Source organism: Brassica rapa, chromosome A05, assembly GCF_000309985.2.
Source record: "Brassica rapa cultivar Chiifu-401-42 chromosome A05, CAAS_Brap_v3.01, whole genome shotgun sequence".
NCBI lineage: Eukaryota > Viridiplantae > Streptophyta > Magnoliopsida > Brassicales > Brassicaceae > Brassica > Brassica rapa.
In genome coordinates, this window is record NC_024799.2 from 14,502,633 (window position 1) to 14,574,721 (window position 72,089).

Below are 72,089 nucleotides of genomic sequence, written 5' to 3' on the forward strand. Positions count from 1 at the left end.
TTAACTAGCATAGACTTTTGATATTTCTAGAAATTTCAAATTTGTAACTGCTAATTTATTAATAAAATCATATATCTATATTGAATTATGTTCTATTTTTAATTGTTAGACTTCAAGGGTAAATAAATTATTAATTTATAATATATATAGTTTATAACTTTATATTGTAGTTATAAATAAAGAAAAAAATAACCGGGGAGGGTGAAGAAGCTCATGTAAAATTATGTAATTAAAATGGTAAAATGGTGAGTGTGATGAGGTGAATCTAAGAAAATTTGTTGTATAAATTATGGTGCTTTCTTCGTCCACTATAATGATTTAAAATAAAATATATATTCACATAAATAAGTCAATATTTGTTGTTTTTTTTTGTAAGATGTTAAGATTATCATTTTCTGAAAAGTTACACTGTTGTTTTTAAACAACTTATTACAGCAAGGAAACAAAAACAACCAACAACAACTCAAGGTAAAAAAAATTCTTAAGGAAGTCTTATACAAGAAAGATAAAAAGAAGTAGAGAAGAGGAGAAAGAAGAACTTGTCGGGTAAGAGAGGAGACGGTCACGCATCATACGGTCGAGAGAGGCAAGGATGACTGATGAAGGTGAGGAGACAGCTGTGAACACACGAGCATTACACTCTTTCCACAGCAAGTAGATGGCTGACTGAAAGTAGAGCTTGATGACTGGAGTAGCATGCGCATATGCGTTGACGCGAAGTTAATTGATCCAGGCTGCAATAGAGTGTAGATCAGCCGGAGAAGAAATCCAAACTTCAGCAGCAAAAGACTCCCATATCAAGCGAGAGAAAGAACACTCAAAGAAAAGATGATGATGAGTCTCTATTTCCAGATTACAAAGGACGCACGTTCCTGAGACATTTAACCCCCAACGCCTCAAGCGATCCTTGGTTGGCAGTCTTCTCCGCAAAGCCAGCCATGATATAAACGCATTACATGGAATATGTTCCTTGAATCAAATAGTCTTGTGCCAATATTTGTTGTTGATAGTGTTTATATTCTTTTCTGACATTAATATCTATATTTTTTAGTAAACTGATCCAAAGAGATTAGTTTGTGGAGTTAACCAAACGAGGATTATAGTGTTTACTTTGGCAAAGTAATAGGTTGAATATAGATGGCGTGCATGCTTTTTCACATGGAAATCTGCACATATATTAAAATTGTAAGATTTGAATCATAGAGAAAATATAGTGTATATGACTGAAGTTGGGCCATTCTAAAACTAAAGATGACTAAAATTCTTCTTTGTCAAAATGCATAGATGTGAATCTTATATGAATAGAGTTCTCCATTGCTTATAGCAGTGTAATAAACTCTGTGTGTAAAGGAGAAAAAAATGTTATATAAGTGAAAACAAAAATTATGATTTTTTTTCTTGTGCCTATAGCCTCTTCGCAATTTGAAGAAGAAAGAACATATTGTGTGAAAATCTTTGGCTCGGTCAAATTTTATCCAGTTGTTTATAAAACTGTTGTTATCTGATTCATATAATTTTTCAGTGTTGATTTAAAAGCCCAAAAAACCCATATGTACTGACTTTTTGATATATTTTTTTCTGTGATTTGAATTTAAAAAGAGATAAAACTTTCGATAAGTTATGTAAACTCAGAACAAGTATTTAGCTTTAGAAAGCATTTACACGTTTCAAACTTATAATATATACATATATAATGTTTAAAATTATGCATATAAAACCTGTATAAAATGTGCATGGATATGTTTCTCTTCTTTAATGTGTTAATCGTACTATATATAACATTATTTTAAAATTTCAAAAAGTTTTTGTCACATACAAAAAACCATCAATAAAAAATATAATTCTCCATCTACAACAAGAAAAATGAAAAATTATAAACATATAAATTTAAATTAAGAAAAACTAACATTGGAAAAACAAGAAGTTAATGTAAAAGAAAAAACCGACAAATAATATTATAAACAAAATAAATTTATAAGACACAATCCGCGCGAAGCGCGGAAAAAATCTCTAGTACAGTATAAAATCAGTTAGAAATTTAAAGGGATAATTTGAAAAATACTCTAATTATCTTTTAAATTTTGAAAAATACATTTCCTTTTTTCCATTTTTGAAAAGTACACTTTCTTGTATGTGATAAGACTTTTTTACCCTAATTTAAGTTATAGTTTATAAATTTATTAATTAATTCAAAATTTGAAAATAGTATTATAATTAAACTAATAGAAATAAAGTTATTATATTAATAGTTTTATTGTTTTCAACTATTATTCGTGACCTTTGCTGGTATTTCCATTGTTGAAGTTACTGACTACCACTTAGTATTTTTATGACAGAGGACGATAAATGAATTGAATCTCTTTTCTCTGTCTGTTCATCCATTTTTACATCATTAAAGTACACAATTTCACGTTATAAGATGCGCTCCCTGTGTTTTAAGTTTGCAAAAGATCATCTCTACTAAAAATTTGTCTTGTCCTAATCCAAGCTGAAATTTACAGTAAATAATAAATTGCGATAAAGAGAGAAAAAATACATCCAGGCACTATTTGATTCTCAGACCTTTGTTTTTTTTATCTGGGTCGTTTCATGTGTGTATATTGTATGTGAGTATAACAAAACATAAACACACTTTTGGGCAAAAGAAGAGATCATTTAGCTATTTAGTAAATAAGTTGTATGCATCATTAACTAATTGTTTTTGTTAATTAAAGGATCCCATGGAAAGGGATATGGTTAAATTGTGATGATATATGCTGTAACGTTTGTTTAAGAAAATGGTGAGTGAAGATTATCTACTTTATATTGTCGTAATATATTAGATATAAGAGTATTTTCTGAAAAGGAATAAATAAAAAATTGATTGTTGATAAAATTTTAAACGTACTGTTTTATGTTTAAAATTAAAATTATTAGTTAAGATATCAGATAAGTATAAACATTAAAATTGGATAGTTTAGTCATTTCACTTATAAATAAGTGTAGTTTTCAAAAAAAATTAGACAAAGTGTAGTTTTAAAAATATAATCTCATCTAAAGTTATTTTTCCAAATTTTCCCAAATTTAAACCATATAACTTTATTTAAATAAAATGATTACTATTTTCATAGTATTAATATTTCTATAAAATTGGTTCTTTAGTATTTCCAAATATAGTTAGATAAACGAAGTAATTTTTTTGGAATAATTGATAAACATGAAAAATTATTGGGTTAGACTAATAAATTTTCATTATATAAATTAGATAATTTAAATCAAAATATTTTTATATAATAAAATATTATAATATTTATGGCATCGGAAACATATATATCCAAAAAAAAATTACAAAAATATTAAAAAATTTAATATATATTTTTGCATAGTATATCTTTAGAATAAGCTAAAAATTTAATATACTTTATAGTATATATGTGCCAAAATAAAAATATTAAGAAATTATAAAATAAAATATCAAAAATTAAAGTTTTGTTAGAAAATAATCCCGCGATTTGAAATCGCGGGTCAAAATCTAGTCATTTAATTAAACTACATCCCCTATATATTAAAAAAGAAGCAATACAACATTTGAAGCATGACACGTGTCGTCATGAGAATGATTTTTGAGAGTCTTTAGAAAAGTATGTTGGTTCATCTAAATATAAACTATAGTTTTCATTAAACTCATCATAAAACCATTTCTTAGTATTAAAAGTTATTATTCATTCTTTTTTTATATAAAAGCTATGGAATTACCTAATGTTTTTATAATATATATATGCAATTAATGATTTCCAATAACAAAGATTTGCTAACAATTACTAAATTGTTAAAAGTCTCAAACAATTTTTTGTTATCAATGGTTTAAATTTTTTTGTTATAATAAGATATAAATAGTTATAAACCACATGAGTAAGAAGTCTTATTTAATAAGTGTTTATATTAATATATATATATATATATCATTTAATTAAACTACATATCATATAAAATCCAAACTATATATTGAAATTTACATTTAGGCATGGGCATTTCGGGGTTCGATTCGGTTGGGTTAGGGTATTTTGGGTATCGGTAGTTCGGGTAGGGGGTTAGAGGATTTATTTACTACTTGACATATTTTCGCTTCGGTTTATTTCGAATAGTTTTAAGTTTGTTTCGGTTCGGATAGTAAAATTAGGAACCTGAAAATACTCGAAAAATCAGTTCTCATTTGGTTTCGGTTTCGGTTCGGGTCGTTTGGGTAGTTCGGATAGTTTGGGTAAAATATCGGTTGTTTAGGGTAAAAAATTAAAAAAAAATTAGGATGATTTAGATAAAAAAAAATAGACATTTCAGATTACTTTGGATATTTCGGATAATACTATCTGGATAGTTTCGAATTTTGGATACTTTCGGCTAGTTCGGATACTTTAAAATAATTTAGTTATTAAAATTTTTTGGTACTTTTGATAGATTTTTAAATTATAAATATATATCTAACTATTTTATATGTATATATATAATTAATAGTGTTATATATCCGGGTACCCGTTTGGTTCACGGTTTGGTTCCGGTTTGGTTTAAATATAGAAATATAGGAACCGTTCGGATATTTGAGGGTCTCGATCCGGTTCCAGTTTCAGGTATTTCGGTTCGGTTGCAGTTTGGTTCTTCAGTTCCGGTTTTTTTTCCCATGCCTATTTGCATTGAACAAATGTTGAGACGATAACTAATATTTTAATTTTAAAATTTGCATTCAGTTAAAAATGATTATAACTTACTAAAACTATTAGACACCTCAAATTAATTTTTTTTTAATGGTTTAAATTTTTGTTATAAGATAACAATAATCATAAAACCATATGATTAAAAACTTCATTTAATAAACAACTTTACTAAAAAAATATTTTATCTATTTTTTTTTGAAAAACTACTTTATATCTATGTTTATCATTTAAATTTAATTACATAATATAGAATGGATAAAATTGATTTTTTATTTATTTACCTTAAAATGATTGTTAATAAACAAAAGTGATTGTTTGATTTATATGTGCAAGCCAATTTAATTATATACGTAATATTACCGATTTCTCAATATTTTAATATATATCTATTATTTTATTATTTCATAATAAGTAGAAAACATAAAATAAATAATAATAATATATAAATATAGTTTGTATATAAAATGTTTATCTCACGCAAAGCGCATATCTTAACCTAGTCTGTTTTAAAATCCCATTAATCAATCGAACAATTACTTGTTCACTCATGTTCATTTACATTTAAATCATTCAACTTAGCTTAACTACATAATTAGATATATCTATTATATGTCTTAGCTCCTTGGGAATTCGATCTCTAAGTGCTACAGCTCGATCTTTTATTTGAGAGAGTAAATCACTCCTTAAAGTAATTTGAGTGATATCAGAGAGAAACAAAATGGTAAACAAAGGTTTTCTGGAGAAAAACGTAAGATTTTACAGTAAATCAATTCTAAGATTTTGAACATTGTGGTTGTGGATAATTGTTGGGTAATATGAAGATTATTTTTGTATGCAACTTAACTTTCATGGAAAAAAATAAATTTTTACATGGCAAAATTGCAAATATTGTCCATCTCACAAAGTTTTTAGAGGATCTTTCATCTATATCTAAAGGTAGACTTGACCTAACTAGCAAATTAGAAACTTAAAAATTGTCCAATTTGCCAATTATTTCATGTAAATTTTAGATCAGGTCGATGGGTTCGCATTGAGTTGGGAAATTTTCAGTCAGTTTGTGTTCTGACTTCAAACTAATACGATATTGTCTAATTTTTTTAGTTGGAAATCGCAGGAAGTTCTCATTCAGATGATACTGTATTTTTTATGAGCTCCTTAATATATTATTACAAAGTATTAGACAATTAGCTCGATTCCGATCATCCGTGGATCGAATGTAAAATTCATATATAACTTCTAAATAGGCATGGCTTCACGTGATATACACATAATAATCCCGACGATTACGCCTGATGAAGTCAAAAGTATAACAGAACATAAACATATGAATACACGCATGTGTCATCAGCATGAGACGCCAACCTGCATGCAAGGATGTTTGTACACATTTTCGAGTTGGATAAATTATTCAAAATTATTATAAATTACTATATTAGCTTCTTTTTAGAACCATTCTTTTCCAAGTGGGTTTATACAAAAGTTTTTTCATGAACTAAGGGAAATCAATTAGCGTGCTGCTCGTAACGATCCAGCTGTTTTAAGATTTATGGATTTAATTTCCCATATAATGTCGACCTTTCTGTTGAGATTTGCAAGGGCAGTGTAGATAATCTTTCTTTCTTTTTTTTTTTGTCAAAGGGGGCAGTGGAGATAATCTAAAGCTTAAAATAATAAGAAGAGAAATTTGATTCTATCACTAAAAAACTATAATTCATTAAATAGTAATATCAATCTTTAGGCTATGATATACAACATATAATGTGTATTAACTGCCACTTTAACCTCTTCGTATGTACACATGAGTTGTTTTTTTTAATTACAAAAACTAGATTTTGATCCCTTCGAAAGCGCGGAATTTTTGAATTATAAAAAAAATTGAGATGAATTAGTATGCTGGAATTGTTGTATATTGTTATATTACAAAATTGTATATAATCAAAGGAATTTTTTTTTTATTATATAATTTATGAATTATTTGAAAATTTATATGTACAATATTTTGTAATTTTTTCTCTGGCATATACATTTTATCAAGACGAAAAAAACAAACTGAAACCAACCCAAAGCTGAACCAAACCTTTGCATCCAGGACAAAGTACCAATAAAGGTTTGGTTCAGTTTTGGGTCTAGGGTAAAGTACCAATTGTTTGGACCTGAATGTCTCCAATCAAGGTTGGATCCTACCTAAGATCCATTGTGTACACATAGTACCCAAAATGTTTTATGTATATTAGGTATATTTGCGTATTTCGGATATTACTTTGGTTATAGTTTTGGATTTTGAGTAAAATTAAGATTACAATTAATTATATCAATGCGTCCGAGCGGGTATTTGTTTTTATTTTTAGAAGTAAATAATTTTGAATTCTTATAGTAACGAAAGAATATTATGATATAAGGCTTACATTTTCTGTAGAATATTTTTAAAATGATTATATTCTAATAGTACAAATATTATGATATAAGGCTTACATTTTCTGTTTTCTAGTTATAATCTTATAATATAAAATGAATTTCTCACGTCAGTCAATGGTTAAAATCAGTGAATATTACAAATATTTAAGATTTTTTATAAAATTTAAAATTAATTTTACAAACATTAAGAAATTTAAATTGAAGACGTGAGGTGTATATCGGTTAATATATATTGAACTGATGTAAGAAATGGTAATATGAACTTGATCAATACTTTTTTTAACTTGATCAATAGTTAAAAAATATGAATGATATAGTATATAGTTTATTAGACTCCATCCTGGTTTAGTAATATGAATCTAATTTGGAATATAAACTGGTAATGGAATGGTTATTGCAAATTAATAATAACTCGTTCCTTTTCACAGGTTTATATTCCATTTATTTCATAATTGAGTAAAACTGTGGTGGATGTCGTATATTTGAAAATGGCAATATATATACTTACCTTTACTGTGAGCCATTAGGTATGCTTGGATATAGGCAATTATTATGAATTTGTGATCCATGATATTAGAGATTTTCATTAACTTTTCACGGTAACACAAAAGATAAATCAGCATAGTTAGAATAATTAAATGTATAGTTAGAGAAATATAAAGTAAAATAAAAAAATAGTTAAATCTAATGAAAAGGTGCAATAACATTTTTTATGATATTAGAGATTTTCATTAACTTTTCACGGTAACACAAAAGATAAATCAGCATAGTTAGAATAATTAAATGTATAGTTAGAGAAATATAAGGTAAAATAAAAAAATAGTTAAATCTAATGAAAATGTGCAATAACATTTTTTAGGACTCATTCTCTTTTAATAATATTGATAGTTTCCCCTAAAATCTAAATCAATTTTAACTTTATAAAATGAAATAATGTAATTTCGAAATTTAAATGTAAGAAATATAGTGTTTCTACATATTATATTTTTTAATTTTAAAAACAGATATATATATATTTTTTTAAATTAATTTATATTACCTAAACTAAGGGTTTTTTACGTCGAACTTCCATTCTGTTACTCACACTTAAAGTGGTCTAGATAACCAAACCGGAATAGAACAACCATGTAATTTTCTATGGAAGGTCTTAGCAGTCTAAGCTAAAAAATCAGAAATCTGGTTGTGCGTTCGTATTACATGAATGATGTTGAAGTCTGGGAAACATATCTACAGCGTCTCTATCCTCTCTAATTCCGTCGCAAAACTTGGCCTAGCATGGGGTTCCTTAATCATTGCAATCAGCTTCTTACAGTCTGTTCCAAAACTATGGTATGTCGAATGTTGAAGCATATTCTCCATCGCCCATCGCAGTACTTATATTTCTGAATGCAAGGTTGATTCGCGTCAAGTGAAATTCTGTATCCTTATAAGTTGAATGTTCTCACCACTGTCTATTCAGACTCATCTACATCTACTAAAGTGAGCAGATTGATGTCCATGATCCTTCCAACAAGTAAATATTACCCAAGCTTATGACTTGGAGTTCAATATAACCCATACATTAATATATTATAGTTCAATTTCAGCTTAAAATGAGATTTCTCCATTAAATTACGAAATATATAATAAAAATGTAATTTTACTCTATCTCTCTCTTCCCTTTCATCTCGTTTGAATTAATTGTTATACTTCAGAGTCACACAAACTGTTCTGTTTGTACATAAAAAAAATCGATTAATATTATGTAAGTACTGATGGCCAAAAAAAATTACATTCACGCGTATTTCTCACATTTACTTGTTGTGAAAAAGAAAAATGTCCTCACATGTACATACATACTTGTCACATTCTTTGCATATGGTTACTGTTTTTCAATTTTGTTTGTTCTTATGGTTAATAAATAAATTATTCATAGGAAGAAGAAATACAAGCTTTGCTCGCTTTCCCCGCTTTACTGGGGATCCCACGTTTGTTCCACTTTCATCAAGCGGCTAAGCTTTGACTACATAGGAAAACACTTAAAGACCACTCATATAAATCACTGTCACATGTGCATTTTAATAGATGATAAGAGGAAATTGCAGTAGCCCTGAAGTAACTCTTAGATGCTTTTAAAGCGGAAGAGATGTTTTGGAAGCAGAAGAGTCGGGTGTTTTGGTTGAGAGAAGGAGATAAAAATATAAAAATATTTCATGCTTTGACGAAGTAAAGAAGAGCAAGAAATAAGATCACACAGCTCTTAGATGAGAATAAAAATATTGTTGAGGACGAAGAAGGACTAGTAGCCATTGCTACTAGTTACTTTAGGCAGATTTTTGAATCATCGAATCCGGAGGAAATTGAGGAGACGCTAGCTCAAGTGCCAACGACGATAACTGGTGCTATTAATGACAACCTTACAGCTCTGGTCTCTGAATGAGAGGTCAAATTAGCATTTTTTTGCCATGCACCCAGAGAAGGCACCAGGACCAGACGGGATGACTGCGCTTTTCTACCAGAAATTTTGGGATATAGTAATGGAGGATTTAACTCTTATGGTTAATAGATTCCTTTTTGAGGGGACGGTGGCGAATGGACTGAATGATACAAATATATGTCTCATCCCGAAGATAACAAAGCCTAATGCAATGGCTCAGTTTAGACCCATTAGCCTGTGCAACGCCAGCTACAAGATAATCTCTAAAATCTTATGCCAGAGGTTAAAAAAGTGCTACCAGGTTTGATATCGGAAACCCAGTCAGCCTTTGTTGCTAGGAGACAGATTTCAGATAATGTTATGATCGTTCAGGAAATGTTCCACGCTTTGCGAACAAAACCAAGTGGGCAAAACAAAAGGATGGCCATCAAGACAGACATGAGCAAAGCATATGATAGGATGGAGTGGTCTTTTATCGAAGCTGTCCTGCGCAAGATGGGTTTCTCAGAAACTTGGATCAGTTGGGTCATGCAATGCATTACATCGGTAAAATATAAGGTTCTCATGAATGGAGAGCCAAGAGGTAATATTATTCCAGGTAGAGGACTACATCAAGGAGATCTTTTGTCTCCTTTCATTTTTATTCTATGCACGGAAGCGCTCGCTAGCCTTCTTAATCATGCAGAGATCCAAGGGAAGATAACAGGGATGCGTGTTACACGCACATGTCCGTCGGTATCCCACCTTCTCTTTGCTGATTATAGCATTTTCTTCTGTAAGGCGGAGCCCCGTGAATGTGAAGAAGTAATGAAAGTAGTCAGGAAATATGGTAAAGCATCTGGTCAATGCATCAACTTTGACAAATCGTCCTTACTCTTTGGTAAGCGGATTAATGCAAATACTAGACAAGAGATTAAAGATGCACTTGGGATACAGAATGAAGGAGGAATGGGAACATACTTAGGTATTCCCGAAGACATAAGCGGATCTAAATGCAATTTTTTTGCATTCCTGAAAGATAAGCTGATGCATAGAGTGAATGGATGGACAGGTAGATGACTCTCAAAAGGTGGAAAAGAAGTGCAGATTAAATCCATTCTGCTCGCTCTTCCGACATACGTCATGTCGACTTTCCTGCTCCCATTGGAGTTATGTGAAAATTTAGCCTGTGCCATCGCCCAGTTCTGGTGGAGCTCGAACCCACCAAAAAGAGGAATACATTGGGCGAAATGGGAAAAAGTCTGCCTACACAGAGAGGAGAGTGGAATTGGCTTCCGATTGATTCACGAGTTTAATCTGGCGCTTTTGGCTAAACAACTATGGAGACTAGTACAGTTTCCTGATTCTCTGGTGGCTCGAGTCTTACGGGAAATATATTATAGATTGAGCTCTCCATTGAGAGTAAACGCTGCTAGCAGTCCATCCTATGTGTGGACTAGCATTTCTGCTGCAAGGAAATTGCTATTACTGGAAATTAGACAGAAGATACACTCAGGTTATTAAGTTAAGGTATGGGAGGATCCATGGATTCCATCGAACCCCGCGAGGCCAGCTGTCCCCATAGCCCCAGTTATGCATCCTAATATGAGAGTAAGTGATCTTATTGATCAGGGATTGAAGGAGTGGGATGTGGGACTATTGGAGAACTATGTTCATCCTGAGGATATACCACTCATAAAGAGTTTGGCCATAAGCTCAACTCATCGCCGTGATACTTTTTGTTGGAACTTTACAAGAAATGGCCAATACACGGTCAAATCTGGATACTGAGTGGCTCAGAATTTATTAAAGTTAACGGAGGAAAAGGAAGTTTTGGAGCCAAGTATTACAAAGCTCCAAGCTTTTGCGTGGAAATTGAAGGCTCCTACGAAGATATGTCACCTTATATGGCAGTTGTTAACTGGTCATGTGGCAGTAACGAGGAACTTAGTTAGACGTAATATGAGGTGTGACAATTATTGCCCAAGATGTGGAGAAGCAGAGGAGACCGTCACACATGCAATCTTTGAATGCCCACCAGCTCTTCAAGTGTGGTCTTTATCATCAACTCCGACATGCTCAAATATTTTCCCGGTATCGAGCGTCTACACAAATATGGATTATCTATTCTAGAGGAAAAATAGTATCATTGCGCCAAAGCAAGATAAGGATCCTTATCCCTGGATAGTATGGTACATTTGGAAGGATATGAATGAAAAACTCTTCAGGGGAATAGATAGAGATCCTTTGGAACTAGTTAGATATGCTGAGAGTGAATGTCAAGCCTGGTTTGATGCTAATGAAGTGGTACAAGCAGTGGCACAAGATAATATAAATGAGGAACCCCAAGTCGTAAGCTTGAGAAATATTTGTTTGTTAGATGGATCTTGGATATCTTCTGCTAACTTTAGTGGATGTGGCTGGACATGGATGGATAGTTCTGGGAACACTCAGCTTATGGGGACAAAAAACTTTCCTCGACGCGAATCAGCCTTGCATTCGGAAGTAGAAGCACTGCAGTGGGCGATGGAGAATATGCTGCAACATTCGACCTGCGAGAGCTTTGGGACAGACTGTAAGGAACTAATTGCAATGGTAAAGGACCCTCAGGCGTGGCCAAGCTTTGCGATGGAATTGGAGAGAATAGACACGCTGCAGATATGCTTCCCGGATTTCAACATCATTCACGTTCCACGGGCGCACAATCACACTGCTAATTTTTTAGCTAAGACTGCTAGATCTTTCCGTGGGGAGTTACATTTTGTTGGTTGTTCTATTCCGGTTTGCTTACCCAGACCACCTCAAGTTTGAGTAATAAAATGACCTTTTGACATCAAAAAAAAAAAAAAAAAGATGACAAGAGGTTCCACCTATAAGCGGATATATTTTTATTTTAATAGTAACTTTTAAATTAACATGAGTCACATATATATATGTTTTTCAATTTTAAATTATTTTGTAAATAAATGCAGTTTCAAAACTTTATAAAGTTTATGTGATGAAATTGTACTATTTATGTGCTAATTTTTGTTTACAAATATAACTGTATATTAAAAATAAATATTATAACATTATTTTTTATTTAAATTAATTAAAAAAATTATGTGATTTTTTTTTTAATTTAGCATTCTAGATATGTTGATATGTGACTCAATTAAATTAACCAATACAAAAAAAATTAAATTTAATATGTCAACATGTTACATTTATTTATTTTATGGAGATTTAGTAACTAAAACATAGAATTTTAAGATATATGTATTGTTTATGATTTGCAACAATAAATAAATATATTTTCTGGAATATGCTTTGAACTTTTTAAATATGAGTATATATACTACGATTGGTTGGAAGGTTTTACGCAATCATATAACCCAACATAATTATACTGTCACTGTAAAATAATAGGACGATAATGTCATAATGCAATCATATAAAGCGGTTCAAATGTCTATGGTATGACTTAAGGCAATCAAAATTTTATGTAAGATACCTGTTGGTATAAACATTTGAAAAAAATTATAATGTGTTTGACAAATATGAAACGAATAGCATGATTTTCTTAAAAAAACAAAAACGAATAGCATGATTATGTACTTACGTAGTGTATCCTATTTATAACCGGAAAAAATTTCTCTCCTCTCTTGAAAGAGAATTTTTCTTTCGAACCTCCCTTGTTATCAAACCCATATATTTCACAAGGGAGGCTTCGATTCTGTTTTGTATTGTAAATTTTTAATCCTCTGGATTGATTATTTTCCAGCAAGTTCTAGCTTTCAACACTATTAACCAAATTACCTCCAAAGTTAAGCTAAATGACTATAACAAAGCACTGAGTAGGAGGCAACTCACTATTAGGTAATACTTAATTGGTTTTATTGATCTAGTATTTATGTTGGTTTTCATTTATTTATTACAGGTCATAAAAAAAATCCGAGTAGACGATTGCCGTGAGTATCGACTGATGAAACACTGCTAACATTGTTCGACAAAACAACACCTGCCACGACCGATATCAACACCTTTACATCGGTCGACATCCATTACAGTCTGGTATATCGTTCTAACTTGTTACATTGAGTCCTTATGATTTAGTTATCATCATAACTCTGACCGAATATACACAGGGGACAGTGTAGTTTAAGTCTGGGGGGAGGTTTACTGATAGTAATTTATTTATGAGTTTTACTAAAATGTTTAAAAAAAAATTTTTATTGATTCAAAAAGGGGATAATGAACTTGACTTGCTATCTAACCACTCTTTAGCACCATTCTAGACTTACTGATTGCAGATAGTACTAAAGATACTAAAGTGTATCAACCTCTCAACTATTCACACTTGCTGAGATTGTTTGAAGGAACCAAAACTGACCTCCAACACTAAACTTGACACAACTGCTTGTCTTGGGGCTTGGTATACATGGGATCAGATTCTTCAAACAAGTCTGGAAGGTAAAGCCTAGTGTAGATAGATTTATTACCCTCTTTCTCTTTATTTTCAACACATAGATTTAAAAAACATTCAAATTTAATATATATATATATATATATATATTAAAGATTTATTAGGAAGGGATTCAAAAAGGACTTGGTGGCTACAACCATTAAGGTTTGCTTTATAAGAATTCTATAGGTAAAAGATTAGAACATGACTTGGTGGCTACAACCATTAATGCTTGCTTCACAAATAATCCTAGGATATAGGTCAAAAAGAAGTGAACAGGACTTGGTGGCAACCACCATTAAGGCTTGATTCATGGAAGCCTGTCCAATCTTGGTCAATGATTTTGCAATGTAAGCAGACTTTGACTAAGAGAAACAATTAGTAGAGAGAGAGGATAGGAACTATTGTTTACTTGCAGGTCCAGATACTTGTTTGAAAATCTTTTCATCCTATGATCGATATTCCCAAGGTAAAGCCTACACTTTTATTTATGCTAAGAAATGAGGTTGGTAGAGGGCAATGTCAGACAAGATTTGCTAAGATGTTGACTAGGTGAATTTGGTTGCTAAACTAGGATATGGTATAATGTGCTTTTGTGATTATAACTTATTAGATGTGGATTGCAATATTGTAAAGGTGATGATTCTAAGTTTTAAATCATGTGAGTCCCTGCTGTTTTCAAACCTATTTCAGAGAGACTATCTGTTTGTTTTGCTTGAGAACAAACAAAAGGATAAGTCTGAGAGAGTTGATAGACCATGGATTTGACCCACTTTTACCAATGGCTTATAAGTGTTTTAATTACTAATTATTATATTATAGAGTCTATTTAGAGTATTTATAAGATCATGAGTGATTTAGATGAAAGTGATGATTTTGGAGCATTTTGGAGATATTTGGAGTAAGCACCCGAGATGACCATCAAGCTCGATCATCAGTCGATATTTAAGAGGAATAATCGATCGATGTTCAAATCTTGACATCGATCAACAGCGAAATGCGCATAAAGCCCGTTTGGTCACAACTGACTTAGAGCCCAAGTCTTCACCAATTTACAAGATTACCCCTGACGAGTTTTAACCTAATTATATAAGCTTTGCCAACATATTATAGGAAAAGTGTGCTTTTTTGTTTTATTGTTTTTCACAGAAAAGGTTTTCTAGGATTTTTAGTAGATTAGAGAGAAGATTCAAGGTATTTGTGATTGGAACTCCATTAATATTTATCTATTAGTTTAATACAGTTTTCATACCTATTTGCTGTTATGAATTGCTTGGCCATGTCTTAGTAGTTCTCTTGTTAGATTTTACGGTTTAGATAGGTTATGAGGGATTAGCCCCAACTATAGATTGCTGAGTTGTGATATTAATCATTAGGATTGTCATTAATGATTCTAGATTAGCTACCTACAACTTGCCCTAGGATTGTTACATATAAGCGATAGCTTTCATCTCATCCTGAAACCATTCTAATTGAGCTAGGATCTTGCTAAGAGTAAGGCAAGAGCTGATCTAGTTAGCTTAGTGAGTACATTCAACCCGCGCATTAACGCTTGACCAACATCATCGATTGATATTCAAATAGAATAACCGATCGACGTTTTGAATAGTGAATCGATCGATATTCATATAGAATCATCGATCGACACTGGTCAATAAACGAACCTAGAAAGCGAGAGCATAGTGGTTCGTTTATAAGTGTTGAGCTCTACAATATCATGCATGCATGTTGTTAGACATCTATAGGATTATAATTCTAAATTTTCTGAATAAAAACCATAAGTCGAGCTATTTTCTTTTAAGCACCAAAACCTCAACCAATCAATCGACACTGGTCAATAAACGAACCTAGAAAGCGAGAGCATAGTGGTTCGTTTATAAGTGTTGAGCTCTACAGTATCATGCATGCATGTTGTTAGACATCTATAGGATTATAATTCCAAATTTCCTGAATAAAAACCATAAGTCTAGCTATTTTCTTTTAAGCACTAAAACCTCAACCAATCAATTGAGCAATTACTTGCTCAACAATTGCAACTTTACATTTAAATCATTAAACCATCTTGCTTAACAAATCCAATTAGATTTATTAGGTTCTTTAGCTCCTTGTGGATTTGATCTCTAAGTACTACAATTGAACATCTTATATGAGAGAGTAATTCACTCATTAGGATAATTTGAGTGTATCAACTGACCAAATAAGAGAATCCAATTCTGAGTGTAAAGAGGACAATCGTGTCTCCTTGTTTCTTAACCCCGTGAGTTGTTCATTTTCCACTTCATCTAGCCGATACCCAACAGTATACAGTGTGATTCGCAGTCCAAGATACATATACAAAACAAATAATCTACAAGCATAAGGCCTGTGTATTTTGTGTCTAGTGTGGTGGATGTACATCATTGTCGGGTTTTGAGTTTGCATCAGACAAGCATTACATTCGGTTTTGGCATGTCTAATTAGCTCCACCAGGTCCTGGCTGATTCCTCTAAACAACTTATCATTCCTAGCTTTCTAAATATACCAGATGATCCATTCATTCCTGGTTTCTCAAAGATACCAAATAATCCATGGATATGGATCTCTATCTAGTTTTTGGTCTTCTGTTTCATTCTTTCTCCATAACAGAATATATATTGGAGTACACACTCGATATAGGAAAAATGGTGGGACAAGATGGATTCGAGGTCAAGGCCCATGTTTGTAAAGCATGTGGGCATTCAAAAATTGCATGATTGATTGTTTCGTCATCTTCTGTACATTGAGGACAGTGATTATCGCTTCGCATATGGCGACGTGTTAAGTTTCCTGTCACTGCCAAATACCCTGAGGCCGTTTTCCATATTAGGTGCAACATCTTCTGGGAGCGTTGATTTTCCAAGCGTAAGCTTTAAATTTTGTAATACTTGGTTCTGATACCATTACTTTTGGATTTTGGTTAAGGATAGTCCTTGCAACTCAATATCTCGATTTCACAGTATACAACCCACTTTTAGTACAGTCTCAACAGTATCTGCCATCTCTATTCGATTGGCTTATGTCGAAACTCCTAATAAGGGGTATATCCTCTTGTAACACAAATTGTTCTAGCATATCGACATTCCACACTCTTGGCGAACCACATATAAAATCACTCAGCTGTCATATATTGATGGACTACTGTCACAGCTGCTCTGGCTGCCCTTGCCGGAGTAGTGGAAAATCCATGGGTCCCCCCAAATACAACTTTTGATATCCAGAATGTACCATCTGTCTTATCCCCAGTGATAGTAATAGCTTCGTAGCCAACAAGCTCAACGAAGCATATGAAGGGGAATCAGATTCAACTATCTATTAGAGTGTCAAAATTTTATATCTGATCAATTACATTAGCCAAACCAAAATTATGTTTAGTTATAAAATAATATATCCATACGTAAAACAGTTCCAAGCCTATCTAAGAATATATTTGTAAGTACGTATGTTATAATTTATATGGGATCACATTTAGATTTTTTATTTAAATAATATTTTTTGGTGTTTCCTTCATAAATTTTATATATCAATTTATTTTTTACTAGGGGTGTACCAGTGCTTCGCATGAGATATTGTTTTATTGTTGTTAAGTATGATTTTTTTGGATGATATAATTATGTGGTCGTCTTTATTTGTTAATAACATTATTTTGGTTTTTATTGTTATGTTGTAATTTGTGATAAGTTAATATATTATGCATTTATTTTTTCAATAATGTGTTGTTTTGTGAACTTGTTAGTGGTGAAGTGAGCCTTTGATGTAAAGCATATTGAATTTCAATAACTTTGCATTTTGGCATTTGTCGATTCTAAGATTAATGGGTTCAGCAGCGTCAAAAGTTTGTTTTATTTTTTTTCAAAATTATGAACATTATTGTGTTAAAATGTTTTTTGCCTCTCCACATATTTTGGCTTTAGCTGTCACCATCTATATATTTTGTTTACCTTTTCGGTCTGCGGTGCTTCTCACATCATCGGAAAACGAATCAGCTCTGCTCTCTTGTTCTTCATCGCCTTCTTCTCGTATGAAATTATCTGGTATTTGTTGGACATTGGGTTTATGAGTTCCTGATACACTAAAAATGAATCCTTGCTACTGTCAAGTTAACAGTGGTAATTGTAATATTTGAGATTCAATCCAGAGGACTAGTTTACTCTTTACTCTTATGAGTGCAAAATTAAGCTGGGAAACAAGTGGGGTTTTAAAATCAATGGTGACGCAAGTAACTAGAATACTTAGAGATTCAAACTCGATTTAAATGAAAGTCGGCTTAGGGTTGTTCATCGGGTGTCAATGCGGAACCAAACAACTATTCAAGTGCAATGAGGTGCAGTCTAGAACTCAGATCACTCAGTTAGAACAATCCACTATCGTTGACTCATTCCCTTTGCTGATCGGTCTTGAATCCTAAGCTCTCACTTGGAACAAGACGCGATAGCAAGCCTTAGAGATCAGGTCCGATTAGTTCACTTAATATCCTAATATCTACTCTCGCTGATTATGGAAATGAAGCTCATTCAATATATGTCAATTTATCTCCAAAGCGGTTAGCTAGGTGATTAAACTAGAGATCGAACATTAAGTTATCAATTCAATGCAAGCAGTAAGAACAATATGAATGAAGAACAATTAAAATCACTTATTTGCGTTTAGCTCATGCGATTGACACCCTAAAACCCTAAGCAAGCTTAGCCGACTACTCAATCATAGAGCAAGATGACACAAACATGATTTCTGAATAATACTGCATATAAAATAAAGTAGAAAGATAAGGGTTCAAGATGATCTTCTCGTGAAAATGAGATATGAAGCCTTCTCCCTTACAAGTTGCTCAATCCAAAAATCATTCTAGGTCTCTTGTAAAACTGGCGTAAAAAAAATTAGAAATGATAGCATAGGCATTTTATATGGAGGCGCCAGTGGTAAAGAGAAAGGAGAGAAAATCTAGGGCAAACCCCTGAAATCTTGGAGGTTTCCTTAATAGTCGGGAACAGTCAGTCGCTTGCTCTCTTTGGGAACAACCTTCGGATTGATCTGACTGGCTATTCTGCATTAGATATTCCAAAATGGCATCTTCTTTCATGGCACTTTCGTCTTTACTCTTTCACCTGCTCCAAACCTAGAATGATATCAAATAAGCACGAATTAGGAGTGAGAATTAACTCAAAGAACACATATAATGGTATTAAAAACACCATATATCAATTCTCCGAGACTTAGATCCTTGGTTGTCTTCGAACAAGGCCAAGCCTCAAGAACAGGGGGAAGTGTTTGAAAGAGTGGAAACTCGCTGGACCCCAATAATCATACTCTTACCACACATCTCTGAACCATACAAGCTGTAGACTCAGACCACACACCCTTACCAGAACACCCACGATTGCTGTTCGAAAATCAGCTACATACTATGTATCTCATACCTGAAAAAGGGTACACTATCGAGACAAAACTCCTTAAATTCAATTAAGAACAGTGTGAGCTTCTCATCACAGACACTATTCAGGGTAGACAGGCTGGGTAAGGAACAGGCTATTTCATGGTCGAGCTAAGAGTGTTTAGGGGCTACCAATTTTAAGTGGATGCAGGATATCGCGCAAAATAGTAGGAGATGACGGATCTATTGATGTCCACAACCCTTACTCGTTTCTGCTTCACGGGTGCAGTTGGTCTCTCCTTCGAATCAACCGTGGCACTGTTCTTCAGTTCTTGACTTCCTTTTGCCTACTCCTCAAAAATTTGAACCAACTCCTTGCTCAACCTTCCCAGTGGCGTGTATTTTTCGGATTCACCTTCCCCATCTCCATCACCATAAAATAGATAAAAAAAAATATATATATATATATATATATATATATTATTTTATTTTTTTTACAAGGGGATGGGGTTCAGAGGGAGAGGCAACATGATGAATGTTTTGCAGCCACTGGTGGTCTATTCTTTTGTTTCTCACTGGTCGCCATTGTTCCTCTGGTTAGAACATGTGCCCATAGACTGTTCTCTTGTTAGAGCATTGTCTCGTCGACTGTTCTCTTTCTCTTGTTAGAGCATGGTCTCATCGACTGTTCTCTTCATGCTTGATCTCTCTTCTCTGAGTGTATGGCATTAACGAGTAAGATGCTGCGTCGATCCTTTTCTCTCTAACCCTTTTGCACATATCTGCACATATGACACTGAAAAACAGAGTGCATGAGGGTAAAAATAAAGGTTTAGGCGCAAGGTGGGGACTAGCTAAAGATGAGCTAGCCACTCAGGATCAGCAAGATTGGTAAAAGAAGTAAGAAGAAATTAAGTCAAGATTAGGTTCAAGTTAGGTGGAGTTGAGTCTACCCAGCGTAACCTGATCAGTTGAGAGCTTCTGAAGAATAAAATGAGATAAGTCAGGGGTGTTCCAGGTCCAAGTGTGAGTCTTTCATCACTGCTAAGGTCACTGGATAAGAATGTTAGAGCACGAGGTGGTTAAAAGATTATCACAACACAAGGTCCTAATTCCACAAGAGTTTTAGCTGACTCGATCCTAAACTAACTCAATAAAACATCCAAATGACATAAGGACTGACTCAGAAATAAAGACATAGAGTATCAGCACACAACAAGTGCTTCCCCCAGACTTAATTTACACCATCCCTGGTGTGAAACCAAATCAAGGTCAGCCAAATAACAGCACAAAGCATAAAAATAAAGAGTTCAGATGCATAGAATAATGGATAGACAATAGTCCTTGCGGACTCAGTCGGACTCGCCGCTCTTGGCCGGATCAAACGAACGTCTTTTGCGCGAGCGATGAACCTCCTCAGTTGAAGGGCCTGTTCCCATAGGCGCCTTTCCTGGACGGTGCGATCGTGGAGTCTGCTCTGCTGGTGACTGTCGCTGGTTACTTCCGCCAATGCAGCCGCCGGTAACGAGATGGAGGATCCTCCGCATGAGACTGTTGTTCTTCGGCTGCGAGTCAACCATCCAGCGTCGGTAAGCCTGATCATCTGTCACATCCGCCAGCTCTCCGAGGTCATATGATGGGTCAGCTTCTGGAGTAATGTCCTCGACATCCTCCATATCCGTGTCAGGTGCAGCAGCACGAGGATCAGTGCATAGGAGCTCGGGTGGTGAGAGGAAGCGTATGTTGTCGAACGCGCTGAGCCTGGTGATCTCGGGGTGAGGCAGCTTGGTGAACAGCTGGGTACCCTCCTTGTCGAAGAAGCTGTAGGTATCCTCATCTCGCATGATGTTGCACGCTATAAGGTACTTGATGTCGAGGTACTGAATCTCCGTGTTCACCTTGTATTTGTTGAGATCAATGCTGAAATGCTTGAACAGCGGCGTGAGCAAGCTACTGCTTCTGTCCTTCTTGTTCGTGTCGTGCATCAAACAGAGCCTCCTCTCGCAAAGAATGGTGATGAAATGAAAGCCTGAGTTCGTCTTGACCTTCTGAATTGGAATGCCATACCCTGAAGCGCGGTTCTCATCCTCAATACCTGCATACAAGGTTTACAGCTCCCCGTTTGTCACTTTGGAAGTCTGATCCTTGGCGAACAGGAGGTTTGAAATGATCTTTGCAATGACTCTAAGTGTCGGGTTCCTGATCTGCGACTGGTAGGCTTTGCCGGTTGTGAAGTTCCCAGTCACGATGAAGTCCCAGAAGATGTTTGATGGGGCGAACTTTTTTGCCACTGCTACCCCTCTCGGCTCATTCGCGATCTCATAGATTTCATTGAGTTTGTCGAGGGATAGTGAGCAATACTCTCCATCAGCCATGAAGGAGCAGAGAAGTCCTTATAGCTGATGGTGGCAGTGGCAAGCACTTGGCAGACAAGGTCAGGGTAGAGCTCGTGCGTAGCGTAACAAAGGGGAGCGATCCCCATCGCTTGCAGCGTCTCGAACACATCTTCGTTGATATCGAGCTCAACGAGAGTCCGCGTGGCAAAAACGGGTAGGTAGTAGCTCGACCTTGAGGAGAGTGTTATACCGACTAGTTGTGTCCTTGTCCCACCCTTGACAATTGAAATCTAAGAGCCAAGGGTCATCGAGATTGATTGGCTCGTCCTCCTGTTCTCGCGGCCATGGGTAAGAGGCGGAGAGGTTGGTTGTTGTGCTCGCTGTGGGGGCGTGTTGTTCGTCTTCCTTGTTTTATTTGCCGATTGCTTGGTGCGTCGAGGCATCTGCAAGGCAAACAAAAGTTTTTCATTAGTTCCATCCTCGGTTGCATAGAGGAAAAGGAATCAAACTAATCCACTTTTAGGAACTATTCCTTTTTCCTTCTATGCAACCCGCTTTCAACAAACCAGAGCAACAACTCGCCAAATCAGACCATTTCAAATTTGCTCAATCACAATTCATATGAGCAGTGTATATCAAGATGCAATATTTTGTCTAAATCAGAACTTGCTCAAACAAAGGGGAAATGAAACCGCGATTCTCTAGAGCTAAGAGACAAAAGTTCAACTTCTAAAATCAACCCTAACAGCAAAAGGGAATTTCGGATCAAGCTATTTCTAACAAGAATCGAACTATCAAGCGGTTTAGAAGGGTGAGCTTTTCAAACCGAAATCGCGATTGTATGGTGATTGCCGAACCTCTTACCGTGATAATCGGAGCAAATGAACTGCAAAAAACAGAGAGAACTCAAAAATCCAATTGGATTACAAGCAAGAATCACTTAAAAAGAGTGAGAATTAGGTTTTGGTGACGGCTTCAAAAACGCAAGCGAGGGAGCAGTGTACGGCTCAGTGAAAGGGGAAAGTGGAAGGATGGGGCCTTAAATAGGTGAAACCCTAACCGCTCTACATTATTTCTCTCTATTTTTATTTTTGGGTCCGGAACACTTACCTAGAACAGGCGATGGGTTGTTCTACTAGAAGAACAGTCTTTCGGCTGTTCTGACGGAAGTGTTCGGTTTTTCTTGTTTTTGACCTACAAACTAAATCTGAAAAGAAATAAACTAGACTATAGAAAACAATATATACACTCACCAGTGGGTTGCCTCCCACCAAGCGCTTAGTTAAAGTCATTAGCTTGACTTGGCTCAGCCGATCAGGCTGATGGGGGATCGCTTAGGAGAATTTCTTCACCTTCTGCGATAGTGGAGTCAGCAAGGTAATGCTTGATGCGCTGACCATTGACAACGAACTCGTATCACTTTCTGTCCAGCAACACAACAGCTCCGTCACATCGGACTTCCTTAATGGTGAAGGGTCTGGACCATCTAGATTTCAGCTTGCCTGGGAACAGCCTAAGTCTGGAGTTGAAGAGCAAGACCTTATCGTTTGGTTCGAAACGTCTGGCAATGATTCGCTTGTCATGGTAGGCTTTGGTCTTCTCCATATAAATTTTGGAACCCTCATAGGCGAGGTGTCTTATCTATTCCAGCTCATGGACTTGGATCATGCGCCTCTCTATTGCTGGCTTGATGTCGAAATACAGTAACTTGACGCCCATGCAGCCTTATATTCGAGCTCGACAGAAAGATGACAAGCCTTACCGTAGACCAGGTGATAGAGGGTGATCCCTAGCGGCGTTTTGTAGGCTGTTCTATAGGCCCAAAGAGCATCGTCCAGCTTAAGCGACCAGTCCTTGCGCGAGGTATTGACAATTTTCTGGAGAATGTTCTTGACCTCCCTGTTGGAAACTTCAACCTGTCTACTCGTTTGGGGATGATAAGCGGTAGCCACCTTGTGTTTCACCCCCATTCTTCTTCAACAGGTCCTGAAATGCCTTGTTGATGAAGTGTGTTCCGCCATCGCTAATGACCACTCTAGGCACCTCAAATCGAAAAGATGATGGAGCTGAACATCTTAGTCACCACTTTTGCATCATTAGTGGGACTCGCCACTGCTTCTACCAACTTGGAGACATAGTCAACGGCGACCAGGATGTACTCGTTCTTGAAGGACGGAGGAAATGGTCCCATGAAATCGACTTCACACCAGTCGAACACCTCAACTTCTAAAATGTAATTCTGAGGCATCTCATTCCTTTTGCTGATGATCCCAAGTCGCTGGCATGCATCGCATCGAGCTATGTAGGCGTGAGCATCTCTGAACATAGTTGGCCACCAGAAACCTGCTTGGAGGATTTTGGAAACCGTTTTGAATGTGGCGAAGTACCCTGCGTAAGAGGAACCATGGCAATGATGTAGAATCCCTGGAATATCTGCTTCTGGAACACACCTTCTGAATATGCCATCCTTGCAATGTTTGTACAAGTACGGTTCATCCTTCATCCCAAACATACTGCCTCGCTTCTCTTAAGAATTTTCTCTTCTCGTTTCCACTGAACTTAAGTGGTTCCTTTTCAGCAGCTAGGAAGTTCGCAATCTCAGCAAACCAGGAGAGGTGAGAGTACTGCTTTTGGATCGCGGCTACTGGTTGTTCTGGTACGCGAGAACAATCGGATGTTATGCTCAGGGGTTGTTCCGCGAAGCGCAGACCAATCGCGTTGACGTTTTCCACTGTGTGTTCTTCATCAAGAGTTGTGTCATCTTCAATCTTCATTCTGGACAAGTGGTCTGCAACCCCATTCTCGACTCCCTTTTTGTCTTTTATCTCGATATCAAATTCTTGGAGAAGAAGAATCCACCTCAACAACCTCGGTTTTGCATCTTTCTTTGTGAGCAAGTACTTAAGAGCAGCATGGTCTGTCTGCACAATCACCTTCGATCCCACCAGGTAGGATCTGAACTTCTCGAATGCAAAAACAATAGCCAGGAGTTCCTTCTCAGTTGTAGCGTATCTGCATTGAGCTTCATCCATGGTTTTGCTTGCGTATTAGATCACATGAAGTTTCTTATCCTTGCGCTGCCCAAGGACTGCTCCAACTACAAAGTCGCTAGCATCAGTCATGATCTCAAAAGGGAGATCCCAGTCTGGCGGTTGTACAACAGGTGCGCTGACTAGAGCTCCTTTGATCGTATGGAATGCAGCTAAGCACTCGCTGTCGAAATCAAACTTGATCTCCTTGCAGAGCATATTTTTGAGAAATCCTGGATGAACCTCCTGTAAAACCTTGCATGACCCAAGAAGCTTCTGATAGCTTTCACAGTTGTTGGTGGTTGCAAGCTCATCATCACCTCGATCTTTGCTTTATCCACCTCAATGCCTTTCTCGGAGATCTTATGCCCTAGAACAATCCCATCTCTGACCATGAAGTGGCACTTCTCCCAATTGAGCACCAGATGTTTCTCCTCACACCTTTTGAGTACCCTACACAAGTTTGACAAACAAACACTAAAGGAGCTTCCATAGACATTGAAATCGTCCATGAAAACCTCCATAATGTCTTCAATCAGGTCAGTAAAGATCGACATCATGCAGAGCTGAAATGTTGCTGGCGGAATGGCATTCTCCTGTATGCGTACGTTCCGTATGGGCATGTGAACATCATCTTCTCCTGATCATTTGGATGGATAGGGATCTGAAAGAAACCTGAATAACCATCTAAAAAGCAGTAATATAGGTGGTTAGCCAAACTCTCAAGTATTTGATCAATGAAAGGAAGTGGAAAGTGATCCTTTCTAGTGGCTGCATTTAATTTTCTGAAATCAATGCACATGCGATGTCCTGTCACTGTTATAGTACGGATCAATTCATTCTTTTCATTTGTGATAACAGTGATCCCACCTTTCTTAGGTACTACATGAACAGGGCTAACCCACTTACTATCAGATTTAGCATAGATCACACCCGCTTCAAGAAGTTTCATTATCTCTTTCTTAACAACATCTTTTAGATTCGGGTTTAACCTCCTCGGATGTTAAACAGAAGTCATTGATTCATCTTCTAGGTGTATTCTATGCATGCATAAATCAGGTGAGATGCCAGGTATGTCAGCTAGTGAATATCCTAATGCCTTATGATACTTCCTAAGCTCACACAAAAGCAATGCAGTTTCCATATTATGGAGTTCAGCGTTCACAATGACAGGGTAAGTGGAATTTGGGACCTAAGAAAGCGTACCTGAGCCCCTTTGGAAGGGGTTTTAGCTCAACCTTGGGAGCCTTCAACTCGCTCCAGGGATCATCAGGTTGGTTCGGCGGAACAGGCGAGTTCGGTAAAGGGGTCGCTCCAGTTGGAGTGTCCTCATCCTTGTTACTCTCTTCCCCCAGACGTAGACTCGCCACCATTCTTCCCATACTCCTTGCGGAGTCAAGCATCTTAGCATACCCATTTGCGTCAATGTTCTCGACACTATGCTCGGCCTCAGCTCTTACTAGTGCAAGCTCGAGTGTATCTTCTGTAAGAATCTCCTCGATCATCCCTTCGCGAGGTTTCAGCGGATCAATCCCTTTATTCACCTCGAAGGTCTGTCCATCCAGCATCTGCTTCTTCAGCAGTTCATCCATCTCGAACTGCATGACTATGTCCCCCAGATGGAGATCAATCTTCCCTTGCCGCACATCAATTATGGCTCCAACATTACATAGGAACGGTCTTCCTAAGATGAGAGGATCTTTGGATTCCTCTTCTAGCTCTAGAACTACAAAGTCTGCTGGAACAGAGGTGTTCCCGACTTTTACATGGAGATCCTCTAGAATACCAAACGGGGACTTAACTGATCTATCCGCGAACACCAAGGACATACTAGCTGGTTTGAAATGCGTGTATCCCAGACGTCGTGCTACAGATTAGGGCATGAGATGTACGCTGGATCCCAGATCAACCAAGGAGCATGAGAAAATTGTCTTCCCAATCTGGACAGAGAGGACGAACTTGTCAGGGTCTTCTCGCTTCTTTATCTACCTGTTCTAAAGCACCGCGCTGCACTCCTTAGAGACAGTCATGAATTCGCTCTCCTCTGATATTTTTCCTGAGATCAATCCCTTCACAAAGCTGTGCATAGAGGGCATCATCTTGATCGCATCCATCAAAGGGAGTCGAACGGTTAGGTCCTCCAGCATCTTTCTGCACTTCATCTCCTCTCGGTCCTTACGAGTAGCCTTTGCTGGAACAGGGTAAGGGACTTTAGGAGTGTATTCGCGAGCATGAACAGGCTCTGGGATCGGGTTGACAGCCTCAGCTGGTTGTTCTGGTCCTGGCAAATTGGTTCCAACTGTTGGTACCATCTCCTTCTTAGCTGCTGGGGCATCAGCTGGTGGTTGTTCCGACTCTTTCTGCTTCCCCTTCTGAGCTGCAGTGAACCTCTTCTTTACCGGCTCAGACAATTGCTTTCCACTTCTCAACTTAGCCGCATTGCACTCCTTAGGGTTTTTGTTGGTTTTCCCAGGTAGAGTACCTTGTTGCCTCTTGACGCTCTCAGCAATCTGAGCAATCTGAATGTCCATATGTCTCATATGACCCGCGACATTGTCGTATTTGGTGCTCAAATCGCTGAACATATGGTTCATTCTGGTATTGATCTCGGTAGTAACCTGGTTTAGAGCCTTCCCTTGGAGCTGTTGTCTTTGGAGCAGCTGCTGCAACATATCTTTTGTCTCATCTTGCAGAACAGCGACAGGAGCGGAGGTAGCTGGCTGAGTGTTCTGGTGTTTCTGCATCTGCGGTGGATTATTCTGCGGTTGGATTAGAACATAGGTCCGGGGTTGGTAGTTCTTTTGATACCCGACATACTGACCTTGGTTACTCTGTGCAGGATCAGCTGGTTTGTCTTGCTTAGGCCAGAAAAGCTGTGGGTTGTTCCTCACGTTAGGGTTTGGGTGGTAGTTTTTGAGCTGCCATCCTTGCACATTCACGTAGCTCACCTCTTGCTGATCGTCTCCTGATATTTCAGCATCAGACACCAGGCCACCGACACTCTTCTTAGGAGCTGCTTCTTCCATTATGAACACTTGGCTTTGGTTTCCCTTAAGCAGTTGGTCCACCTTTGCAGCGAGATCATCTATGATGTTCACACTCTTCGAGCGGTCATGCTCCTTGTTCTTGTTTAGTGGACTTGAAGCCATGTTCTCAATCAGCTCGAACGCACCAGGTGTGGTTTGAGTCATGAAATCTCCATTACTCGAAGAATCAAGGGTGTTTCAAAACTCATAGCTCACTCCATCATAGAACACCTCCAATATATAGTCATCATCAAACCCATGGTGTGGGCACTCTCTCTGGTACTCCTTGTACCTCTCCCAAGCTTCATGAAAAGGTTCATCGGACTTCTGCTTGAAATTGGAGATCATGTGCCGTAAAGCCGCGGTTATAGACTTCGTGTAGAAGTGGCTCAGGAACGCTGATCGGACCTGGTCCCATGAGGTAAGAGAACCGGTCGGTAGAGATTGGAGCCAGCGAGAAGCTTTCCCTTCAAGAGAGAATGGGAACATCATGCATTTGACATAGTCTGGTGGCACTCCGTTAGAGCGAGAGAAATTGCAGATTCTCTCAAAGGCTTCGATGTGGTCCATTGGGATGTCAGTAGTGAGACCACTGAACGTGCTCTTCTGTACAAGACTTATCAGTGCAGGTTTGATCTCATCGTCTTGCCGGGTGCAAGGAGGAGGGTTGATGGGGGAGCGGTTAGTAGCAAAGTTCTACGGAAGGTTCTACTCCCCAATAGGAGCATCACGCTCTTCTCGCGCGGCGTTCTCAGCTGCTTCTTGAGCAACTTGTTGCTGATTTTGGATGGTCTGCTGCATCTGCAACATCTGTTGTTGCTGAGTCTGCATTTGTTGTTGAATGATTGCCAATGCAGCAGTGAGGTCATCATGATTGCCGTGATCAACCATGTTGGTGTCGGTTGTTCTCGGCTGTTGACGGTTCTGTCTTTCTAATCTTGCGAGTTTGTCGTTGGTCAGTTGATGTAGTGGTCCTTGTGCGTTGCTCCGAGTATGTCTACTGGTCATGCACTTGGATCATCTGTGCCAGCAAAGAATTAAAAGCAAGTTAGATATCTCAGACTAAATATTAAACCAAAAAATAAAGGTAAAAGCCTGGTCCCCGTCGCAACGGCGCCAAAACTTGTTACACTAAAAATGAATCCTTGCTACTGTCAAGTTAACATTGGTAATTGTAATATTTGAGATTCAATCGAGAGGACCAGTTTACTCTTTACTCTTATGATTCAATATTAAGCTGGGAAACAAGTGGGGTTTTAAAATAAGTTGTGAAGCAAGTAACTAGAAGACTTAGAGATTCAAATTCGATTTAAATGAAAGCCGGCTTAGGGTTGTTTATCGGGTGGCAATGCGGAACCAAACAACTATTCAAGTGCAATGAGGTGCAGTCTAGAACTCGGATCACTCAGTTAGAACAATCCACTATCGTGGACTCGTTCCCTTTGCTGATCGGTCTTAAGTCCTAAGCTCTCACTTGGAACAAGACGCGATAGCAAGCCTTAGAGATCAGGTCCATTTAGTTCACTTAATACCCTAATATCTACTCTCGCTGATTAGGGATATGAAGCTCATTCAATATATGTCAATTTATCCTAAGCGGTTAGCTAGGTGATTAAACTAGAGATCAAACATTAAGTGATCAATTCAATGCAAGTAGTAAGATGAATGAAGAACAATTAAAATCACTTATTTGCATTTAGCTCATGCGATTGACACCCTAAAACCCTAAGCAAGCTTAGCCGACTACTCAATCATAGTGCAAGATGACACAGACATGATTTTTGAATAATACTACTTATAAAATAAAGTAGAAAGACAAGGGTTCAGGATGATCTTCTCGTAAAAATGAGAGATGAAGCCTTCTCCCTTACAAGTTGCTCAATCCAAAAACCGTTCTAGGTCTCTTGTAAAACTGGCGTACAAAAATAGAAATGATAGCATATGCATTTTATATGGAGGCGCCAGTGGTAAAGAGAAAGGAGAGAAAATCTAGGGCAAACCCTTGAAATCTTGGATGTTTCCTTAATAGTCGGGAATAGTCAGTCGCTTGCTCTCTTTGGGAACAACCTTCGGATTGATCTGACTGGCTGTTCTTCATTAGATATTCCAAAATGGCATCTTCCTTCATGGCACTCTCATCTTCACTCTTTCACCTGCTCCAAACCTGGAATGATATCAAATAAGCACGAATTAAGACTGAGAATTAACTCAAAGAACACATATAATGGTATTAAAAACACCATATATTAGTTCCCAGTTGTGCGTTTCTCACAGCGTTGGAGACTGTTCCGGTCAATATTGGCTGCTCCTCTTCTTCTTTAGATTTTGACTAACGTTAAGGACTCCTTCTCTTTTTTTTGGGTTAGAGTTAGTCGTCTTTGATGTTGTCTTCCTCGTCGTTCTCTTGTCGTCGTTAGTCCTTACTCGTCTTGGTTTTAAAGATCTGGTGTTTGGTGATCTGACTTCTATGCTCTCTTTCATAGCTCGAGGACGGCTCCATGGTTTGCTTGTTTTGTTTTATTTCCCCTCCCCTCTCTGTTTTCTCATCTCGTTGTAGCTTGCATCCCTGCACGCGTCTCTGGTGGCTCTCTTTTTCACCATGTTTGCTACTCTAGTTTTGGATAGTGTTTTCTCTGTGTATGCTTTGTTGGCTTAGAAAGTTGTTTCTGGTCTCAAGGTTTGCTTCTATTCTCCCTCCCTCTCAAGTTGTTTCTCTTCTTCCCCTGCCTTCCTTGGTATAGGTGGGCAGAGCTTTGTGGTTCTTCGCTGGCATGGGCGCCTTCACTAGTAAAAAAACGGTCATAGCCACGGTGCATTTTCGTAGCTATGGGACACATTTCGTAGCTATATGAGTTCTTGCTACGAAAATGCTACGAAAATATACGATCGTAGCAGAAAAAAATCGTAGCAAAAGTCGAAGCAAAAAGCTACGCCTTTGAGACGATGAATTCGTAGCAAATAAGCCATGTTTTGCCACAAAATATTACGTATCTGTTTTTGCTACGAAACAGACTGTAGCTAAAACCGTGGCTTTCTAAAAAAATAAATCAAATTAGAAGAAAAAATAATAATAATTTTTGTAAATCTTATATATTAAAACTGAAGTCATGACTTCTTTTCATGTGTGATTTTTTTAGTTTGGACCATTCCAACAAAATATCATATTTTACATAAGTTTATTATTATATCTTTTAATATTTTTATCTTTTTATTTGAAATACAAATGAATATATTTAAATGTTCTGACAAAATCTTTTTAAAATCTTCTTAGAATCTTTTAAAATTTACCTTCAAAAATTAGTTAGTTTTAATTTAAATTATCATAAAATATATTTAGAAATTAAATTTGAATATAGTTTTGGTTTATAAACGAAAATTTAAATAAAATAAAATTAATTCATTTCAAAAATACATTTACTAATAATTTTTAAAGATTTTGATAGAAATAAATATTTATTTCTGTTTTAATTTTTTCAAATTTGTTTTCTAATAAAATAAAAATCATGATTTTTTGATGAGTGATATTTTTAGTTAGACCATCATTTAAATTTTCTATTAAATGTATATCACTAATGCTAATATATATAATATTTTTAACTACTTTAATCATAATATCTTTTATATCTTTTATTTTTTTAAAAAAAATTTAAAATTCTAACAAATCTCTTAAAAAGATTATACTAAGATCTTAATTGTCATAAATTGAATATAAATATTTTAAACTAATTTTGTAATTAGTAATTAAATGTTACTAAAAGAATAAAATTATATCCTATTTTTTAAATTTTATAATAATATCTATCATTTTAAAATACAAACGTTATATTGAACAAAATATGATAAAATTATTTTAAATTGATAAGTTAACATATTTTATTTTCATAAATATAAAATATTTATGCTGAAAATATAATATGTTGGTACAACGGGTTAATAGTAGTAAACTATATAAAAATTTAACTGATCTTAAACTTTTTAATGTACAGTAATTTGTTATATAAAATTAATAAACATTAAAAATTACTAAAAAAATCTAGCGATTTGAATTAAGGATCATGATTATAATAAATTAAATACAAAATTGTTTTCATATATGTTGTTTCATGCATTAAAAAATTTAGTTTAGTAATCAAACGCTAATTCAATAGGATAAATATATAATAAGCAACATATATATGTGATGATTTTAATTTACAGCATGAAAACTATAAAATTATTATATTTGGCATAATTATACAAACATTTTAAAATATGAGTAACATTAAAAATACATAATAATTATGTAAAACAAATATCTATATATATAAATATTAAAATATATACCCGCACGGTTGTGCGGGTGAAAATCTAGTGTAAAAATATTAAACGAGAATTGATATACAAATTAAATCGATTTACATTTACAAATTAAAGTGGTTTAAGAAACTAAACCAAAAAGGCTAAAGCCAAATTAAACCTAATGTCCGTCCAATCCTCTTCGTTTCTCTTCTCTCCGGCCAGCTCCTCGACCATATCCGGCGTAGCTCCTGTCGTCTTCTCCTCGGTCTTTTCCGACGCCACTTTTTTCTGTCTTCTCTAAGCATTCCCAGATTCTCCTGCACGAAACATTCTATTAAGGGCCCACTAACAAAATCAGATTCAAAATCCAACTTTGACCAAATGAAGAAAGACGTTACAAATGAGAGGAAGCTTACGGGGTGGAGACTTCACGGAGAGCGACAGAGGAAGAAAAGAGGCGTCATGAAGAAGAGATGTCATGGAGGAAAGAGGCGTCACGGTGACTTCACGGAGGATAGAGATAGAGGAGGAGATGAGGCCTCACGATTCTTGGTGACTTCACGGATGAGAGAGGCAGAGGAGGAGACGAATAGAAGAAAGAGATGAAGACATTGTAATGGCGTAGAGAAAAGAAGAACAGAAGATGTGCACAAAGAGAGATGGTTGGGACTTGGGATAATGAATGTCTCAGATCTGAAACGAAAAGAGAAGAAAAGAAAATGAAAGCAATAGTGAAGTGTGGCCATTGATTTAAATTTATCAATAGTTGAGATGATGATCCTTGCCATAACATTTGGACCAATGAGAAGAAAGTTAGAGGATAAGATAAGTTAAAGAAATTTATATTATTAAATTGTCTGGATTTGAATAAGGCAGTACATTAATATGTTAATCCAAAAAACTTTAGCCATCTCCATATTTAACAAGACTTGGAATATAAAGTTTTGGTTTTATATTTTATATTTAGTTAAAAATAAAAATATAATGGTTAATAGTTATTTTCATGATTAGTGTTTATAGTTTAGTGAATGGAGTTTACAGTTTAGATAGATAGAGCTTAGAATTAAAATTTAAAATTATGGTTCATAGTAAATGTTAAAGTTATTAAATGTAAATGGTAAGATTAAACTATTTTAACTATACAAGTATGATTCAATGATTTGTAATTTAGAATTTGAAAATTTTAGATTAGTAGTTTATGTTTAAGTTTTGATGTTTAAATTTGAAATGTTAAAATTAGTATTTGGGTTTTATGATTTGGGGTATAAGGTTTAGGGTTAGAGTGTAAGGTTTGGAGTGTAGTGTTTGAAGTTTAGATTTAAATTTTGGAATTAATTTTTTTTTAAAAAGATTAACTTTTGAGTTTTAGTTTTAGATTTGTTGTTTAACTTTGAAAAAGTATATTTAGTGTTTAGATTCATGATTTGGAATATAGAGTAATATATAGAGTTTAGAGTTTGAAATATAGTGTTTGAGTTTTGATTTAAAATTTGATATTAGATTTTTAAAGTAATTAAATTTGAGTTTAGGTTTAAGATTTTGAGATATAATATGAGGATTAGAATTTAAGATTTACTTTTAGAGTTTATGGGGTTAAAAACATGTTTAGGGTATAGGGTTTTAAATAGCTATGAATTTTTTAGTGGCAAAAATCGTAGCTAAAAGATATTTTTTTTATAGTTAGTCATGATTTTTGCTACGGTTTGTTTCGTATCTATTTTGCCACGAAATCTTCGTAGCAAAATCATAGCTATATCTTGCTATGTTTTTTTCCGTAGCAATTTCGTAGCTTTTTTGCTACGATTAACACACGAAAAGCTACGTTTTTGATTTCGTAGCTTTTTCATAGCTTTTTTAGAATTTGCTACGAAAATTTCGTAGCTATGTCGTAGCTATAGCCAATATTTCTACTAGTGCTTCTCTGTGATTATTTAGTTTATACGGTGCTTCTTACCTTTTAGCTGGTGGTTGTGCTTCCGGTGCTTTAGGCGCGTGTCTTCCTCCTTCGTGGTGACCTTGGCCTTCAGGTGTTATTCTTCCTATAATCTGTTTTCTTGTTTTTTTTGCATTGGTGATTGATGGCATGTCTCAAATTTATCTTTCTACCCTTTTTATGATATCTGCTTGTTCTAGTCAAGACAATCTATGGTAAGGTGAGGTAAGTTAGTCTTCGTTCTTGACTTTCAGTTCCAGGCCTTTATTGTATTACTATGGCATTTTTGCTTCTCTGTGATTGTGGAGGTTTTTGGTTTAGATTATATATTTGTGCTATAGTTTCATCTTCTTATTTGGTTATGTTATGATTTTAATTGTAAAATAAATATATAATTCGTAAATGAAATAGTATAAAATAGTAAAAAATAATAAGATAATGAAAGTTTATATTATTTTTAGTTGTGAACAATTTAAATATTTAAAATATATTTCTACTATTTTAATACTTTTTTTTTCATCTTGAATTTTATTGACTAATAAATTGATTCTCTAGCTTCAAATGACGCTGGTTAACGCGAGAAGGATAAGATAACTAAAATTTGTAGATGAGTCCTACCTATCAAATTAGATCATGTTTAATTCAGTGGTTGAAATTAAAAGATAAAAATAGACATTTATATAAATAAATGCGCTACTAACTACTTCTCGCTTTGATATCCTATTTTATTGGTTTTTGAAATTTCAAGTACCTAAACCAACAGAAAAATGAATATGGCTCCGAATATTTACAAGCTGATCGTAATTAAAGTAACAAAAATCTCTACATATCTATATATCTATATGTTTTTGTTACTATTAAAACTGCACAGTTGTTCTGGATGATGCAATTTGGACGCTATCACTTGCCCAATTTTTGATATTTATGTTAACACCTCAATTTTGGTTGCTATTTGTAATTAGAAAAGGACATTTTTCTTCACCAAAGATTAGCTTCTTTCTCGAATATTTTTTCTATGCCTATAGATTTTTTGTTTTTTACACTACAAGAAAACAACGGTATTCTGACGGACATTTCGACGGAAAATGAAATCCTCGGAATATTCCGAGGAATTTCCGAGGATATTCCGAGGAAACACAAAATTTGGTTTCCTCGGAATTTCCTCAGAATATACCGACAGAATTCCAAGGAAATATCAATCCGTCGGAATATTCTTATGGAATACCGAGGAAAATTGTATTCCTCGGAAAAAACCGATGAATTCCGAGGATATATTATAGCCGTTAGAGAGCCGTTGGGGGATTTTAAAAATTCCGAGGAAATTCCGACGAACTAGACGTTGGCATCGGAATTCCGTCGGAATTTCCTCGGTGTGTCGGCAGGATTTCAACTATAAATACAAGCACCCCTCTTCCTCTTCATTCACTCCATATCTTCATCCTCCCTCTTACTCTCTTTACACACGAATTTGATTCATAAAAAACATGTCTTCTTCAAATTATTTTCGTTCTTGGATCGATCGACCTCATTTGGATCCGAACACGAGATTGCTTACGGAAGAATACCAACGAGGTATAACCGAATTCATGGGGTTAGTTCACCGACAACCGGAAGCAAAAACATGTATGTTAAGATGTCCTTGCTCTAATTGTAAAAATAGAAAGGTTATTAAAGAGTAGGATGTTTGGACTCATCTATATTTGAGTGGGTTTACACGAAGTTACAAAATTTGGTATCATCACGGGGAAACTGATTATGAACATGGTAGTACTAGCGAACCTCAGCCAGCGGTTAGATTAGAAGAACCAATTAGAACGGATGTAGATTATGGTGTAGGTACTGAGCAGATGGTAAATGATCATTTTAGAGGGGAAGATTTACCCAATGCAGAAGCTAGGAGATTTTATGATATGTTGGATGCTGGAAAGCAACCATTGTACGAAGGTTGCAGAGATGGTCATTCAGCTTTATCATCTGCTACAAGATTGATGGGCATTAAAACAGATTATAATTTGGCTGAAGACTGTGTGGATGCGATTGCTGATTTTGTAAAAGGTATTCTACCCGAGGATAATGTAGCTCCTGGTTCATACTACGAGGTTCAGAAACTCGTAGCTGGTCTTGGTTTATCGTATCAGGTAATAGATGTATGCAGCGACAACTGCATGATTTATTGGAGGGCGGATGAACAGCGGGTTACATGCAAATTTTGTGGGAAGCCTCGTTATAAAGATACGAGTGGAAGAGTTCCAGTGCCATATAAAAGGATGTGGTATTTGCCTTTGACGGAAAGGTTGCAGAGGTTGTATCTGTCTGAACACACAGCGCAACCAATGAGATGGCATGCGGAGCACTCAACAAATGGTGAGATCAGACATCCTTCAGATGCAAAAGCGTGGAAGCATTTCCAATCAAAGTATCCCGACTTTGCGTATGAGAGAAGAAATGTCTACCTTGGATTATGTACTGATGGTTTCAGCACGTTTGGCAAGAGTGGAAGACAGTATTCTCTACGGCCAGTCATTCTTACACCATACAACCTACCCCCAAACTTGTGTTTGCGACGAGAGTTTTTGTTTCTCTCGATTCTCGTTCCCGGACTAGAGCATCCTAAGAGATCACTTGATGTGTTTCTTCAGCCACTAATATATGAGTTGCAACAACTATGGGCTCAAGGTGCTGAAACATACAATGTTTCGTATAAAGAAAACTTTCAAATGCGGGCAGTACTAATGTGGACAATAAGTGATTTTCCAGCATATGGCATGTTATCTGGATGGACAACGCATGGAAGGCTATCATGTCCATATTGTCAAGATAACACTGATGCTTTCCAACTAAAACACGAAAGGAAAACGTGTTGGTTTGACTGTCACAGGAGATTCCTACCACCAGATCATCCATATCGTAGAAGTAGGAATTTGTTTACGAAGAACAAGAGGGTGTTTGACAGTCCACCTCCGAAAATTTGTGGGAAAGATTTGAAGACACAACTTAGAGATTTTGATGCAAAAAGGACACCAGACGTTGGTGGACATGAGCGTTTTCTGGTAGATGGTGTTGGAGACCTACATAACTGGCACAAAAAAAGTATTTTCTGGGATTTGCCATACTGGGAGGATCATCTACTAAGGCATAATTTAGATGTCATGCATATTGAGAAGAACTTTTTTGACAATCTCATGAACACGATCCTTAATGTTCAAGGTAAAACAAAGGATAATTTGAAGTCAAGACTGGATTTAGTCGATATATGTGCTCGTTCAGAACTTCATGTTGATGAGAATGGTAGGGCTCCTTTTCCCATATACCGACTTGATGCAGCGGGAAAAGATGCGTTCTTTGATTGGATTTCAAATGATGTGGAATTTCCAGACGGTTACGCATCTCATTTGCGTAACTGTATCGACAGAAAGGAAGGAAAGTTTACTGACTTGAAAAGCCACGATTGCCATGTAATGATGCAGCGCCTCCTTCCGTTTGCCTTCAAGGAACTATTACCACGAAATATTCATGAAGCAATTGCAGGGATAAGTGGTTTCTTCCGCGATTTATGCACGATTTATGCACGAGATCAGTGACTCTTGAAGGTATTGAAAATTTGAAGACTAACATAGCCGTGATTCAGTTCAACCTTGAGAAGATATTTCCTCCCTCATTTTTTGATGTTATGGAGCATCTTGTTATTCACCTGGTAAGAGAATTGGAACTTGGTGGTCCTGTGCAGTATAGATGAATGTATCTGTATGAGCGGTATATGTTCCATTTGAAGAAGATGGTGAAAAATTTAAGTAGGGTGAAAGGTTCTATAGTCGCACAGATGATCAATGAAGAAACTTCAAACTTTGCCGAGTACTACTTTCCAGCAGAAGTTCAGACCAAAAACAGAAGACCTGCTCGGCATGATGATAGAGGCGAACGGGCAACATATCATGTTACGGTTCCAGACATTTTCACATACATTGGATGACTTAGCGGAAAACCAAAGGACCGTCGACTTACTGAGCAGGAGCACAGTCATTTGCAAACATATTTGCTCACCAACTGCGAAGATGTTCTTCAATATGAGAGGTAAATAAATTAGCTTACAAATTTTTATTTTAACAAGTTGAAATTTAAATCTTAATTAATTACATTATTGTCATCATATGTACATGATTTTCATGGCAGAAAAGCGGTTCGAATATAGATACGCCACAGATGACGAACTAGAAGAAATGAAGCAGAGAGAATTTGCTGGATGGATGTTTACTTATGTGAGTGCTTTAAACAAATTAAAATATCATTTATCACATATTTATACTAATTCACATTTATTGATATAACATATATATGTGCTATTAATAGGTGTCTGCTGGTTTGGCCAGAGGTGAAACATTTGACAATTAGATACGCGAGATGGTCGTTGGACCAAACTTTGTTGTGAAGTCATATCCGAGATTTTGTACTCGAGGATATGCATTCACAACTCAGAAGAGGAGACGTTCGAGTACGACTTATGATGCTGGCGTTTGTTCTGCATCAGGAGATGATGTATACTACGGACACATACATGAGATTTTGGAAATCAAGTATTTGGGCATGGTTGGATTGCGCTGTACTGTTTTCTATTGTGATTGGCACGACAACACTCCAGATCGAGGTGTGAGAACAGATGCATTTGGTGTTACATCAGTAAATTCGAGGCGAAAGCTGCAATATTATGATCATTTCATTCTTGCTTCTCAGGCCGATCAGGTAATTAAGTGTTAATTATTCAGAAGGATTCATCATCATGTGTATTAATTTATAATTTTACTAATAATTTTTTAAATGTTACAGGTTTGTTATATCAAGTACCCCCGGGTAAGGAACAGAGATGATCCATGGGTTACTGTTACAAAACTCAACCCGAGAGGCCAAGTTCAGGGAAGTTCTGAGCTGGAAGACCCACTACAACAAAGCACATCCGACAACTTAAGTGCAGCAGAAGATTTAGCTGGAGTTGGCCTTGTACTGGATTTAACCGACTTCGGGGAGGAAGGCGCCGTTCACGTAGAGGATGAACCAGTGATCGGAGAGTTTCACCAAGATCAAGATTCAGCTTCATCTGGTGATGATGACTCGGAAACAGACTAGCATCGACTTTTTTTTTTTTTAATAGAAATACCGAGGAAATTCCAAGGGAAGATAGGTTTTCCTCGGAATTTCCTCGGAATAGACCTTGTCGATTAAGGGATTTGATTATAGAGTATTTTTCCTCGGAATTTCCTTGGAATATTCTGACGGAATTCTGAGGAAGATAAGGGTTTCCTCGGAAATTCCATTATTTCCTCGGAAATCCCGCGGAATATTCCGAGGAAATTCCGAGGAACTAGGGGTTTTTAACCGAAAATAACGTTTTGCAGATTGAATTACACTTATACAACCTTCATTAAGTGTCTTAACCAGATTATGAAGTCAAACTTTGGTGTTTTACGCAATAACAAACACTTTTACGATTGCATGAAAGAAAACCACACAACATAAGAGAAACACTTATACACTTTAATAAACGTTAAAGGGAATACTTATAATTATTTTTGAAATTTTGTTATTTCATGATTTATGATCATCTATAAAAAGAATCCTCAATGGAATGCATTACAATTGTATAAGAAACGAAATACGGCAAAAAAATGATGTTTTGAAAAGATGCGTTCTTTGATTAAATTTCAAACGATGTGGAATTTCCAGACGGTTACGCATCTAATTTGCGTAACTGTATCGACACAAAGGAAGGAAAGTTTACTGGCTTGAAAAGCCACGATTGCCATGTAATGATGCAGCGCCTCCTTCCGTTTGCCTTCAAGGAACTATTACCACGAAATGTTCATGAAGCAATTGCAGGGATAAGTGGTTTCTTCCGCGATTTATGCACGAGATCAGTGACTCTTGAAGGTATTGAAAATTTGAAGACTAACATAGCCGTAATTCAGTGCAACCTTGAGAAGATATTTTCTCCCTCATTTTTTGATGTTATGGAGCATCTTGTTTATCCCTTGCGATTTCCGGCGCACTCTCTCTTCTCCCTCGCGATTTCCGACGATTCCACCCTAATCCTCATGTATGAACCCTATCCCACTCTCTTAGGTTAGATTTGTATGGTTTTTAAGTAGATTTGATGATTTTGGAATGATATTTATAGATTTTTGTTAGGGTGAATGGTAGGATTGTGTAAAATCGAGTTTGATTATGGTATTCACTTGATTTGGAATTTTTTTTTAAGTTTTTATTAATTTTGTGGTTTTAAAAATCTAATAGATAATTATGTATATATAATATGAAAACGTTTTTGTATATAAAATCTATTTTTTGCATTAGGAATTCATTTATATATTTATTAAACATTTTAATATCTATAAAACTTTTTTGTGATTAAAAACTTTATTTGGGATTTTTTTTTAAAAAACAATTAAAAAAAATATATATATATATATATATATATATATATATGTATTTTATATATATAATATAAATTTCTATATTTATTAAACATTTTTAATATTATTAAAACTATTTTTTGTAATTATTAAACTATTTTTTATTTATTAAAACTATTTTTTGTAATTATTAAACTATTTTCTATATTTATTAAACATTTTAAATATTATTAAAACTATTTTTTGTAATTATTAGACTATTTTTTGGGATTTATTAAAACTATTTTTTGTAATTATTAAACTATTTTTTATTTATTAAAACTATTTTTTGTAATTATTAAACTATTTATATTTTTGTGATTAAAAACTATTTTTAAACTATTTTTTAAACTATTGTTTATTTAAACTGTTTTTTTTATTTATTAAAATTATTAGAACTAATTTTTAAATATGTTTTTTTTTAATTTACGGGTCTAATGATGATCAGACCCGGCCTCGACAGCGTCGTAGTCGTGGTGGTACGGAGAGCCAGTCTCGGGGTTCGTCCAGCCATATTCAGGATTCCGTTTCGCCCCACAGCTCCTACCATACATCTCCCTCTCCATTACCCGCTCCTGCTCCTCCCGCTCCTGCTGGTGCACCCGCTCCTGCTCCTCCGGGTTCGACAGCCCGGTCGTGACATCTTCCCTATCTCACTCCGTATCCACATGGACGGGGTCAAACATGGTAATTAAACATTTATTTTTTTTCATTAAAATTTGATTCATTATTAATAATTTGTTCTTTTTATTAGGTTCAACCGATCCGGGAACGGGATCAGCGCATGGATCAACCGTATGATGTACTCGGCCCTCGACAAGGGACATCCGACTTTCACTGACTTCCCTACCGAGAAGCAGCATCTGTGGTTTCGTCAGTTTGCGGTAAGTAATCTAATTTTTTACTTATATTTTTAATCTTTAATATAAAGTTTCTACTAATTGTGTTTTTTTTTCAGCAAGAATTCAACTGGAATTCCGATGATACGTTCTCTATCTATCACCACTTCGTCCATAAAGTTATGACAACTATGGGAAGCAGATGTACGAGTGGAAGAAGAAGTGGGAAATAAACAAGGTAGTTTTTAATTTATTAAACAATTTTTTAATTTATTAAACTATTTTTTAATTTATTTAACTATATTCTTTTTTTTTAATTAAAAGGTCCCAAAGTCGATGAACGACACAGTCTGGAAGGAGTTGTGTGCGCATTGGGATAAGGAAGAGACGAAAGAAACTTCTTCCACCAACTCCAACAACCGCAGGAGCGACCGTAAAGGGAAGGGCGTCTACAAGCATAACTTGGGTGCTCAATCTATTGCCACTCTAGGGGATCGCATGGTAAGTTCAGCCGCTTTTTCTTCAATTATTTAAGTTTTGAAATTTTATTTTTTGTGCATTTCTTCAAATTTCTAATGTTTGTTTAATTTATGTTTTTTTCAAGGCGGAAGAAAATGATGGCGAGCCGGTTGATGATCTCGCCCTAATGAAGAGGGCGTATACCAACAAAAAGACCGGCCAAATTGATGATGGTCTTGTGAGGGACGTGGTCACCCTGGTCCAAACTCAGGTGCAAGACGAAGTGTCTCAGCTTCAAACCGAGGATGACGATTCGACGGCTTCGACCAACTTGTCCCGGATTCGAATCAACGAAATCGTTGAATCGGTAAGTTCTTTTTTTTTTTAAGTTCAATTCATTTATTTCTTGATTTTTATTTTATCATCTTTTTATATTATTTAAATTTGGCTATTTTCTATTTCAGTCGGTTCCAAAAAAGAAGGGACGTTTGGTCGGTTTGGGTCGTCGCTCCCGCTCGGCTGCTCCTTTTTCTGCACCACCGCCCTTTGTTGATCAGAAGTACTTACGGCTCAGTTGAAGGACAAGGATGATCGCATATCTTTGTTGGAGAACCAGATGGCGGCTCAACAGGCGGGCTATGAGGCACAGAAGAGACTGAACGAGCAAATGATGGAGATGATAAAGATGATGTACCCGAACGAGGTGTTCCCGAACGTGCAAGACCCGTAGTTTTTTTTTTTTTTCAAAAACTCAGAATGTTTTATTTTTATTTGTACAACTTTGAATATTATCTAATATGTTTTCAATTTTAATTTTAATTTTATATTTTTGAATTAAAATTCAAAAATTTTAATTTAAAAAAATATATTTTTTTCGAAATTCCGAGGAAATGGACCCTCGAAAATTTCCGACGAACATTTCCTCGGAATAAGTCGTCGAAATATACCGAGAGACTATTCCTCGGAATTATCCGAGGGCCACGTTCCTCGGAAATTCCCGATGAAAATTCCGAGGAACGTTTCGTCGGAACTTCCAAGGATTGGACCATAGGAAAGTCCATCAAAATATTCCGAGGAAGTCCTCCCTCAGTATATTCCGAGGACTTTTCCGACGAACTGGTGGTCCTCGGAGTTTCCTCGGAATTCCGTCGAAAATTTTCGAGGGATTTCCGAGGAAAAATGAATTTCCGAAGAGTTTTTTCCGAGGATTTTTTTTGTCGGTATGTCGTCGGAATAACACTATTCCGACGACATACCGACGATTTTTTGCCTCGGTATGCCGCTGTTTTCTTGTAGTGTTACATTTATAATGGATTTGATGATGACAAATTCAATTTGAAGACATAAATCAGATAGAAAAATAGAGACACAGCTATTTAGATAACTTCTAAACCTTTTTTCTTTTGAGTAAAATTGTGATCGATAGAATGATTATAACTTCTAATCTAGAGATAGAGAAAGACAGGCGGTTGCATGTGACACCTCATATTTTCGATCATTTTAGTGTTATGAGTTGTATTTAAGCGTTATTTATATGCATTAAGTGTTAGGGTCATGGTTAAAAATTTTGAGACCACTCTAAGAATAAAATTACACAATTAGAAAGTGTTGCGCCAAGTAACAGTTTTCTAAAAGAAGAAGAACTTAATATGGAAAAAGAAAGAATACACATGACACGTTTCAGCAAATCTTCCTTCCACATGTCATACGAAGAGGAAATTTTTTACTATATATATATATAGATAGATGTTTTTGACCAAAAAATATTTACTAAATATATATATATATATATATATATATCAATTTATTTCTCAGTTTTAAATGTTTTTTTATTACCGCACAAACTGTCAAAAAATAGTTTGAAGTGTAATGAAGAAGCAATTGTTTCAAATAATTACACCAATCTCTCAAACTAATCAATAATTTTTTTTGTCAGCAATAATATTTATATCGATAAACACTCTTTCTCTGAAATTCTCATTAGGAGAATTTACCAACAATGACCTAAACTTGATTTTAAATGCAAAAGTATACTCCAACTTCAGTCAAATGCAAATTTAACCCAAAATACTAATGAAATTACAACTAGCCCCTTATGACAAAAAAAAAACAGTATGCATTTTTACGAATACAACTCCGGGAGGTTTTTTTTGGTTTTGTAAATCTTAGACTTCCTAGAAGTCTTCTCATGTGTTAAATCTTAAAAAAATTTTTATCAATTTTATAAAAAAAATTATAGAAGAAAATTGAAATTATGTAACTATAACCAATTGTAAATGATAGAAATTAATATCTAGTAAAATTGAATTGCTTTCAAAATAGATGAGTGATTGTAGATTGAGTCATGAATGATATTCTGTGGTTTAGGATTTGGTAACATATGTTATAGTATTGTATGTAATTTTTGGATTATATTATGGAATCTTATATTTTTTTTAAATTTTTTTTAACATATATGTGTTTAGGTTTAATGAACTTTTTCTTTCTGCGAAGTTATTTATTTGATTTTAGGGTTTATGTGACTTAAGTTTTCTAAAAATAATGCACTAGCAGATTTCAGGGAAAGTCTTATGGGCGAAAAGTAAATTTAGGGTCTAGAAGACTTCTCTGAAAGTCTGGAAGTCTTCTGAATCGAAAATATTTAACCTTATTGGAATTTTTGTCTCTCTATATAAAAAAATTTACACATTATTTTTGTTCCTCTCAAATGGCTGTAACAATAATGTAATGTTTCTCACTCCAAAACTCTTCAACCTCTCTCTAATATTTTGGAACTTGAAAACACCAAACTTTCTATCAATTTCTCATTTTCGTCTCATGTGTTTTCTCACTGATTTATCTTGTTTTGCAAGTTTTCCATTACATAGTTCTCATCTTCCGCTCCTTTAAAGATATATCCATAAATCATTTTTCTTCATTTGGTAACCTCTTGTTGTTTAAATCTCTTACTTTTTGAATACTTTTTTTGTTTCTTAAGACTCTTACCTTATTTGTTAAGCTTTTCTCTGTTGTGAAGTCATTTAAATGCTTTTGGATATAAAGATTGTTCAGATCTGAGTCAGACTTTGGAAGTCATGGAGTCTTTTTCCATGTATCCTCTTTTATAACAGATCTGACTGTTTTGATAAGTCTCCATGTCTGATTTTCTTCATTTGGTAACCTCATGTTGCTTGAATCTCTTACCTTTTGAAAACCATTTTTGTTTCTTAAAGCTCTTATCTTATTTGAGAAGATTTTTTCTATTTTGAATTCATTTGAATGCTTTTGGATACGCATGTTTTTCATATCTGAGTCAGACTTTAGAAAACTTTTGAGATGTCTTCTCGGAAGTTTTTTAACGTATAATGCATTAGAAATGACTTATGTCGGAGTGCTCTCCCATGTCTCATGTGCATAACATATCTGAGCGTTTGGTTAGTCTCAATGTCTAATTTTTCTTCATTTGGTAGTATCTTTTGCTTAAAGCTCTAATATTTTGAAATATTTTTGTTGCTTAAAGCTCTTACCCTATTTTTGAAGTTTTTTTCTGTTTTGGAGTCATATGAATATGCAGGTTTTCTAGATCCGAGTTAGACTTAAATCTTCTCAGAAGTCTTCTAACATAAAATGCAATAGAAGACTTCCTGAAAGTCTTCTAGCGGAGTCTTCTCCCATGTCTCCTCTTTCATAATAGATCTGGAAGTCTTCCAAGATGTTATTCAAGAACATGAACATCAGGACGATCAAAGTTTATGATGGTATGTCAAGTGGAGTCCAAGCTTATCTATGTGGAGGAGTGATCTCGAACTCCAATGTAATATTTTTTTTATGGTTTGTTTTCTGATTTGCATGTGTACTCTTTAAGTTGTGGATTCTTTGGTAAATTTGAAGAGATGTTAATAAAAATAATTTGGTAGATATGTTCACGTCTACAATATAAACTTGCCAAAATTACTTGACATTATTGAAGTTATTGATATGAATTCTATAGCAAAACACAATAACACAAAAATTTAGTCAAATTTACTAAACCTAAGGGAATAAGACTTCTAAAAAAAAACATAGTCAAACTCACAAAAATTCAAACATTACATAAGTTCAAACATATAAGACTTTCACTAAAAAATTTTGAAAGCCTTCTAGAGTCTTCTTAGAAGACTTCTTGGAAGACTTAAATTTTAAAGGAGGAATTTTAAACGGAATTTAAAATATATGCAGGAAAATAAAATTCAAGCGGAATACTTAAATTTTAAGTGAAAACTGATATTTTAAATCACATGAAAGTTAAAAAAAAAAGAAGTATAACTTACTATCTAAGAAAACTTACTATCTAAGAAAACACATTAAACCCCATGACTAAATATTCTTGAAATTACTTAACACTTTTGAAATCTAAAAATATATCTTGAAGTTACTTAACACGGAAAAAAATATATTGGTAACCTCATAATTATCACAAACTAAGTTATTAATTTCATTCAGTAACCCAAAAATTGACTAATACACATGAATTAACAAAAGAATATTAAAAAGTCGTTTTAAGTTTAGAGAAAATAAAAGTTTATTAAACATTGACCTAGAATACAAATTTACAAAAGAAGACTTCCAGAGAACTCCGCAGCAAACTTCTATAGAAGTATTCCCTTGTAAATATTGGCTTGTTTTTATTTTTGAAAAGTTATCAAAAATAGAAGAGAGGACTAACATGGAAGTCCTCTTGGATAAACAGTTTAGTTTTTTAATTGACCGAATTGTGTCAAATTTTTTAACTTCTATAAAATACTTCCTGATAAAAAACTTCCCGGGAAGTCTTCCGTTGGAATACTCTTGGAAAGACTAGTCTTCCGACGTAAGACTTCTGGGAAATCTTCTCAACTGTCAGTGGAAGTCTTCTTACTCTCGGTGAAAGTCTATCTAGGTTAGTTTTGCAATTGACAATTCAAATTAAATATTTAATTTTAATTGGAATTACGGAATAGAAAGATAAAAGACTTTGAGGGAAGTCTTCTAACTAAAATTAAATAGTTAACTTTTAATAGTCAATCGCAAAACTAACCTACGCAGTGTTCCACCGACAGTGAGAAGAATTCCATGGAAGTTGAGAAGACTTCATAAGAGTCTTCTGACGGAAGACTTTCCTAGAGGTCTTCTATAGAAACTCAAATTTCTGACACAATTCTGTCACTTGCAAAACTAACATGTTTATCCGAGAAGATTTCTAGGGAAGTCTTCTCATATTTTTTTGTTAACAAAAAAAAGTTGAAGGACTTCCAGCAAACTTGTCTCTAAGAAACACATAAAGAAATTCAATTGTAAAACTAACCTATGCATTGACCATAAGACTTCCGTAAATGTTTTGTCTGGAGAAGTCTTCTTCACAAAAACCGATCTTAAAAAAAATTCAAAGATCATTCTTTGATCTGGTGAGCTTCATGTTTACCTTATCCATGCACACATATAATTTCTTAATAAAAGTTACCCACTCGTTCTCGACCAAGAATCATGAGCTTGAATGGCTCTATCAACCTTATCAAGTTTGGAATAAAAATCACTGGATTTTTTTGGATGAATATAGAGAGAATTTTGAAACAAATGTAATTTGTATGGATAAGAAATGAGATAAGAGGAGAAGAGCTTCAAATTTGTTATTCATGGGGGTTAGTGTATTGATGGCAATGACAATATTGTAAATACTTGATGAAAGTAGGGATGATAGAGAAAAACTCTCATTTTAGAAAACAAAATTAAAAAATTGCATTTCGTGAATAATCCAAAATTTAAAGGTGAATAAGACAAATGAAAGTTCTAAAAAAAAGGGTTACATTTGCATTTTACTTTTTTGGGTCATATTTGATAAAAAAATACTTATTATATTATTGCTCAACCAGCTAATCTTTTTTCAGCTGCAAAAAGAACATAGTGAATATACAATAGATAATTTATAGACTATTAAAATGTACTAATAATTTTGTTATATTTTACTATTTTAGGCTGAGTTTTTGTTCATATAAAAAAAGAAAAATACTTTATTCTCATTATCATAAGCTGATAAATTATGATAAATGGTAAACAATTTTCTAATATTAATTACTTTTCTGAGATTAATTATAGATAGTTTGAATAAATAATTGTTTATTAATATTATGATATATTTAAAAGAAATACCTAATATAAAAAATTTGAAAATTGCGGAAAGAAAATTAGTATTTTGGGAAGAACATCAGTAAAGAACATCATGCGCTAGTGGAAAAATACAAAGGTTACAAATCGACTCTTTTTTTTCTTTGTGGCACAATGGCCTAGTAGTTCCTCTTAATAGAAGCAGTTGCAGGGTTCAAACCCCGCTTGGTGAGATGATAGCAGAGGTGGTGCGACCACTGATCCACTTGCTCCTCTTAGTTACAAACCGATTCAAATGAATAGATAATATTATATAGATATATCCTGGGAAAAAAATAGACACATTTTCAAGACATGGCTGGCACAAGAGGAAGAAGCAGGGGTTTGGATGCGAACAAAGTGTTTTCACCCTACTATGTGCTCGGTTTGAGAACTCGGTACAATATTACTAAGTCTTGAAAACAAACAAACGGCCTATGAGGATTCAACGCCCATGCCGAGCTCAAGGAACGGTCCATGTTAGGCTGACATATTTAAACCATAAATAAGGTCAAAGCATTAAAGGCGACTATAAAAGCACTTGATACTCTCCGGAGATCAGTAGCCGTTACTTTCCATTTTTGGAGACCTATAAAAGAAATCTTAAGGACAAGAACAAGAGGAACATATTTCCTTAATGAATCTATACTTTCAATACTCGCCCAGCAGCCCGAAACATAGCAGCTCGGCTGCTCAGCCAAAATGGACTTTTGTTCATTCAACCATCCCAAACAATGCAAAGTACCGCCAACACTGTCCGTCAATACAGAAGCTCTATTAAACCAAGTACCGGAACATTTATGACATGTTATTTGTGTTTTGCTTCAACGTGCAGGTTAGAAGGATACAACTGAACAACAAACCCTGCAACTTCTTGAACAAATCACTCACACAAAAGGCAGAGCAACAACCTTAGATCAACAGCTTATTAACTATATCGCTGAGGACTCCACAAAGCGTAGCCCTAGGAGGACGTATAACGTCAACAAGACTCAATAAGTTGGACATTAATCATTGATCTAAACTGGATGATAGAAACAAAAAACACATGCGGTGAGATCAATGATCTCAAAAGCAACTTAGCCCAGACCCAAGCCGACCTCCGAATGATCCCAGTCCCATTTCCATCGAGCTACCAGCTCGGCTCATGAAGTAAACAAAGTCATATAAGAAACGCATAGGACTCCATTCATAGTTCGTATCACCAGAAATTATATCAAAACATCAAACTCAAGATTCCCCCATATGATGGAAAGACAGGTCCCAGGCTCACATGACCGCCTACACATAGCAATACGGCGAACTCGCTTCAACGATAGAGAACAAGATGTCAGTTACTGCCACCTTTGTGTTGAGAATATGGCATGAGCAGGTCTCAACTGGTTTTTGATATGCTAAAATTAACCCTAACCAACTTTCTCAAATAAGAGTCTCATCGTACTAATTGAGGATCAAATCCACAAAGACTCAATGTTTCACACAATACATTTAATTTCGGATTAAGCTAGGCCGAAAAAAGAAAACAATAAACAAAGCAATAGATCTAAACGGTTGTATGTTAGCAAGAAAAAGCACAAGACTCAAGGATTTATCAATCAAGAGATTCAAAACGTAAATCACTAGATGCCAAGGGTTTTATATGGTTCAATTCCATAACTCAAATATTAATAATAAGTTATCCAATTCTCATTGCGACAAAATATCAAATGCCTAACTTTAATCAAATGCCAACTCTCGTTCTGGATATGATGAATCAAATAAGCATTCGAAATATTAGAATATGTTTAACTAAATTCTTAGACCAACTTTTGGTGCAAATAAAATCTAGTCCATCAGGATTATGTTCAGGTATTGATTACACTCTTGTGTTTCAAAATGACCATATGATTTTTGGTTCTTGATACCAGCTCAAATTATCCCATAGCCAACTTTTACTCTCTTAAATAAGAGATTCAACTATAGTACATGGGGATCGAATTCACAGGGAGCGTGGGCATACAGTAAATCAGATTAAATGTATAATCAAGTTAGCAAAAGAATATATTAAAATAGTAAATGATTAATAAGACAGTAAATAAGATAGATGTGGTTTGCAAACAGATAAGACATAAGCTATACTTTCAGGTTTAGGTAATCCAAATTATGATTTGAATGTTAAAAACATGTGATAATCAATCCTAGAAATCGAATGAAAATATAAGACTCCAGCTCTCACTGTGAGTCTACATGTTTGAACATGTAACACATTTTTTTATGCGATACGAAACGAGTGTCGATGGATACACCAATAGGGTGTCGATCGATACACCTATAGGGTGTCGTTCGATACGCTTCCAAACATGCATTAATGATCGGATCGATAAGTTCACTAAGTCGACAATAAACCAGCGCTGTGCCTAATAACTTAGCTCAAGATAATTATATTCATGTATGAATCTACTCTCACAGTTGTCAATCCTAAGATCAAAATTCTAGTTAGCTACTCTAGAATGTAGGAAATAAGATCTAACTCGGTGAAGGATTTCCATTAATAACCTTAGCATTACTAAATCAATAATTCATCATAACCTTATTAAACCCTAAGTCTAACAAGAATTCTACTCAGACATAATCAAGCAGGACACAAAAATAAACAGAATGAATTGCGTAATTAGATTGGAAATAGAAAAATAATACTCTCAAGGAGTTCTTGGACCTTCTCTCCAAACCTTAAAAAGTTTCTAAGAATAATAAAATCTAATCCGTCTCCCTTGCCTCAATACTGGCATACAGATTTATATATATATATATAATATATATATATATAGGTCAAAACTTGCAAGGGGAATCTTGTAATTTTTTGAAACTTATGAGCCCAATTCTTAATCTTGATCCGTCAAGACCTTCTTGTGTGAGTGTCGATCGACATCAAGGATAAGTGTCAATCGACACTTTTTCTGTTCGTCGACTCTGTTCCCTCTTCATTTGCTTAGGTACATATTTTGTTTCCTCTAAGCTCGATAAACTCCACAATGTTCCAGAATGTACCTAAACCTATAAAGACTCTAAAATAGATTTCAGACATAACATAAAGAGTCAAAATAAGACATACAGTATGGCTTAAAAAGTGGTAAAATCCATAGTATATTAACTCCCCTTGAATAATTATTTGCTTGCCATCAAGCAAAACATAGAACAGTCTTGAAAAAGGAGTTTTAAAACGGTGGGGACTCAAACAATCTCTAGAAACACTACCATCATCTCTGCAATGTTATAGGTGGATGTGAATCAATACTAACCTTAGAAATGTTTCAATGTACTACACTCTAGCTTAGCAACATACCATACGTCTCACAACTCCACTAATAACGCCTGACATAGCCCTCTACTGACCTCATTTCTGCATATAAAATGTGTATGTTAGATGTTGGGAATATCGATTACTGAACACATGTACTCTTACTCAAACAAGTATCTAGACTAACATGCAGTCTTTTCTGAACCTTTCTCTTTTTCTGTTTTCTTTGAATCTTTTTAATCTCAAATCAAATGATCAATGATGCTGATACAACCATCTTTTCTCATCTCATTTTCATTTTTTTCTCTTTTTTCTTATAACAAAGTATAGGCGAATAGTGGGGTCATCGGTAATGTACCTACCCCTCGCTTCCAACAATATGTGATCATCCCTCTGAATTAAAATAGTAGGTTCATCAGTAATGTACCTACTCCTCAGCATCTCTGGAAATCATCTCAATCTTTTCTTTATTTAGATGCCGAAGAGAGAGAATGGGGAACCAACAATAACAGACTTTTACCTTCCAAACTTGTAGTGGTAAGTGACCTACTGCAGTGTTTACATCTATTATACTCTGCAGTCATTAGATTTTAAGGTGGGACTAGATAATGGTTAGATATAAATAGAAATCAATAAACTATCATCATCCCCTTCTTGACTCAATAAAACTTTAAGACTTAAAGTAAAAAGCTCAAATTAAAACACAATATCAGTAACTACCTCCCCCCCAGACTTAAACAACACTGTCTCAGTGTTATTCAGCCTTTTATTGGTGAAGAAAATAAATCATAAGTAAAAATATAACAAGAAAACTCGTGTAAACTGCTCGTTGTGATCGGTATTGATCGATGACAACAAGGTGTCGAGCGATTCTTTGGTTCGAGTAGTATCAACTGATGCTAGGAATGGTCTCGGGCGATGCTCATTGCAAAACTCGTGTGCCTTTGGTCTGAAAACAAAATATAAGTAAAAATATAAATAAAGACTTAAGTAAAATACCTAATAATGGGTTGCCTCCCTTTCAGCGCTTGTTTATAGTGTAGAGCTTGACGTTTTGATAGAAGAAACTAGTAAGGCATAGAAGAACTTGTTGGGGAACAAGTCTCAACTCAGATATTTCAGACCATGAGCCTACAAAACGTCTTATGGCTTTCTCCCCTTTGGTTCTCTGTCTTTCCAGTTACTCCATAGTGTCACTGACTTTTTTCAGAAGATCTCCAAGATTCTTTATAGACTTCTGTATCCAACCAATCCTGCTGTCTATAGGAGGATATTATATCTCATCCAGCCTCATGTTGATGCCATCCATCATCACTTCTTGGGATGTATATACTCCAGCTATCATATCTTCCAGCATTTCCATGGTTGCCAGTTGTGGTGGAATCGGTCTTCTCATCTGGAGCCGTCTCTCGTACTGTGGTAGACTCAAATCAACACTGCCCATTTCATCAGACATTACTAGGATGTCAGCTATGTCATGCTTGGACACATAATCCTTCCATCTTGAGCTTTCGCATTTCCCCACTGGTCTCTATAGACTCCATACTCATCTGGTGCGAGGACTTCACATCGTGATGGGGTTGATATAGGAGGAGTAGTGGCTGCTTCAAACATCATAGCTACGAGTTTCTCTGCAATCGGAGTGGTATCAATCAATGCAGCATGGGTGTTGATCGACACTTCATCATCATCGTGTCCATAATCGAGGTAACATGTTACAATGAATCGTGGGTCATCACCCAGCTCAATGTAGGATGTGTGCTCTCTCTGAACTTGGACATAGTAATAGAAAATGTTCACATCAACGAGTGAGAGACACAACATGTTTGTCTGCATGTTGCAAACAGCTCCTACGGTAGCCATAGAAGCTCTCCTAAGCAGTAGCGATGCATTACATCCTATCTTTATGTCCATCACGTGAAAATCTACAGGGATAAAGGAATTTCCAATTAGTACCTCAAGATCTTTGATTAAACATTACCCCCAGAGAAATTCTCTCAAATAAGAAATCGATTGCAGCACTAAAGGATCATATCCACAGAGATTCAATATCTCACACAATAGCTTTTAGCTTCATACTATGCTAGGTTAAATAGTATAAAAGCAATAAATAAAGCAAAGTAGTAAATAGGAGTTTGTTGTTTGCGATGGAATGAAGGTTGCTAAACTTAAGATTTAATTCAGGTTATCAGAATTATAATTTATAGATACTAAGGGTTGATCCTACAACTCAATTCAATAAAAAAGTAACCAAGCTCTTGCATGCAATTACTAATCATATGTCTAAGTCTTTGTTCCAACTGTCGCGTGCGAACAAGGACCGAGCGTCGATCGACACTATAGAGTGAATGTCGATCGATGCTTCTTCAGACAAGCATTAACGACCTAATTGATATGTCCACTAGGTTAACTAAACCAGCCGTTGCGTGCACCTAAGTATCCTAAATTCAAGGTTCTAGTTAGCTACTTTAGAACACAAGCAACAAATTTAATTCTGTGAAGGATTCAATTAATCACCCTATAAATTATATATCTCAGAAGAACATCAAAAACCTAGAAAACCTAGATCAACAAGTGGATCTATTTGTTGGGGAAAAATACTTCGATATCATTTCTTTCAGTCTCTAGGCAGGACCCAGACCCTCCAGGTCCCGCTAGAAGGAACCCTGAGTTCGGTCCCTGGAACCGAGCTCCCTTCCAAGAAATAGAAAAACTTCCGATAAGGAGAACCTTCCATATTTCCGAATATGGAAGAGTTTAATCTAAGGAAACCGACTCCTAGACGACTATATAAGGACTACTAAAACCCTAATGCAAAGGATCGACTTTCCCAAGACTTAGAGACTAGAACTAGCTAGACGGCTAGAACTAGGGTTCTTACTTAATACTTTGTAACCTCTCTTGTTCTCGTTTGTCTGATTAATAATACGTCTCTTCAAGCCTATCCTCTCTAAATCCTCACGAAATACATATAAACTATCAGCTTATCCATCGTTCTGTAGTACTCACAAAGAGCCTACACAAAAATCCCCTAACAGTTTGGCGCTAGAAGGAGGGGACTAATCTAACTACGTGATGATGGCGATGGATAAACGTAACAAGCTACCCGAAGCTATTCAAAGAGAAATCAAGCCCCAAGGCTTATCCGACAACTTACAAAGTCGAGCAGACGAACTCGTCAAAGCCGAGCCCGCCCCGCTATGCCTACGAGCTAGGACGGTCCATGTCATATCTGAAGAACCGGAGGCGTACAGCGTGAACCACGCCACTATTCAGGAAAACGCCCGCGACGTATGGGGAAACTCCGAGAGGGTCAAGTTAGAGTATCCCGAAACCAATGAAATAACCTTCACCGTCGAAGAACGAGAGGGAGTCTTGGTGCCGCACCACAATGCCCTCGTCATCTCGCTTACTATAGCAACCTGCCTGGTTAAACGAATACTGGTGGATAGCGGTGTTGGAGAAAAATATCCCAGTATGATTTTCCCCAGCCTCCAGGCAGGACTCAGATCCCCGGATCCCTGGTAAATGAGTTCTCCGGGTCCCCGCCGGAGGGAACCTTAAGCTCGGTCCTTGGACCCTGCTTCCTTCCAGGGAATGGAAAACTTCCGACAAGGAGAAACCTTCCATATTTATGAATATGGAAGAGTTTAACCTAATGAACCCGACTTCTAGACGACTATATAAGAGCTACAACAGCCCTCAAGCGAGGGATCGACTTCTCCAAGGCTTAGAGACTAGAACTAGAAGGCTAGAATTAGGGTAATTACTCAATACCTTGTAATCTTGTTCGTTCTATCTAATAAAAGCCTCTTCAAGCCTATTTCTTCATTATCATCTCTAAATCCTCACGAAATACATACAAACACCTTCGGTTTACTAACTTATCCATCGTTCTGTGGTACTCTAAAATAGCCTACACAAAAATCCCCTAACAAGCGGCAGCTCCAGTAATATCATCTTCCAGACCGCATACCAAGGTCTGGGGCTGGAGGAGAAAGCCCTAATACGAAAAGCCATCCCCCTTGTCGGATTCAGCGGGGAGGTCAAGCAAACAACAGGGGAGGTCATCCTGCCTGTCCTGGTAGTCAACTGTCACTCCCCCTACAACGTGATCCTGGGCCGAGCGTGGATTCATGGAATGGGGGCAGTTCCCTCGACTCTCCATGAAACAATAAAATTTCCCACTCCTTGGGGCGTTAGGGCGATTAGAGGAGATCAGGAGACTACCCGCCGCTGCTACCAAGTCGCTCTGAAGAAACAAATCGAGGCCGCACCGCCCCCACAAATCAAGTCCCAAATTCCACACAAATAGGAACCAAAAGTCGAGGATATGGATAACGTGCCACTAGTCGAAGGCGATTCAACTCGTAACCTCAAGATCGGGTCCAAGCTCCCCGAGGGATTAAGAAGGAGACTAGTAGATTTTCTCAGGTCCAATTCTGATTGCTTCGCATTGTCCCATTCGGACATGCCCGGGATCAACCACAGGATCATTATGCATCATCTGAAAGTAGATCCCTCGCACCAGCCAACAAGACAGAAGCGAAGAAAGTTCGCTTCGGAAAGAGACATTATAATCAACGAAGAGGTCAGGAACCTATTAGAAGTAGGGTTCATCCGAGAGGTGAAGTACCCAGAGTGGCTAGCCAACAAGGTCGTGGTCAAGAAGAAGAACTTAAAATGGTGGGTCTCCATCAATTTCACAGACCTCAACAAGTCATGTCCGAAGGATCCTTTCCCTCTGCCGGACATTGATAAGCTTGTTGATGCTATGGCTGGACAACAGCTAATGAGCTTCTGGATGCTTTCTCCGGCTACAACCAAATACTCATGCACCCCGAAGATCAAGAGAAAACCTCCTTCATGACTTCTCGGGGGATCTACTGCTACAAGGTCATGCCCTTCGGCCTGAAGAACGCCGGATCGACATATCAGAGGTTGGCGAACATGATGTTCGCGGATCAAATAGGAAAAACTATGGAGGTCTACATTGACGACATGCTGGTGAAATCCCTAGAGGCGGAGGACCATGTCTCGCACCTGCAACAGGCCTTTTCTACCCTCCGTAAATACAATATGAAGCTCAACCCAGCCAAATGCTCCTTCGGCGTCAGCTATGGAAAATTCTTAGGGTATATTATGACCCACCGGGGCATAGAAGCTAATCCAGAACAGATCAGAGCTATCCATTCAATTCCTTCCCCGAGGAGCGTAAAGGAAGTCCAGAAGCTAATTGGCAGAATGGCGGCTTTAAGCAGATTCATCTCCAGGCTCTCTGACAAGTCCCACGCCTTCTTTGAAACTCTCAAGAAGCCAAAGGATTTCGAATGGACCGAGAAGTGTGAATCAGCTCTCCAGGAGTTCAAGGATTATCTTACTACTCCCCCTCTCTTATCCAAACCCTTGCTTGGCGAGGTCTTACTGCTATACCTCGCTGTCTCAGAGCATGCACTTAGCGCCGTCTTGGTTCGAGAAGAGGGAACCAAGCAACTACCAATCTACTATGAGAGCAAAGCCCTTCTAGACGCAGAAACCCGCTATAGTCACCTGGAGAAGTTGGCCCTGGCCCTGATGGTCACCGCTTGCAAATTACGACCTTACTTTCAGGCTCATCCGGTAGTGGTCGTCACTTCCTTCCCTATAAAGCTGGTCCTACATAAGCCTGAGGTCTTCGGACGATTGGCAAAGTGGGCAGTGAAACTGGGAGAATATGACATAATCTTCTGACCCGCTACGGAAATTAAGTCCCAGGTCTTAGCAAACTTCGTGGCCGAATTCTCTCCAGCTTTATTCCCGGCTCTCGAGCAGGAGGTACGCCTACAGAGTGGGACAAAGGAAGAAGGGGAATGGGTCCTACACGTGGACGGCTCCAGTAACGTTCGGGGAGCAGGAGTAGGAATCGTACTCACGTCCCCAACAGGGAACACAGCCTTGAGGGCCGTAAGATGCAACTTCAAAGCAACGGACAATGAAAGCGAGTATGAGGCCTTGATCGCTGGGTTATCGCTCGCTCACCAGCTGTGCGCAGAGAACATCTATGTCTATAGCGACTCCGAACTGATTATCAACCAGGCACATGGAGAGTATCAGGCTAAAGACGACAATATGATCCGATATCTGGCAGTCGCTCAACGGCTCATCAAGAAGTTCAAAAACTGTAAGCTCACTCAGATCCCCAAGGAGCAGAACTCACAAGCTGATGTTCTGGCAAACTTAGGATCTGCCCTCGAGACACAGACCCAGATAAGCATCCCCCTGTTGGTTCTCCGATGGCCAGCCACCCTAGTAGAGCCACAAAACGAAGAGATTTCCGCCATCGAAGAAGAAGAAACCTGGATGACTCCCCTGGTCTGATATCTAGAGGAAGAAATACTTCCGGAAGACCGCAACGAGAGCAGGAAAATCAAGAAGAAGGCTGCTAGGTATTGCCTCTCTCAGGGAAAGCTATATTGCAGGTCATTCTCTGGCCCATATCTGAGATGCGTTACACCCCGTGAAGCGACCAAAATCCTAGTGGAGTTACACGAGGGAGATTGCGGGTCTCATTCCAGCGGCAAGAGCCTAGTGCTGAGAGCCAAAAGAGCAGGTTATTATTGGCCCACGATGGCCGACGACGCCAACCAAAAGGCTAAACATTGTGACAGATGCCAAAGGCACGTGCCTTGTTAGGGGATTTTTTTGTAGGCTCTTTTAGAGTACCACAGAACGATGGATAAGCTGGTAAACCTCGAGTGTTTGTGGTTACCTAGTAAGGGTTTTAGGATGTTTAAAGAGAATAATAATAGAATAGGCTTGAAGAGACGTATTATTAGATGATTAGGCAAGAACAAGGTATCGTTACAAGATGTTTTATAAGAACCCTAATTCTAGCCGTCTAATCCTAGTCTCCAAGCCTTGGAGAAGTCGATCCCTTGCTTGAGGGCTGTTGTCGCTCTTATATAGTCGTCTAGAAGTCGGTTTCATTAGGTTAAACTCTTCCATATTCAAAAATATGGAAAGTTCTCCTTGTCGGAAGTTTTCCATTTCTTGGAAGAGAGTAGGGTCCAGGGATCGAGCCCAGGGTTCCCTTTGGTGGGGACCCGGGGAACCCATTTACTAGGGATCCGGGGATCCGACTCCTGCCTGGAGGCTGGGGAAATAATACCAGGATATTTTTCCCAACAGTTTGCCCCTTATTTCTCGACTTTGTCATCGAACTCGGAGAATAACCTGTGCACTCAAGTCAACCGGGGTTGCTCATTCTCAGCAGGCTCCCTTTAGGCAGGACCCTGTTCCGATGATCTTGTTAGCCTAGGTTCCACTCAAGTTTGAACTCATTCTGAACCTAGGTAAGGACCGGTCCCTTCGTGTTCAGTCGATATCTGATAGTAATTTCTTATGTCTTCTTAGATGACAAGGCTGGAGCTTTGTCATGCGGTTCACGCGCGGATCGGAGATTTGGCTGGTAACTGGTCCCTCGTCGTTCCCTCGGGTCTTCAAGAAAAGATCCCTTATTAAATCCTGAGATTGTTTTCCTGCGCGATCACACTCTCTTGACACGTGTCGATCCTAAGGCTTTTTCCCTTTTTTAAATGGACTCTTGAGTTTCCTTTTCAAAGCTCTTCCCGCAGTAAACCTAGATTTTTAGTCTCTTCGACAGCTCTCCATTTTCTTGTCTCTTTACTCCGGATCTCGTAAGATGAAAAGCGAGCCTGATTTTGCCTCCGGCTCATCATTGATTGGCGTCAGGGTTCGCTCTCGATGCAAGATTGGAGACGAAGTTTACGAATCAATGAACTCCTCGGGATCTTCTCCGGGCCTGTCCGCCGAAATAGAAGAGATCAAGAACGCAGGCATGAGGGAGACCTCGCCGCTTCCGGAAGGAGGTGGATCTTTGCCGGTGGGTCCCATATCAGAGATAGGAGTAGAGGAGGTTGCGTTTTGGAGACAGAAGTTCTATCTCTCCGAGAATCTTGTTATCCGAATTCCCGGTCCTCTCGACACGGTTTCAGATTTCAGGGCAGGTGAAGTCCCGATCTATGAAGGCTTTTTTGAATCTGGTTTCAGGGATCAAGTTCCTTCTTTGATTGCCGAAGTTTCGAGAGCGGTGAATATCTCTCCGGGACAGCTGAATCCTCCAGCCTGGAGGATTTTGATAGCTATGCAAAATCTTGGTGACCTCGAAGGTTTAGTTGTTGGGGTCGCCGAGGTTTTGTACTGTTACTCTGTTTTTCCTCTAAATGGTGGAGAACGTAGCTATCATCTGCATCCTCGCAGCGGGATGCTCCCAGTTCAGGAGCTATCGAGGTCGGAGAAAAAGCATCATCCGGTTTTTGAAGGGATTTGGGCATCGAAGTTTGCTTTTATGTCTCTTCCAGGATTTTCTTCAACTTGGCACACGGCTGGTGAGTCGCGCAGAGTATCGCATTTCTTATCGACTTTTATGATATTAACGTTCATTTTTCCTTCCATAGATATTTCTCGCGCGGATTTCTCTTCAGGGAGGCACGTAATTGAGCAAATGTTAGGGCTTCCTGTTGATCCCTGTGAGATTTCGTTTCTTGTGAGTGAAGAGGCTTTAGATCGGTGTAGTATCAGGGGTAAGCTTCATATTTGTAACTTCCTTGTTTCTTTCTCGTTGTTTGTTGAATGATTCTTGTCCCTCATGCGTGATATCAGACCCTAGGGGTGCGGAGGCGTTGGAGGAGTATTAGAAAGCTCTTGAGGTGATGGCTGCGAGGAAGGCTGTGATTCATCGGTTAGTTCCTGCTAGAGGCAGTAATATTCAGTTTACCCGAAGTGGTAAGAACCAAGCAGCTCCTATTGTGGCTCCTTTGTCTTCTAAGAAGAGGTCTAAAGCCTCTGTTTTCAAGCCTTCCCTTTCCGCCTCTCGCAGCTGCTCTAAGGCTCAGGCTAGTTTGAACTCGAAGGTGTTCCCTATGACTCCCACACGTCCGTCATTAGATGAGGACACCTCCAAGGTTGTCTGCTCCCTTCAGGGTGATGTTATCCAGGTAATAATCTTCCGATTACTCTCGTAACTCCTTTCTTTTTGAGCTCAGAGCTGAGTTTTGTTGGTACAGGTGGCGTCTCAATTGTTCCACCTTAAAGGGGAGGATGAAAAACAGAAGTGCTACTAAGGCTGAAAGGGATGCGTTGGCTATCCGGCTTCGTGAAGAGAAGGACGCTATCCTGGCCAAGGATGAGGAAATTGACGCTTGGAAGCTCAAAGTGCAGGATTTGGATGAGGAAAGGGAACGTCTGAAAGCGGAGGATGTTTCGTTGAGGCGACGGCTAGAGGATAAGGAGGAGGAGATATGCGAACTTAGGCATGCCGCTGAAGTATTTGATGCTGATAAGATAAAGGTCGTGAATGACGCTAAGGTTGTAGTTCGTTGGGAACTGATGCAGGAGTGGCTTGATGATCAGACCGACCGTTGGGATCCAATAACTTCTTTTGAGCAATATAAGGTGGTGAAGATCAGTGAAGACGAGTTCCTTGGACTTCCACCTCCTTCCTTCGAGTATAAGCCTAAAGTTCCTGGTAGTGATGAGATGAAGGGGGCATCGGAACCTCCTGCCGATGATCCTCCTATCAACTGATCCCTATTTCTGCTAGTTGCGTTTTTAACTCCGTCAAGAGATATCTTTTTGTATTTACCTCCGATGGGGGTTTTTAGAACTTTTGGATCGGGCCTTCGTGCATTTTTATCTTATCTTTCTGAACAATGGCCCTGCTGTGGTCTTTTGATGTGTTTTCTTTTTGGACTCGCATTTTTCTCCTTTTGAGATCTTCTGCTTCTGTTTGCACGTCTCTTCTTTTGGAAAAAATGCAGGTCGTCTGATGATCTTAGGATCTTGGATCATCTTCGAAGAACTGGAGAGTCAAGCGTTGATCCAATCGTTTGGTAACCTTGAGCCTTTCTAGGCCTTTCAGATGATCGGACCTCATAGGTCCCGTAGGATTGAATCTCTTTTTGGGGACTCTGGGATCGCTTAGAGAGTATAAATAGTGTTGGGACCCGGAGGTCCCTTCTTAGGGTACCCATGAGTCCAGACCCTGAGGTCCGGAATTGGACTCGTAGTCCCAGGACCCTGAAATCTTTTCTATAAAACCCGTAGGTTTCTTGACCCCGAGGTCTTGGATTTAGACTCGTGGTCTTTGGACCCTGAGGTCTTCTTAAAGATTGATCTAACCCGTGGGTTTTGTCCTTGTATTGGAGTTGGGCCCGAGCATTATAAAGAACTTGGAGGTTTACCTTTTCCAGGTCCTGAAGAAATTTGTTCAAGACCCGGAGACTTCATGGGGACCGAAAGTTCTCGATAACCCTGGGGCTTTCGGTTTGTATTTTAAAGGGACCGTATGCTGCCATCCTAGGTGAGGCCTCTACCGGTACCTGTGGGGATTTCGTATTCTACTGCTCGGAAGCTAGTCACTATCGAGTTCCCGTGCTGCACTCTGTTTTCTGCAGAAAGCCACTATCAGTCTTAGAGGGTGCTGGTGTGGGTGAAAACCCAAGTGCCAGACTTACGATATTTTCCACGTCTGGAGAAACATGATATTTATTAAGGTGCTCCCGGAATTTTGCACTTGCTCAGTGGCAATTATACCTCGTGTCCCCTGTATTAATTTAGCACGTAGCGTTTTAATACATGTACCTTTCACTTTTTTGGTATTTTAGTTTGGGACCCCGATATGCCTGAGGCTATACATGGGTTTTAGGTAGTATTAACGGCATACTCGGGCTTGCACAGACCCATTCCTACCTTATGTCTCATACCCGTTTTGTTTTTGTGTGGTCGTGCCACTTATCATTGAGGGTTGGCCAGGATCGGAGGTCTCTTTGACCTGATCCAGCTCGTTTGCCCCTTTAAGTATTATGGTATTCGTACTCTCTATATAGTCGGAATTATTTTATTATATAGGCTATGTCCGTAGACTTTCAGCGTACATATGAGTAGAAAAATATAATGCTTAAATAAAAGATAGAATAATTATATAGAAATCATGGTCCGAAGACCGTACAACATATCAGCTTGCGAGATACCCCGGTGGTTAGGCCATGTTTTACCTCTTATTTCTGCGTGACCCGTGGGGTTTGACTTGCTTTTGAGACGAATGTCTTTGCTGGAGGGTTCCTCATCCTCTGTAGGCTTCTGCATATCTTTGAATCTAGGGACCTCGTTTGGAAGTTGTTTTATGCCCCAGCCCTTGCAGATCTCTGTGTTGTTGACGTTCGGGGGCCACTGTCTCCTATCGATGGATGTTTTCAGCGCTACCATGAAGCATGTAGTCACATTCATCCATTGGAGAAAATGTGTTCGGAGGTCTCCTATCTCCGTCTGGTGCCTGCTGGGAGCTCTCTTCCGAGGGGGTTTTGTCAAGGTGTTCGTGCCCCACTTGTTTATCTGTGAGATCGCCGGTTGATAACTGTTGAAGCTTCTGGCTGTCTTATCTATGTGAGGCGGAGGACGAGGGTCCTGTGGGGACCAGATTTCGCGAGCAGGTGCAGCCTTGCAGGTTCTTAGGGGAGACCATGGGAAGCGGTCGACGTAAGCTATATGGAAGCTTTTTAGATGTAGGGTTCGGACTATGCAGAGGGTTCCTTAATTGCCCCTATTGTTGACCCCTGATTCCCGATTCCTCGGGATCTGAGTTCTCCTCTATAATTGCTATAAGACCTTGGTCTTCCCCTTTAAGGTGGTCTGGTAGCAGGACCTAGAATTCTCCTGGTCTCCTTGGATTGCTCTGATGCCTCAGGGTGTAGGGAACTTTACTTTTTGATGGAGGGTTGAGGGGACTACTCCCATGTCGTGAATCCATGGTCGTCCTAAGATCATGTTTTATGCCGATTGGCAGTCCACGACCAGGAATTTGGTAGATAGGTTGATCCCTTCAGCATATACTGGCAGAACAACCTCCCCAGCGGTTTGCTTGACCTTGCCACTGAACCCGATGAGTGGGGTTACTTTGCGCGTCAGGGTATTCTCCTCCAACCCTAGGTCTTGGTACGCCGTCAGGAAGATGATATTGTTGGAGGACCCATTGTCTACTAGTATACTTTTCACCAAACAGTTCACTATGGTGAGAGAGACAACTAGCGTGTCATGGTGGGGAGCTAATATCTTCTCTTGCTCCTTGGCTGTGAAGCTTATCTCGTCAGTACCTAGAAGTAGGCATTTAGGTTGAGCAGTATCCAGGTCGTGTTTAGCATTACGGGTGCTCTTCCTCGCAGCTGCATGTTTCACGCCACTTACTTCAGAGCCTTCTGAGATGACATGAATCACCCGGTCTTGGTGAGGTGGTGAGCTTGGTGCGTCTCCTTTGGATTGCTCTGATGATTCTTTGCTAAGATGAGCCTTGGCTTTCTTTGAAAGGAATTCTCGGAGATGCCCCTTTTGGAGCAGTTTGTTGACCTCGATCTTCAGGGCGACGCAGTCTTCAGTTTTGTGGCCGTGATTGCGATGGAAGTCGCACCAGAGTCCCGGGTTCCGGAATGAGTCAGGTGCTTTCATCTTTGGGGGCCACTTGACATGTTGGCCCATCTGCCTCAGCGTGTTGACCAGCTCTGGTGTGGATATTGAGAGATGGGAGATATCGGGCCTGGTAGACACAGACATCCCCTCTTCTTTTTCTAATGGCCGGAATTGGAACGTGCCCTGGTTCCTACTTCTGGAGTCCTTGGATCCCTTTTGGGAGGATCTTTCTTCTCGGTCTCCCCGGTTTGATCGGGTGGACCTCTGATCCTGTTTGGGTTGAGCCTTGGCGCGGCTAGCGACGTCCTCTTCCCACTTCACATGTGCCCACGCTCGGGACAGCACATCGTCCATGGTTTTGCAAGGGTACATGGTTAGCTCTTTGTAGAGCCCTCCGTCTGGAAGTAGGCCTCTCTTGAAGGCAGAGATTGCGGTAGGGATGCTACATTCAGGGACCGCTACCTTCTCTTGATTGAAACGGGCTATGTAGTCCTGCATGGGTTCTACTCGATGCTGGAGGATCTCGTAGAGACCATCTGAAGTCTTCTCCAGGCTCCTGTTACTCGCGAATTGTTCTACAAACTTGTCGCTCAGGCCGGCAAAGGAAGAGATGGACCTGGTAGGGAGATTGATATACCATTGCAAGGCGGGTCCAATTAGAGTGGAGCCGAACCCTTTACACATGGTAGCTTCACGAGACTCCTTGGGGAGCACAACCGCTACCATCCTCTGTTTATATTGTGCGATATGATCGTCGGGGTCTTCGGTCCCATCGTACATCTTGATGCTGGGGAAGGAAAATTTTTGAGGCATCTCGACTGAGGCGATCTCCTCCGCGAAGGGAGTATCTGTGAACGAGTCGGGGTTGCTCCTATGGATTGGGGGAGCTACTCCTGGTAGACGTTCCACCATGGATTGCATGGCGTCGAACCTCTTGGAAAACATCTGCTCCAGATAGGCGGTTAGGGAAGACTCGGCTGCCATCTTCTCGGGTTCTTCTTTCTTAGGTTCAGGTTCGGAATCACTTTCCTCTAGGTCGTCGATCTGGTGATCCTCGATCCCTTCTCGTGTTTCCCCGGCCGCTCCGGATGCAGGAGTCGCGTTAGTGGTGCCTTCTCCGGTGTTGGGAGTGCTCAGGCTTCCCATAGGTCGAACCCGAGTGTTGAAGCGACGCTTCTTGTTGCTCGCTGTGTTGGGAGCTTTGTTCTAGTCTTGGAGTGCAACGTTCTCCGTCTGTAGTTGGTTGAGTTTCTCGGCGCTTAACTCCAGCTGTTTGGAATGTTCACCAAGTTTTTTCTTCAGGCTCTGAACCTCGGAGGAAAGCTCTAGATTTTCGGTTGTTTCCCAAGCCTTATGCAAGTCGGTTACTTGGCTCTGCAGTTCATCGATCTGTCATTGAAGCTCGGCTTCTCTTGGGGTAAATTCTGATGTATTGTCTTGCTCATCCACCGCCATCGTCACGTAGCTAAGATTACTCCCCTCCTTCTAGCGCCAAACTGTTAGGGGATTTTTGTGTAGGCTCTTTTAGAGTACCACAAACGATGGATAAGCTGGTAAATCTCGAGTGTTTGTGGTTACCTAGTAAGGGTTTTAGGATGTTTAAAGAGAATAATAATAGAATACTCTTGAAGAGACGTATTATTAGATGATTAGGCAAGAACAAGGTATCGTTACAAGATGTTTTATAAGAACCCTAATTCTAGCCATCTAACCCTAGTCTTCTAAGCCTTGGAGAAGTCGATCACTTGTTTGATGGCTGTTGTCGCTCTTATATAGTCGTCTAGAAGTCGGTTTCATTAGGTTAAACTCTTCCATATTCAAAAATATGGAAAGTTCTCCTTGTCGGAAGTTTTCTATTTCTAGGAAGGGAGTAGAGTCCAGGGATCGAGCCCAGGGTTCCCTCTGGTGGAGACCCGGGGAACCCATTTACCAGGGATCCGGGGATCCGAGTCCTGCCTGGAGGCTAGGAGAAATAATACCGGGATATTTTTCCCCAACACGCCTGTCTCCAGACTACCTCCGGAGAATCTCAAATCCATAAGCTCGCCCTGGCCGTTCAGGAAATGGGGCATGGATATAGTAGGAAAGTTCCCCATCGCGCCGGGGCAGAAGGTCTTCCTCTTGATAGTGACAGACTATTTTTCGAAATGGATCGAGGAAGAAGCACTCAGCAGAATAGCCGATGTCCAGATTAGAAAGTTCATATGGATAAACATAATCACACGGTTCGGAGTTCCAGAAGAAATCGTCACTGACAACGGACCCCAGTTTACGAGCCACAATTTCAAGGAGTTATGCAAAGACTAGGGCATCAGACTTTCCTTCGCTACGCCGCGACACCCCCAGTCTAACGGGCAAGCGGAGTCCACAAATGAAATTGTGGTGAACATGCTGAAGAAACGCTTGGAGGGGTCCAAGGGAAACTGGGCAGAGGAGCTGCACGGAGTCCTCTGAGCCTATCGGACCACCCCCAAGACAGCAACCCAGTAAACCTCTTACGCACTGGTATACGGAGCAGAGGTTATAATCCCCACTGAAATGCACGTAAGGACCCTAGTCTCGGAGACTACCTCTCAGGAAGAAAACCACGAGCTAATGTCGCTAAGTCTCGACCTACTCGACGAAAAGAGAGAAAATGGCCGACTGAGAAATTGGTCCTACCAACAAGAAGTAGCCAAGACCTACAACAAGAAGGTCAGAACCAGAATTTTTCAGCAAGGCGACTGGGTCCTGCGACGAACAGAAAAAAACAACTGGGAAACTCACCCCCGGATGGGAAGGACCCTACAAGATAATAGAGGTACGGGGAGCAGGGGCATACAGGCTTCAAGACGCCAAAGGTAAAATACAACCCAATTGCTGAAATGCCCTACACCTTAAAGCTTATCATTTCTAATAAAGATCACTAGATCATATTCACTATATCCATTGTTTAAGCATTATGTTTTCCTACTCTTATGTATGCTGAAACGTCCCCGGACTAAAAGCTTATATAATAAAATAGTTCCGACTATAAAAGAGTAGTAGGAATGCCATAATACTTAAAGGTGCAAACAAGCTGGATCAGGTCCAAGAGACATTCGATCCTGGCAAACCCTTAATAACAAGTGGTACTACCACGAAAAAGCAAAACGGGTATGAGACATAAGGTAGGAATGGGTCTGCGTAAACCTGAATATGCCGTCAATACTACCTACAACCTCTGTATAGCCTCAGGCATATCAGGGTCCCGAACAAAAATACCAAAAATGTGAAAGTACAAAATGCTACGTGCTAGAATAATATAAGGGACACGAGGTATAATTGCCATTGAACAAGTGCAAAAGTCCGGGAGCACCACATAATACTCTACTTCTCCAAACGTGGAAAGTAGCAAAGTCTGGCACTTGGGTTTTCACCTACACCAGCACCTTCTAAGTTTGATAATGGCTTTCTACAGAAAGCAGCATGCAGCACGGGAACTCGATAGTGACCAGCTTCCGAGCGGTAGAATACGAAATCCCAACAGGTACCGGTAGTGGTCTCACCTAGGATGGCAGAATACGGTCCCTTAAAATTAAAACTTTCGGGTCCCCATGCAGTCTTAGGGTCCTGAACAAATTTCTTCAGGGCCTGGAAAAGGTAAACCTCCAGGTTTTTATTAACCCCCGGACCCGACTACGATCTCAGGATCCAAAGATAAAACCTCCGGATCCTCAAAAGACCTTCGAGCTAAGTTCTCAATTCCGAACTTACGGGAAAAAAGGAAATAGGGTTTGCAGGAAAAGAAATTCAATACAAAAGAGCATCGTTCCAAAGAAGAATCAAGAAAGGCAACAAGAAGCCATTATTCAAAAAACAGACTCGACAAAAAGCAACAAACATCTAGAAAGGTGGACTGCCCGAGACTCGAGACTCTGCAGCGGACCTCGAATCTACTTGAGGGCACCCTCCAAAGTGATGATCCGATCCTTCAGAACCAAGCAGATGCCGACGATATTCTTCTTCAGGAAACCAGCATTCTGTCCTTCCTTCCATCCATTCCTTCATAAGCTCCCATCTAGCTGAAGCTCTCACCTGCCAAACCAATAAGTCACGCTGAGCTGCCATGTCTCGCACCCGGTTACGAAGAAGAAACAACTGAGTAAGAAGCTCTGTCGAACGCCCATCAATACTGAATCTCCAATCACGGTCCTGGAGGGGAGTGGCCTAGTCCTAGCAGCTGGCGGTGTTACCCTAGTCAAACGAGGTGGGGGAGCATAGAAAGGGCGTCTTCTTCGCGCTCCAGCCTGCTGATATTCGTCATAGAGGACAGAAACAGGGAGTCTTGCAATATTCCCTCGGGAGTAAAAAATGAAGAAATTAGACCCTACCAAGACGGGATTCTACTAAAGAAAGGATACTGGACGAGACACATCTGAAAGAAAAATCAGTTATCAGTAGACTAGCAACTAAAAAAGGAAAAGGCGCCCGGAGCAAGGTTTACCAACGGTACGCCAGAACGTAGGGTAATAGAAGGGTTCCTAGATCTTCATAAACACGTACCGACTGGTCCAGTTGTCCCCAAAGGGGTAACTACCCCAGGTACCTCCCGAAGGCTCTTCAAACCAAGGGAGCGCCGTCGCGAGGCTGGAGGTGGTAGAACCCAGGCATGATTGTCAGAGGGGCGAAATAGTAGGAGTATAAAACTTCGTGTACCCTGGTATCAAGGCCATAAAGCTCCCCTAGTACTTGGATCGACATTAAAGTCTTCCAGGATGAAGGAGTAAGTTGAGAAGGACAGAAACTGAAAAACAACGATACTTCAGCCACAAGCGAAGGGACGATTCTCCGAAAACCTGCTACCAAATACGCCTCAAAACTGGCTATCTCGCCTGGCCCCCCATCATGAGCGCGCTCAAACTCCAAAGAACTCCTCATCTTCATCGAAGAGTGGATCCCGTACTTCCTCCGTATCACCTTCAGATCTCCCTCCTGAATTTCAGAACGCGGGCCATCGTCGAGAACGAGGGAACCACGTTGCTTCAAATGCGCACTTGGAATCACCTCGCTATCAGTTTCAGAAACTTCTCCAAAAGAAGCAACAGGGGGGAAGAAAGGATCAGTAAACAGGCGGCAAGGTCTCACGCGACCACCCACGAGCGAAACAGGAAGATCAGAGTTCATCTTCTGGAATAAGGGATAAATGAAACTCTACGCATCATACACCCTAAATATATGCCTGATTCTTTCCTTTTTGGAGCCAGGAAAAAGGAAATAAGAAATTTCCAAATCTCTAGGAGAGTCTTTTACGAAAGAAACGACCGGCCTGGAAAAAGGAAAGGCTCCAAGGGAAGCAATGTTTCTACCTTTTTTCCTCAAAACAAAGGATCATAGCCTCGAAGATCCCTAGATTCTCCCAGCAAGAATTATCTCCAGCCCCGCGTATTGTTAAACCTTCAGAGCTCCAGCCTCATCGTCTCCAGAAGATAAGAGAAACTACTACTAGACTTCGGTCAAACACGAAGGAACCAATCCTCGCCGGGGTTCAGAATGAGTTCCGGCTTGAGTGGAACCCAGGCTAGCAAGACTAGCGGAATGGGGTCCTGCGTAAGGGGAGCCTTCTGAGAATGAGCAACTCCGATTGACTTGATTGCACAGGTTATTCCTCGATTTCGATGACGAAATCGAGAAATAAGAGACAAAATGTTGGGCGAAAAATACTCCGGTATCATTTCCTCCAGCCTCCAAGCAGGACCCAGACCCTCCAGGTCCCCGCTAGAAGGAACCCTGAGTTCGGTCCCTGGAACCAAGCTCCCTTCCAAGAAATGAAAAACTTCCGATAAGGAGAACCTTCCATATTTCCGAATATGGAAGAATTTAACCTAAGGAAACCGACTCCTAGACGACTATATAAGGACTACTAAAACCCTAAAGCAAAGGATAGACTTCCCCAAGGCTTAGAAACTAGAACTAGACGGCTAGAACTAGGGTTCTTACTCAATACTTTGTAACCTCTCTTGTTTTTGTTTGTATGATTAATAATACGTCTCTTCAAGCCTATCCTCTCTAAATCCTCACGAAATACAAATAAACTATCAGCTTATCCATCGTTTCGTAGTACTCACAAATAGCCTACACAAAAATCCTCTAACACTATTGAGACATGATAGTTGTCACATAAATCATAGATGAATATATATAAAAACCAAAACCAAAACCAAAAGAGTTCTAGGAGGACTCTGAAGGAGTTCATGGAGGAATCTGACGGAGTTCCTCTCTTCTCTCCTAACTTAATGAATATGAATAAAATAAAGCGTAGCCGTCAACAATAGTTTAGAAAATCCATAAATAGGATTTTAGATCGGCCAGAGGCCTTCTTCTAATATTTGGTGACTTATGGGCCCAAGTAGGTCATGAAATAGGCTCAGCCCGTCTTCTGGCATCAGTGTTTATGGACACCAAGGCTGTGTCCTTGATCGACATTCCTTCTAATCCTTGACAACTTCCACTTGCGAGGCAGACATACCACACTTCAGTAAAGCGGGTTTAACTTCTTCTATATGATGTTGATTGACTTCAAAACGGTGGCATTGGAAATCTAACTCAAAGCTTTATATTGTGTCAAAAGATGGCCTCAATATCACCGTAGGGAGGCCTCCATCCATAATTAAACCTCTGACACGTTTGTGATGTTCTCCAGAACGTACCTGAACCTGAAAATACTCTAAAGCAGACTGCAAAACCATATAGTAGACTCAAGAAAGAACATATACCATGGTCTAAAAGTGGTAAAATCCATGGTATATCACATGTCCTGTGACAGTGCACGGGACTACGAACTTGCCAGGCTCACCTTTCTTTTTCAGCTTTGCATCTCTCTTTTTGAGGGCTCTAAGTTGATAAAAAATTTGCTCGATGGCCTCAATATCACCGTAGGAAGGCCTCCATCCATAATTAAATCTCTGACACGTCTGTGCAGTTCTTCACCTCAAAAAGCTTCATAATCACCAATGTTCTCTAGAACGTACTTGAACCTGAAAATACTCTAAAGCAGACTGCAAAACCATATAGTAGACTCAAGAAAGAACATATACCATGGACTAAAAGTGGTAAAATCCATGGTATATCACATGTCCTGTTACAGTGCACAGGATTACGAACTTTCCAGGCTCACCTTTCTTTTTCAGCTTTGCATCTCTCTTTTTGAGGGCTCTAAGTTGATAAAAAATTTGCTCGATGTTCTCTTCTATTTCTGCTCTCTCTGATAAATATCCAGAGCTGTGAGAGAGAGAGAGAGAGAGAGAGAGAGAGAGAGAGAGAGAGAGAGAGAGAGAGAGAGAGAGAGAGAGAGAGAGAGAGAGAAGAGAGAGAGAGAGAGGGAAGGAGAGAGAGAGAGGAGAGAGAGAGAGGAGAGAGGAGAGAGAGAGAGAGAGAGAGAGATAACCAAATTGATGTGGTTGAGGCTTGGTTATCCGGATTTAAACCCGATAAGGTTGGTAAATAGTTTAATTTTTTTTTTACAACAAAAGGCTAAGAAACTAAGAAGGTTCATGGTCCGAGAGCCACCTCGAGGGAACATAATCAACATAAACCATAGCAAATAGCGAAGTCCTAGCACCTCGTGCCAGCTTGTCAGCCAGAGTATTTTGCGCTCTCGGTATATGCTGGATAGTAAAGTTAAGAAATAATTCCTTACATCGCAGAAACTCCTCCATGTGTGTAGTGAACACCGGCCATTTTGTCGGTGTAGACACCATCTTCACCAATTGAGAACACTCTATTGCAAACACCACCTCTGAGATTTGTAGGGTCTTCATGCACTCCATCGCCCATATCAAAGCTTCACATTCAACATGTAAAGGTGATAGACTCCTGCGAATAGACATTGCATCCATCATAGTATCAGTTGATCCATCTTTTCTATAGACCCATCTCTGCCATGTATAAGGATCATGTTCCTTTCATGCTCCATCTATAAAACACTTGTTAACTCCATGTGGAAAATGATTCGCTGCAATATGTAGAGATTCACAATTTATAGTCTCCTCTGTCTGGGCTTCAGCCCACAAAACACTTTCTATCTCCGCCATCCGAAGAATATCAAAAGGGGTTCTTATCTAATTCTTAAAAACTTTAGCGTTTCTATTCTTCCAGATATACCACAATATCCATGGAAAATATTTCAAATCCGATTCATTGGGTAACCGCCAGAAAAGATAGTCCATATTTGTGAAAAGTGACGAGGTGGGAAAAACTCCTGGGCATGAAGGAATATTAGATAAAACCCACGTTTGAAGTGCTAATGGACATTGAAACAGAACATGATTAATAGATTATTCTTCTACACCGCATATTTGACATTGCACATCACATTTTATTCCTCGTGAATGAAGATTCTTGGTTACCGGTAAACTATCTAAAAGTATCTGCTAGACAAAATGTTTCAGCTTTGGTGAGCAGTGAAGCTTCCAAGAATGAGCCAAAAGTGGTTTAATATATGTTCCCAAGACTCTATCCTGAAAACCCATATCCAAAAATAATTTATCCATTTGATACCCTGATTTAACCATATATCGACCGTGGTCC

General features: G+C 38.2%; 2 protein-coding genes, 3 long non-coding RNA genes and 1 other non-coding gene across 6 annotated transcripts; 3 read left to right on the top strand and 3 right to left on the bottom strand.

The window, feature by feature from the left end:
- Nucleotides 1-23,708: 23,708 nt before the first annotated feature.
- LOC117134358 lies at nucleotides 23,709-24,130 on the bottom strand. Its single transcript, XM_033292645.1, has 2 exons — nucleotides 24,115-24,130; nucleotides 23,709-24,052 (listed from the first exon to the last, which is right to left on the bottom strand). The coding sequence occupies exons 1-2, from the start codon at nucleotides 24,128-24,130 to the stop codon at nucleotides 23,709-23,711; spliced, it is 360 nt and encodes a 119-aa protein (XP_033148536.1).
- A 3,842-nt stretch (nucleotides 24,131-27,972) lies between these two features.
- Nucleotides 27,973-28,080, top strand: LOC117134464. The gene has a single exon (XR_004458649.1). It is a non-coding gene; the product is annotated as a small nucleolar RNA R71 (small nucleolar RNA).
- Nucleotides 28,081-32,002: 3,922 nt separating this feature from the next.
- Nucleotides 32,003-35,339, bottom strand: LOC103868800. The gene is made up of 2 exons (XR_633026.3): nucleotides 32,414-35,339; nucleotides 32,003-32,314 (listed from the first exon to the last, which is right to left on the bottom strand). It is a non-coding gene; the product is annotated as an uncharacterized LOC103868800 (long non-coding RNA).
- Nucleotides 35,340-38,591: 3,252 nt separating this feature from the next.
- Nucleotides 38,592-39,467, top strand: LOC103868803. Its single transcript, XR_004458603.1, has 2 exons — nucleotides 38,592-38,667; nucleotides 38,752-39,467. It is a non-coding gene; the product is annotated as an uncharacterized LOC103868803 (long non-coding RNA).
- Nucleotides 39,468-42,005: 2,538 nt separating this feature from the next.
- On the top strand, nucleotides 42,006-50,468 carry LOC117134434. Its single transcript, XR_004458604.1, has 2 exons — nucleotides 42,006-42,035; nucleotides 42,133-50,468. It is a non-coding gene; the product is annotated as an uncharacterized LOC117134434 (long non-coding RNA).
- Nucleotides 50,469-62,909: 12,441 nt separating this feature from the next.
- On the bottom strand, nucleotides 62,910-64,688 carry LOC103868802. The gene has a single exon (XM_009146864.2). The coding sequence runs from the start codon at nucleotides 64,686-64,688 to the stop codon at nucleotides 62,910-62,912; it is 1,779 nt and encodes a 592-aa protein (XP_009145112.2).
- Between the last annotated feature and the right edge of the window lie 7,401 nt (nucleotides 64,689-72,089).

Excerpts from the sequence above, each read along its gene's own strand:
- LOC103868802 (XM_009146864.2), bottom strand. The coding sequence starts at position 64,688 with ATGGGAAGCCTGAGCACTCCCAACACCGGAGAAGGCACCACTAACGCG.